Here is a 62,374-nt window from a genome sequence, read left to right on the forward strand (position 1 = left end):
AAACCTTTTTGGAGCTTGGCTGGTGCTTCTCACACCCACCCAGAGCAGGCATCAGGCTGTGGGAAGTTCTGAATAATGAATGCAGCAGAAAGGGGTGCTGGCTTTTTCCGTTCACTCACTGAGCGCCTTCCCCAGTGGGTGAGGCGCATAGTCATCACCCACCCCAAGAGCAATCTTCCCTGGGTGAGAATAGGCCCCCACCCCCGCCTTTCCTCCCTAGCCCAAGGGAGGCTGCTGAGCCCTGCCTTAGAATTCCAAGCAGGGAGATGCAAAGCCCTCAGTGACAAAGTGGCTACAGTCTTTTTCTGTCTGTTTTTTTTTTTTTTTCCAGCCAATTCTTATTGGACTTATCTTCCAGGTGGTGTGCTAAGTGTTTCGTGTGCTTTACCACTCCTTAGGAGGTAGTATCATTGTCCCTATTTTTTTTTTTTAAGAGGAGAAGCCCAAGGCTCAGAGAAGTTAAGTGACTTGCCTGAAGTCAGCAGGTGGTCTTTCGGATCCCTAAACCTGAGCTTTTATCTGAACCTCCACCTGCTTCTCTGTGGGCAGCAGGTCCGATGTGGGCCCTTCTGGAGATTCTGGAAGAAGAAGCATGGACCACAGAGAATGTCAACTGCCAGTGCTCAGAAAGCTGTCTTCTAAATAGAAATTCCCAAGCCAGTGATTCAAAGAGAAGGATGCTAAGTTGAAATTTAATTCTGCATAGAGAACTTTACATGGGATTCATTTAATATTACCTTGTGTTGAAGCCCTCACCCCTGTTCCTTCTCTGTTTGTCTTTTTCCAAAATTCACTGGTATCCCCCAACCAAGAGGAGTCAGAGCTGAGCTGGGCACTAAGAAGGGTGCTTCCTGACTCCAGTTGCAGTCCTGGGGGTAGCTGTGGGCAAGTGCAGGGCTCCCAGAGGTCCAAGGGTTGGGAGGAGCGGTCCAGAAGCACGTGGGTACAAGAGGAAGCCCTTCATCTAGAATGAGGGCTGCCTCAGCACCCCTGCAAGGACCATGCAACCCTTTCCTGGGACCCTGAGTGCTTCTCCAGCAAGACGCCATAGAACCCTCTGTCATCTTCCATGTCTCTAATGCCTGTTCTGACCCTCTTCACTTTGCCCACCACACCTGCCCCCCGTGACCCTCCTTCCCAACACCCGTCCTGCTCTGCCCTCAGTCTTGTTTCTCTCACACCCCCGGGGACAGACTCTGTTCATGGGGCTGACTGCTCTAGTTGTAGCCTTTTGTTTCATCCCAGATGTCCTTGTCACCTTCGAAGTTAATATTTTTCCCCTGGATGGAAAGATGAGGGTCCAGGGGGATAATCAGGAAGGGGCAACACAGCCAAGCTAGGACTTCAGGAGTCCTAGGGAAGAGGTGGCAGCTCGACCTCTGCTTTCCCCCTTATGGCCGGTAGGTGGTGCTAGATGCAAGCCAAGGCCCTGCTGGGGCTTTGGAGGAACAGTCACAGCCCTGCTTACAGGAAAGTGCTCTGCCTGAAGCCCTCTGTGGGTTGGGACACAAGACAGTGTGGATGGAGAGCTGATTCAGAACGCCAGAGGGGCTAGGAAAACTTAATTATTTCTCATCACTAAGCCTTGTGTCCCTTATAGACTGGGACTGTGTCCCCCTCTAGGAATTTGGGATGGGTTGAAAAAAGGACTTGCCTCACCTTTTCCTCCCTAGGAGATTAGAGCAACTAGGTTAAAGCCTTATCTCCATCTTTGCTAAAATATTGTCTCCTTCAAGTAGAGGTGAATTGTCCCTTCCATAGACACTCAACACAGTTTCACTTCACCCCATTGGAGGCACTTTACACATGACAGAAAGGAATTGTTTCCATGGGCTCCCTTTATCAGTAGATAGTCAGCTCTTGGAGGTTATTTTATAATCAATTTTATATCCTCACCCACCCAGACTTGGCACATAGTATATGCTCAATAAGTGAGTGAATGATGAAGAGAATGAGTCAATGGGTGGATAAGCTCAGTATTTTCTATGGGCTGCAAAGAGAATGTATAAACTCCCCCCTGCCCCTGAGATCTTTAAGAATGCTGATAGTCTCTGCCTAGGGATTTTTGCAGTGACCTGTGGAAGGAAGGATGAACCTTGAAGCCAACACCTAGCTCTGACCTTCACACATATATGTTGAACCTTTTCCTTCATTTGATGAACATCCACTGGTGCCCATGATGTACTGGGGGTATCTTTCTAAGCCAAGAAATCTCCTATCAATCAAGAGAGCCCCCCACATCCCTACAGAAGAGGAGTGACAGAAAGTCGGCATGCTTGAGCTCTAGGCCTTTGGGCTTAACTTCCCAGGTGTGCAGAGCTTAGGGAAAAGTTTGGACTTCCAATATTGACCAGCCGGAAAAGGCAAAGGGATCTCTCTTGGGCAGGCCCTGGGCTGGTGGGCTCAAGAGTACCCAATTGGTGTGCAGAAGGAGGCCGAGAAGTGTCTTGAGTGGGTATTTTTTTTTTTTTTTTTTTGCGAAGACTGAAACTCTGCAGAGTGTGTAATTTTATTGAAGACTTGGATGAGACCTGGTAATTAGACTATAAGCTGGCATAAAGTGGGAAAGGGGTGGATAATTTGTGGAATCCCCAAAGATCTGGACCAACAGAATGAAGGGATGAATCAGTGAGGGATGGTCTAACAGGAATACGAGGAAAGTCTTATGTAAAGGCCAACTGGAGGGGGGAGGCGTGGCTTCAGTCCTGCCCCTGTGAAGACTGCAGTGTTTATTGCTAGGATTGATCAATGAGATGAGACTGCCACAGACAAAACTAACCTTTGGAGTTCAGTGGGAAGATCTGAGCTCTGGTCTGCTCTGGTCGACTACTTCTGGAATGTTCCATTCTGTTCTAGGGACCTTTTATGGGAATTATTTAACAACAGCTCATGTTGAAACACTGACCCCTGTTCCTTCTCCCTTTGTCTCTTTACAATCTTTATTGTCATCTCCCAGGGCAGGGCTGTCTTCTGAATGACACAATATGCTGAAACAAACACCAAGGGGAGAAAACAGGACAAGGAGGAGATTCAAAACCAGCGTGCAGGAGAAACCATTGAAAGAACCAGGAGCTCATTATCCTGGAGAAGACAAGGCCTGAGTGACTCTACTTGGGTTGAAATGACCTCTTGAGCAACAGGACACGTCAGGAGTGGGTAAGTGCCCCAGAGGTTTGCAGGCCCAGGGTGGGGGGTTGAGTGTGAAGCCCCCCACGTTTCTTACTGGGCCTCAGAGACCAAGAGCAAGTGTCTCTCCAACCCTCTGCACCTCAGGGCTTCCTTAGGACCACTTAGACATAAATTCAAGCAGCTGTAAGGATCAGTGGCCTCACAGCTCAGCCTCTGCTGCTGGCCCTGTGGTACTGTGCCCACTCTCTTTGTTGAGCCTAGGCCTGCTAATTGAGCTGAATTCCCTTAGGTTTCTGGGTAAGGACAAGGGTCAGCAGCAGAGCTTTAGTGTGCTCATGGCTCATAAGGGAGGTAAGCCAGATAGAAAGGCTTCTGAAACCTCTCTCCTATCCCTTGTCAGCAAAGAGTCAGGCTTCAGATTCTAGCTGTGTGATCTCAAGCAAGTCAAACAACCTCCCTGAGCCTCAGCATGATTACCTGCAGGTTGGTGGCAGGTATCCTCACATGGGCCCTCCCTAAGAGCTTCCTCTTCACCTCTCATACTGCACTATGAGGCTCCCAAAACCAGAGGTTGTTGGGTCCTGCCCAACATCTTCTTGCTAAAATAAAGGTGTCAGCCTCCTCTGTTTACTCTGGATCATTCCTGGCAGGTGGAAAGTTCAATGCTAAAATCTGGTAAGTCCTGGGCAAACTTGGACACATGGGTTACCTTAGTTGGTATTCCCATCCATTTCTCTCTTTCCCTGCAACATGGCCAGTCTTGTAGTCAGCCCTCAGCCAAAGATTCGCTGAAGGACAGTGCAGGGCAGATGTCAAGGACTGCCACTCTGTCCTTCATCTCAGCACTGTTTGCAATCCCCCGCAACCCCGAGCTCAGCAGCTTAGGTAGTTTCTTGTCTCACTTGGAATGGGTTTGCTCTTTCTTTTCTCTTTGGCATCTGCTCATTTCCCCCTGAGATTTCTAATGAATATTGAAATTAACCTGGCATCTCCCCTAGTCCATTCCACATTGAGAACTGTCACTTCCTGCAGCTCCTGTCAACACTGGCACTCACATGGTCACTAGGTGACTGGGTCTTGTTCTTGCAAACACCCTATTCTTCTGGGATGGACAAAGTTGACATTGGGCACAGTACTTTCCCAATTTCAATGTCAACTGACATCCCCTGGGGAAAAGAAATCATTGTGGTTACTAGTTCAGTTCTCAGAAATTTTGACTTCCTTTCAAGTTGCCCAAAGGTCCCACAGAAACATGAGGCCAGTTTCCCAATGATCATGTGCAGGATCCCAAAGTGCTGCAGCCTCTTCTGGCCCACTTAAAGAATGACCTTCTGTAGAAGCGCAGAGTGCAAGTTCACACTGAGACAGACTGTGCACTCATGCTTGCCTTCAACTGAAAACTCTGTCCAAAGACCATTCTGCTCAGTCTGCAAGTTTTGTCGCTGGCCCTCAAAGAAAGATTGGGATGGAAGGTGGGGGAAGGGAAAGAATAAGAAACATTATTTTCTGATTTAATTTCCTAGTTTAATGCAATGTGCATTAGATAAACATATGTTGATGGAGCCCCTACTAGGTACTGAGTTGTGCAAATACAATAGCCTTGACTTCAAGGAACCTAGTGATTAGGAGGGAGACAGAAATATACACAATTACCTTTGAGCCCTGGAATGTTCTGAGTTGTGCTGTGATAGATGCTTGGCTGGCACTCTCTGCATGTAGTAGTGGCCCTCTGAACTTATGGGCGGGGTGCTTGTTGAGGAGATGGGATGCCCTGGACTCTGAAAGTTGGGTGGGTGGGATCATGATGCTATAGATGAGTGAAGGGGAGCACAAAGCATTCTGGAGCCCAGGTGCCTATACAGGGAGTCATCTCATGACAGAGAAACCTGGAAGGGGAGGTAAGTTGGATTCTGGTAAACAGATTTGGGGCGATGGAGCTTAGCATGGAGTTCTATAGGTTTTATAAAGCAGGAAAGAACAAGAAAACACAGATACCTTTTGAAAAAATGTCAGTTTTTGAATTCCACCCCTTGCTGTATTTTCCTCTCCCATTTTTAACAAGGAGCTGGACCAGCCCTCCCCTGCCACACCTGCTTTGTCCTTTCCTCTGTCCCTGGAGGGGAGAGGCTTGGTCCAGCCCCAGGGAGGCTCTGGCCATTGGTTCCCCTCCATTTCTAGGTTGAGAACTGCTGAGCGTGAGGGCTGGAGGCCTGTTCTCTCCTCGTGGCTCAATCCATTTCTCCAGAGCCACTGAGCAGAAAGTTCAACCTGGCATCTTCTACCTGGACCCGATGAGTCTCCCAGCCCCTCTGCACCCTCTTCTCACCTTGTTGGCACATTTCTCTCACCATCCTTCTCCTTACCTATCTTCCCTCTTTCTTCTTCCCTGGTCTCACCCGTCCTTCCATCTGCCCTTTACCTTGACAGCAGAAGCCCTCCCCTCCCCCTCATCCTTCCACTAGACCCCACTGCTCCATGGCTGCTGCAGAGGTGGGCTTTGGGGTGAGACAGATCTGAGTTTGCTCTTGGTCTCTACACTGTGTAATCACAAGCAAATCAGTTATCTCTCTAGACATCTGCTTCTTCACCTGCAAAAGATGGGCAATGAGAGAGACCTTCCCACGTGGGCCAAGGAGTTGCTCAGCACCTGGCCCTGGGGGGTGTTTAGGGCTTCACTCTCTTTTTCCTCCCCTCACTTTCAGGTGGGGCAGGGAGAGGGCCTCTTGGCCTCCATGGGTAGCCAAAGGTAGCTTTGGCTAGGGAGGCCCTGGGCAGCTCCAGGTGGTGTGCAGCTCCTTGCTGGCTTCCCACGATGCTGCTGGCCTTTTAAATTGCCTCCCTGTCTCCCTTATAGGATAACAAGGGCATAAATCAGGAGCTGTCAACGTTCATTTCCATCCTCTGGCGGACAGCTGTCCTGCCCCAGCCAGGCTCCAGGCCTGTCTGCAGAACACTGGCTCCCTAAAGCTGGGGAGAATGATGGACTGGGGCTAAGGGGGTCAGTTCAGTCCTCAGAGGGGGCCATGGAGCTGGGTGAAAAAGATCTAGCATCTGCTATGGCTCCTACATGTGTCTGTCCTTGTCCTTCCTGGCCCTGGATCAGAAACCATGAGCCATCAGGTGGGGACTAGATTCTTCTTCCTGGGGTGCCATGCTGCCAGGATGGGCTAGACCTACCAGGGGCCATCTTCACTAGGAATGGAAAGGGAGGGTCTTCCACCAGGAGTCTAGGGCAAAGACACCCAGAAAGGATGACTGGCTCTTTTTCCTTCTCCTTCCAGGGGATGGGAGGGTACCAGAAGCAGAGCTAGCTCCGAGAGACTCACCAGTGATAAGGAGTAGTACCAGCAAACTCAGGATCCGAGTAAGAGAGCCCTAGTCAGCAGCCTGGACTCAGCTGTCTTGGGCTGCCAGCAAGGAGGAACTTTGAAATCCTTAGCTTAAACCTGGTCATTTTACGGATGAGGAAAAGGAGGCCATGTGGAACCAGAGTTAGTTACTGGGATCTTCGTCCTGAGGCTGCTACATGGGATCTCACATACCCCAAACAGGTGCCCAACAAATGAATGAATGAATAAATTAAAACAAACAAATGAATAAAGAGGGCTGCAGCCCCTCAGCTCTGCACAGTGACAATGAACCTCTCCCTCCTACATCCCAGGTGATGGTCTGTTGCTGTCCTCATGCCATCTGGCACACCCTGAGCTGCTTGACATAGAGACCAAGTCTGAGTTTTTGATGCCTCCTTGCTGTGGTGAATGCTCAGGGTTCTAGTAGACTTTCTTTTTATCATCACTGGATGAGGTAAGGGATGCTGGGACTGAGAGGGTGTTCCCATCCTGCCTCAGTTCAGCCCAAGAATCAGCCGGAGAGAAACAAGAGGTTTTCTGCCCACTGGTCCCTGGTACCAAGTCAGCAAATTGGCCATCCTTAGGAAAGGTCAGCTGAATCAGCCCCCCTGCAAGAAATGTGCTTGGTATTTTTAGAAGCTTTTCAAGCCTGTGCTCCTGAGCTCAGCAGGAGGTACTCAGAGCCTTTGCCCATCCAATCCCAGCCCCAGCTCAACTCCAGTTCAGTCCAGCCCAGGTCAGCCCAGCCCAGGCACCTGAGTGAAGATAGTTGGTCGTCTGGAGCAGAAACTGAAATAATCATTCAGTGAGTCCAAGACTTAGTATAATAGGACCTGAGATCTCATCCATTTCACTGCCCAAAGTTATCATGTGACTCTGAGAATGGCCTATTCCCACATTATTCCCATTTGTTTAGTGCAGAGGTCATCCTATCTGCAAATCCACTTTGGGAAAAGAGGCAGGATAAAGAGGAATTCCATAAACACTTGAGCTGCTCTCTGCTGAATTCTGGGGAATTCTTATAAGGCCTGGATGAGGTTGTGTTGAACAATGTGTGTTCCTTGGAGAGAGATGTTTAGAGAAGTGATGTCTTATAAATTTGTCCTACAATGCTGCTGTGTTAAAAAGGTAGCTTTCCATTTGGGACAGAGGTATGTGGTCCAGGAGGGACCGGCTGTGTTTGGGGGCCTAAGGTTCTGAGACCTGTAGCCTGAATCTGTTCTTTACTTCCCCTCCTCCTCCTCCTCTCTCCTCCTCCTCCTCCTCCTCCTCCTCCTCCTCCTCCTCCTCCTCCTCCTCGCCCTCCACGTGGCCTTGGGGACATAACTTAGTCATCTTAGACCCAATTTTTCTACCTATTAAATGGCAGAGATGATGAAGGAGGGGTTTAGACCAACATGTGCTTAAATTGGTAAGTTTCCACAGAGGGATTGGTGATTCTTTCTCAGGGTTCTTCAAAGGCACAGGGGTCATAAATATGGCACACATGTCCCAGGAACACCTATTTTACTCCATGGACAGATTTTAAAACATCAACTTATACCAAAACTCATGTGATCATATTATGCAGTGGAATAAAACACTTGCATAGATTTTTTAAAATGATGCCTGCTGCAGCCCCTACCCTCCACCTCCTCATCCCTTATTCCCTGCGGGTTCTGGATGGAAAAGTGGGAGAAACATGGGCTTGTTTACCCTCTAAGGTCTTTTCAGATGTTATTATTATCTAATTATGAACTCTGCTCTAATTTTGGGAGGACAGGGTTCATAATAAACTAACCTCTTAGATTTAATTCTTTCTTTTTCCTTGTCCATGACTAGAAACTTCTGATGGATTGAAAGTTGAAAGAAATGTGGACTAGCTTCCTTGGACAGCCCGTGATGGGAAGGTGGGAGTGGGGAGAAACGTGGGAGTCAGGAAGTGAGGCTGATATTTAAAATGTTCTATTCTGCAGTCCTTGTATCATAGAGTTAACAGATTAAAAGCGTATCTTCTAATACATTCTGGCATGATGGAATGAAGAAGTCCCCCTTCTTCCCCAAACAGCCTTTATTAATCAACTTCTTCCGTCTCCAACTCCAGTAGATAGTTGCCTTCACCACACACAACAGCCCACGTGCACCCTTTGGCCTCTGCCTTCCTCCCTCATCTACACCCACACAGGCAAACCCAGCCCCCTGTTCGTACCTCCCTAGGCGAGGAGCACACTGCCATCTGCTTCCCGTGGTGCTCACCTGCATTGCTGGCACCTGCAGACTCCCCCCGACTGCAGGTTTTACAGGTGGCAGATCCACTCCCTCCCACTCCTCTTTTCCCCATCTCTCTGTCACTGTCCACAGCCTCCCCCAGGCTTCAAGCACACACTTGTTCAACCTCGAGTAAGATCAAAAATAAACTCTCTGGAACCTGTTCAAAGGCTAATGTGCATCCTCTCTTCATTATTGATTTGTTTATTACAGATGCTTGTGTAGGACATTCGATGTGGCCGCGGTGCCAGGGCTACCTCTAGAATCCTTATTGTACGCCAGGAGAAAGTTGGTCCACTGATGTCCTCTAGGAAGGGGTTGGTGGGTGGCAGGTGAAACCTGCCCACAGGCAGGCTGTGGACAAACCACCCTGTTCTCTGCGGAGGCCTGGGCCAGCCCTGGCTGAGCCCAGTGGTTGTATCTGGGCCCCTGCTCTCTCTCTCCTGCTCTTCCCTATTAAAACCAGGAACACCCTTGCTGTTTGGATGCCAAGGGGCAGGTGCCCTGCAGAAACCAGGCAGCCTCTCCTTTCTTTACTGCCTCACTAGGGGGCAGTTGAATGTAAGAAGTGTTTAGGAAGTCCTGAGTTTGAAACTGGCCTCCTACAGTATATCAGTTGGGTGACCCTGGACAAGTGACTTAACCTCTTTGATTCTATTTTCTCATCCATAAAAAGGGGTTTGCAAGGATTCAATAACATTATGTACCTAAGAAGTATAGAAAAATATGACCCACAGCAAACAGTCACTGCTTTGTAGTTGTGGCTGTGGTCACGGTCATTGTCACCATCATCCTGCCTATCTTTATCTTCGGAATCCCAGTATGATAGGGACGGCTTGGTGTGGCCCAGTGTCTGGTATGTTGGTGCAACCTCTGGGTAGTCCTGCAACATCCAAAACACAGTAGAACACTGAGTTCCTGGGCAACCCATGAATTCTGCATAAAAGAGGATAGTGCCCTCAGATTGGTGCTTGGGACATCGCCTCCCTGTTCTCTCCAGCAGGGTCTGGAGCTTGTCACTAGGAGACACTGGGAAAGCATCTGTCACAGGGCATGGGCACCCTAGGAAAGTGCCCGCCCATCCATCCATCCATCCATCCATCCATCCATCCATCCATCCATTGTATTGGGCTCCTGGACTCTCTTTTTGGAGTGCTGAGGGTGGTTCTTGAACTTGACTTTGGAAAGAGGGCATCCAAATGGAGCACCAAGTATCACCAACTTTTGAGGATCACCTGGCTTCCTCCAATTGGATGAACCTATGGGGGTTCCTTCCCAGACAGGTTTCTGGAGCAGGTGTCTGAAAATCCCCTCTTCATCTTACACATTCACTCCACAACTCTGGCTATCAGACTTGGGCTCTGGTCAGAGCTCACTAGAGCTGGTTTGTACCCTCTCTGACTGCCACCTTTATTCCCTCTCCCACCCCCAACTTGGAACTCCCTGGGCTGAGCTTTTTGTTCCCTCGTTCCCAGGCAGTGCAGCTGGTGCTGTAGGCTGGGGTGGGAGTGGAGCAGAAAGTCTGTGGGAGGTTGCTGTCTCTTAGTTCCAAAGGCAAACATGGCTTCCCATGCCCCCGCCCCCCAATGTAACACTTCCCCTAATTCCTACACTGGTATCTCATCAAGTATCCCATCAAATAAGATTAATTTTTCTCTTTTTTCTTATTTATTTATTTATTTACTCCCCCCCCCTCCCGTTTGCATATGAGACCTACTGAAATGTCTGTGCGCTCTTTCTGGTAATCATGAGAGTGAGAGGAAATTGGAGCAGATTGGGTGGTTTCTTGCTTTGAGCCCCAGGAGTGTTGGCAAGCGTCTGGTCTCCTCTTTTCTGAACTGAGCACCTTAGAGCATCACCTCTTCTATCTTCGGGTTCCTCAAGTTCTGCTCTGCTTAAAGAAATAGAAGCCAGGTTGGTTTTTAGCAAGGGGCGGGGGACTGACCGGTGGAGTTTGTGAGCACCTATAACTGGGAGGCTGAACCATCTGGTAGAGAGTGGGCCCCTGAGGAAGAATAGTAAAAAGCGAAAGAAGGGAAGGAAGGACTACTATGTGTCCAACTCTGAACTAGAGACATTGGGTACATTTTATTCCATTCCCCAAGTTGCATTGTAAGCAAATAACCGTGAACAATGGCCAAGAGCATTTTTTCCCAGGTGAGGCAGATAAAGCTCAGAAAGGTGCAGTGATAGGCCCAGGTCACTAGCTTGTAGGTGCTGGAAAAGGGTTTTTTCCTGGGGCTAAACCTCATGCTCCCATTGCTCCTGGGGGTGGGGGCGTGGATTAAGGGATGCTTGGCTGGAAGCTATTTCCTTGACTTTCCTCCACTGAGATCATCTGGTGACTGATAAATGCAGGTGGGTTAGGAGTGAGATGCTCATGGAGTATATGAAGGTCCTGGGGTCCATTGACTGGCTAGCAGGAACCAATGGCTATCATTTTTGCAGAGTTTAATGTCCGTAGGATGTTTCTGTGTATTCTGATTGATCCTTGTGATTGCTGGAAGCCCATGTTACAGAAGAGAAATTGGAGGTTCAGAGAGGTGCTGTAGCATGCCCAAGGTGACAGAGCCTAATATGTTCTTGATGCTAAAAAAGTGAATTAGTTGGGTCTGAAATCCAACATTCTGTAGTCTGAGCCAAAGGCTCAGGGCCAGGGCAGGGGGAAGGTGTGACACAGGCTGCTTTTGTGAGGAGCAGGTGGAGAGAAGGGCATCTGGGGGAGGTGACAAAGAGAGGCAGAACTGGAAACTGAGTGGGAGTGGGCAGGATTGGCTAGGGATAGGGTGTAGTGGGGACCCTCGGAGATGGGAGGCCTGAAGGGGGGGATGTGTAGCCCAAAGATGGTCTTGGCTTCTGGAGGGCAGAGGCCATCATAGTAGTGGGGCCACTGGGCCTAGGCTCAGGGGGGAAACCTGGCAAGGACCCAGGTAGTCAGGTGCTGTCCTGGAAGCTGCTGTTCCCAAACTTCTCCTCACTTTAGCTGAGAACAGAGCTACTAATCTTTCTGCTTCCAGAAGCCCCTTGATATTTGCCCTGTCCAGGAGAAGTCTGCAGCAACAAGTATAATTCTGGAGGCATAGAGGAATAAGTCAGCTTGAAGCATCCTATTTTGTTTTAGTTCCAAGCTTTTCATGTGGGGTTTCAGGGAGCAAAATTGTTCATTAACTAACCTCCCCAAAATGTATAACGTCCATTTCTGGGTTAGAACCTGGGGGAAATACAGTGAAGCTCACAGATAATCCTGCCCATATTGGGGTCTGCAATTCAGGGGTGCACAGACACAGCACCTTAGTGGCACAGAAGTGCTGGGGATGCTGGGACAGTCACTCATTTACCTATACCTATAGAGTCCCTATAATGGCCTTGTTTTAAGGACTGGAAAATCAGTAGCTAAACCAGCAAGGTTCTCATCCTCAGGAAATTTACATTTTAAAATCTGGTAACAGGAGAACATTCCCTTGGGAATTGAGAAGGCACCCAGACTGCTTTGCCCCATCTTGTTGATCTCATCTGCCAAGTGAAGGCCGCTATCCCTGGCTTCCCTCTGATCAGTAAATATGCAAACAGCAGGGTATTGTGCAAAGGTAAGTGTTACATGGGGAGGAGCTCATCTGGGAAGGTACTGAGGACTGGGTCCACAATGGGTGGATGTGGGTGCACCCTAAGGGAGGAGATATTCATATCTCACAGCCTTCCCCATCCCCCAGTCCCTGTTAGTGTCCTGACCAAGCCTCTTCTGGCAACCCAATGTTGCTGCTCACCCTTCTAGCTTTCCAGAAACATGATCCCTGATTGCTGCCAGCCCATCCTGGTGCTCACCTGCTGCCATTTTCCATGGACTCTGCTCTCTGTAGAAGGGATCTGGTGTTTGCTCAACAGCAGAGCAGGGTCTTCACCAGGATTCGCTGGTGGCAGGAATCCTCCTGTCCTGCTGCCCTCCATGGGACTTTGCCACACTGAATTCCTAGTTCAGACTAACTGTTCAAAGCCCTGCTCATAGCCTGTAGAGACTCAGCATGGGGAGCTGCCCTGTATGGTAGGGACCAAAGCCTGCCTCTTCTCCCCTCCCTGCAGCAAGCCAGGTGACAGAATCCTCAAAGGGCCCCAGAGGCTCAGGAATCCTTCCTCCAGAGGAGATGCATTCTAGTCTGCACCCAGAACCTTCTTCCCCAGGAACCTGGGACTTGCTGAATACTTCCTGGCAACAGGCAACTCAAGCATCTAAGAAAGAGATAGGAGAGCATCAGTAATTGCTCTTGATGGTTGTTTCTGCTACATCCCACAGCATGACAAGGGAGGCTTGAACTTGCCAGGGGGCGCTGTACCACCCATGTGTGGGATGAGCTTTGTGGTGGCAATGTGTTTGGCTGACCAGAAGGGGCAGGAAAGCCCTCTGGGAATCTCAAAAAGGGCATTAAGTAGTCAACCCAGAAGGCTCACCCTGTTGCATTGTTCAAAGTGCTTTACTACATTATCTCACAACTGCCTTGTAAGTTAGATACAATTGAACCTCTATTTTTCAAAAGGGGAAATTGACCCAGGAGCATTCTCAATGACCAAAGCTGGGAAAGATTAGAAAATTATACATTTACACTCAGGAAAGGAACTGAGATATTTTGCTCAGAGAAGAGATGGGAGGTAGACAGTCAGCTTCCTGATTGGCTTGTAGAAAAGAGAGTAGACTTTTCCATGGAGCTCTGGGAACAGCACTAATTCCAAGGGTGAAAACTTTACAGATATTGACTTCATTATTTCAGAATGAACGTTATTCAGGAATAAAGCTGCCTGAGAACAGAGTAGAGTCTTTGGTAGTAGTGAGTTTCCTGGCATTGAAGGTGTTCAAGCGGGGACTTCATTTGGGAGTGCTGTTCAGGGAATTTCTACATCAAGTGGGGTTGCACTAGATGGCTTTATATTGGGGAGGATCTGTTCCAACCCAGAGAGTTTGTCCAAGATCTTGGAACTTGAATCTAGGACCTGAACTGGGGCTTCCTGTAGCTGGGTTATTCTGCTTTCTGGGGCCATGTTGGTGCTTGACTCCCTCCCTCTCCCTTCATGGGTGAGTTTCCATCTTCCATGTATGGACAAAATTCTCTCCTTGGCCCCCCATCTTCTGAATGGCATTATACATCCTTGACTTCTAGCTAGGTTTCTTTCCCTTGCATCTTGAGCATGGGTCATCCAGGAATCAAGCCTCTTCCTCTAGCACAAGTCCAGGCCCACCAGCTCCATGTAGCTCTTTGGAACAGCACATTCTTCAGAGCTGTCTTCCCTGTCTCCCTTGGTGCTTCCCCTAGCACCAAGATTCCTTTTTCAGCTCAGAAGGGTAGTGGGTCCTATTTCTGTTCAGCTAGAAAGTTGTGCAAATCTTAGATTCAGAAGCTGAATGGGATGAATCCATAATGCCTAGGATGTGGTTTGACTCCCCAAAAATGTGGCCAGTAATCTGGAGCTATGAGTCTATGAGAAAAGGGACTCTGGCTGGGTTTTAGAAAGGATGACAGACGACCAGAAGGTCAGGAATTTGCAGTGGACAGAAGCCCTGGGAAGTGGAAATTCTGGGCTCAGCATCATGTGTTTGTAAGTTTCCTGAATTTCTATTCCTTTCTTCCTTTCCTAGGTGGCAGGGAATTTTGGCTGCTGGGAATCCCTCATAAACAGTCAAGTAGAAATCTCAGGTGTTCACACATCTGCAACATTCCCTTTAAGAAAAAGGCATGTACTCAACTTCTCTAGGTGTTGGGAAAGTTGGCCCACTGTGCTGTGTCAGGCAGCTGTCAGTCTGGCCTATCTAATCAGAGAACACAATGGAATCTTGGGGACATTCCCATCTTCTCCAGACTTTTGGTAGCAGAAGGCATCAACTTAACTGTAAAGAGTTTCTAGAACTTTAGTTTCTGTTAAAACATATCAAAACCACCTTTGCCCATTCTTGCTTTCTCTTGATCAGCAGGGGTACACTGGTGAGTTTCCTCATCTATAAGACTCCAGCTAGCAGTAAAGGAGATTGTGTGTGTGTGTGTGTGCGTGCGTGCGTGCGTGTGTGTGTGTGTGTGTGTGTGGTGGGGAGAGGCACCCCTGATTGGAGGGATGCTGAGATGAATCATGATATCTCTTAGACCTGGTGATGGCTATATACTGGGAATGAGGATTGCCGCAGTCCGGCTGCAGCAAAATAGCCGGGTGATGTGACAGGTAGTCTTCCTAGTTGATCAGGACATTCTTAGCAAGAAGATAAGATACCCCAAATGTTTTGGACTCCAGTTGACTCAGAGAAAAGTGTCTGCACTAGAGACTCTCCTGCTTCCTCATCCAACTTCTGAGGTTAAGAGCCAGCAAAGCATGACTGTCTTTCCATGGGCAGCGTGAGCAAGCCATTCTCCTGATGTTCTTACATTTGGAGTGAAACTTCAAAGGTCTGGTTTTGACAAGATTCTTGTAGCTGAAATAGCTAGTTTATTTTGCCCTAATCCAAACCTCAATCCCTCTTCATTCTCAGTGATCCTTTCAACCAGGTCCATGTAGAATCAGAGAATATTCAAGCTACAAGGGTCTTTGGGTCACTGTGCTTATGAACCACCTGGGAGCTTGTAAAGTGGTCTGTGGTAGGGCCTAAGGGGCTACATTTGTAGCAAACTTTTGGGTATTGTGGATACATCTGGTTAGAGGGTTTGAAGGAACTGGCCCAATTTTACAGATGTGAAGGCTGAGACCCAGAAGGTTTATGTGATTTGCCCCTGATCCGAGGTAGAACTCTGCTCTTCCCACTTGCAGTCTATTATCTGCTCTAAAAAAGGTCTTCCTCCTTTCAGGCTTCTACTTCCCAGTAGGCCCAAAGCATAACCATAGCATCCACTATAACCCCATTTCACTGTCAAAGATGAAAGACCATCTCAAAAGGGTTCCTAAAATTTTTATTTTTATTTTTAATCCTGACTTATGAATGCCTATCCTTCTTTGTCAGAGAGGTTAAAATCATATTTTCTTTCTTAAAGAAAGGGTGGTGGTGGTGGTGGTGGTGGTACTGAGCATCTTTTAGACACAAACATTTTTGCTCCAGGTTGGGGCACCAATGCTGTACTGAATCCTCTTGGCATGGGATGGTTGTTCAATCTCCCCTGTGTTGTTTGAGGAAAGTTCCATGTTTCTCTGCTGCCACCTGCCACTTCCCAAGAGAGGCCAAGCTTGAGTGTTTTTGACTACACCTCAGTTTCCCTGTCTCTAAAACAGACTTTCAAAAACCAGTCACAGAATAGTACTTGAAGTGGCAGGGAGATTCCCAGTGGACAAGGACACCAGCGACTGGCCTGGGGCCAGTAGGAGCTGTTTGAGAGTCTAAGGCTGTCTCCACTCTGTCCCCTCCTGCTGGTAGGAGGGCAAAATGCCATTCTGGGGACAAGGCCATAATGGTGACAGGGCCTAAAAGTCTCACTGAGGCCAAGGGAAGGCGGAATATGACGGGAAGTTGGGAAAACTGCCTTTTATAGGCATGTTCTTTTCTTTCTTTCTTTTTTTCCTTTTTTTTTTTGTCACAAGTTTTCTCCCAGCGACAGTGCCGCTCATAGACATCAGGTCTGTCAGTGGTTACTCCTGGGGCAGGCTGAGGCACCCGCATACCCCTTCCCCCATTTTGCCTGCAAGTTGCATGACCTGCATCTGAATCCACAGGGGGGCGGGGGAGAAGCCTTTCAGATACTGGATGCAGTTGAATTCACTGTATTTTGCTTCCTCGCCTGCCCTCATCCAAGCTCCGGGAGGAGAGCCCTGCTTTCTTCTGCCTGTGAATGCTGTAGTGTCTGCCTACTCGGACTCCCCTAACCCTTTCTTCTCCTTTCCTACAGCGGATGCTCGAGTTTTCTCAGCAAACCGCTCATACTTGGCATCTTCGCGTTTATTTTATTAAAAAAAATTCCTGTCAAGGCCAAAAGCGGGGACCCCCTCTCCCCGACAAGAGCTGAACTCGCGCCGAAGGCTGCACCTGTTTTGCGCCACTACCAGGAAGGGGTGCTTGGGTGGGAGGGAAGGTGGGAGGTTCTGCGCCCCCCGAATCCGGAGAAAGCAGCCCGCCCGCCCCCTCACCGGGCAGCCAGCTCAGCGCACCCGAGAGCTGACCCGAGAAGCCGGCCTCTGACAGTGCTGGCATGGCGCTTGCCAAAAAAATGCCCCTTGCATCTCAATTTCCCTGTCGTTTCTCCACAGGCACGTCTTGCCCGGGCCACCTCAGCTCTCCAGCGCAGCCCTTTCGGTGCTTGTTCTGTCCATCTCTGCTCCCTGCTTGCCCAAGGCCGAACGTAAAACCCTTTGCCAAGAAGGCGCAGTGGGCGTAGGGGCATCAAGCGTGCCATGCCCCGCATTCCCCTCCCAGCCAAGCCCAGCTTCCCGGACTCTTGATTACGGAAGTGAGTGTCATTCACATCTAGGTCTGCGCGTGGGCAGCCCCGGTCCCTGGGTCCGGGTGGCTCTCTGGGGTTCCTGTGCGCTCCTGGCCCCCCAGTCACCATCCGCGAGCCTATGCCCCCCACCCAGGCTCGGGTGCACTCCCCGGTCACCTCGGCCACGTACATTTCACTTCCTCCCGGCTGTCGAGATTGCAGCAAAACCGGGCAGCACGAGGGCCAAAAAGTGGAGAGGAGAGCGCCTTTCGTGTCGCGCAGCCAGCTTGCCAACTCTCCCTCCCCAGCCCCGACCCTCGCAATCCCAACTGCAACTTTTTCCCTTCCGTCTCGGTTTCCCCTTGGCTGCGGCGAGAGGGCGCGGGGCCGGGAAGCTTGGAGCCGGCGGGCGGGCAGCCGCACGGCTGCGGGTGGCGGTGTCGGCGAGAGCCGCGAGCCGGCGAGTGGGTGGGTGGGTGGGGAAGGAGGAGGGAGAGGACCGGGTGGGGGGATTGGGAGAGGGGTGGGGGGAGGGGAGGGAGGGGGGAGATTCCGCTCTTCTGCCGCTCCCAGCCCGGGGGGGGGGGGGCGGCAGGGGGAGGAGGCCACGACGAGGGAGGGGAGGAGGAAGGGAGGGAGCCGAGGAAGACGCTCCGATAACCCGTGTGTTTCGTGAGGCTCGGAGCACTTGTACATTTCTGCAGGCGCGCAGCGAGCCATTCGCGGCGGCTGCTGCAGCTCCGACTGCATCTTCCTGCTTCTTCCTCCAGCACTGGGTGTGTGTATGTGTGAGTGTGTGTGTGTTTTGCAGGTGTGTCCGTTTTAATTCTGCCCAGTAGGTGGGACTTGGTGACTTTAGCACCATTTTTCCTTTTTCTTCCCCCCCCCCTTTTTATTATTATTATTTTTGCCTTCCCACCGTCTGTTGCAACCCGGCAAAGTCTCGGAGTCGGAGAGCGCGCCTCGCTTCCAGAGCCCCTGGACTCGACAAGCCAGGGAGCGCCGAGCCGGCCACCATGCCCGGCAGACCGCGCCACTAGGCGCTCCCCGCGGCTCCCACCCGGCGGCGGCGGCGGCCGCAATGGTTTCGGACGCTGAAGGATTTTGCATCTGATCGCTCGGCGTTTCAAAGGCAGAGGCCCCCCTCCCCCTTCCCCCCTCCCTCGCCGTCTTTGTTTCCTTCCCCCCCTGCTCTCCCCACTCCCCCCACCCCACCCCCCTCTCCTCTCCTCCTCCTCTTTTTTAGAAGCAGCGATCGGAGATGAATGTCTCTCTTTGCCCAGCCAAGTGTAGTTTCTGGCGAATTTTCTTGCTGGGAAGCGCCTGGCTGGACTATGTGGGCTCCGTGCTGGCTTGCCCTGCAAATTGTGTCTGCAGCAAGACTGAGATCAATTGCCGGCGGCCGGACGATGGGAACCTCTTCCCCCTCCTGGAAGGGCAGGATTCAGGGAACAGCAGTGGGAACGCCAGCATCAACATCACGGACATCTCAAGGAATATCACTTCCATGTAAGTCAGGCGGCCGCTCCCCAGCCCGCCTCCCCCTCGCTCGGTGTCTCCCTTTCGCCCGCCCGCGGCCCGGGAGCCGGCCCTACGCCCGCCCCAGCTCGCCACTACCCGCTGCCCGCCGGGCGCGCGTCAGGCTCGCTCTGGCTCGGGAGATGCTCTCGGGCTGCATATTCCAGGTGACTCTGGCCCTGGCGAGGCGGGATCCGGTGATGCTTGTGTGTACCTCTCCCGGGAGAGGACCCTAGAGCGGGCCCAGGGCTTGAGGGCTCAGCTCCTGCCCCCGCCCCCACCCCACCCGCTGTAGGCTGATTTCGAGGGTGCGAATTGGGTTCTTTGCCCCCCACTAAATAGCCCTCTCCAGCCCCATTTTGGGCATTTCTGAGGACACCCCCTTTTCCCACCCTCATCTGCATCTGGGCGCCTACAGATCCCTTTCTCTGCTTGGGCTTTGATGACTGCTCTGGATAATTCCGAGTCAGGATGATGAAGGGAGGAGAGGACGTGTTTTGGGAAGGGGGTTTCTTCTAGCATGGTGCGGATCTGTTTATGTGGAAAATTGAACTCTGCTTGGCTTTTGCCTGGTTCTGCCCCATCTGAGACCTGTGGTGACCTGCTCTTATTTTTCTTTAATAGAGATGGGGAACAGAAGCATAGGAAGGGGAGGAAGCAAGAGCTTAGGGACCTGTGAAACTGCCCATCCTTTCTTTTATTCCTTGGCCAGGTGACCCCCCCCCCCCCACTTCCAATCCTGCCACCCTACAGAAGGGTGTGGATGCTCTGGGATGTTCAGAGGATGGTTCTCCTTTATTTCTCCTCAAGGTTCCCATCCCCTGGGAACCTCCAGGAATGGGTAGGATGCTGAGAGAGGTTTGCCCCGAAGTGCTGGCCAGGTCTGAGGAAAGCATTTGGGGTGGCTCTTTACCTCTTGAAAGGACTCAAGCAAGAGGGGCTGAATGTGCCATTGGTGCTGCTCTCCTAGCGTCAGCTCTCTCTTGCTTCAGCCCAGTGTGATGGGGCCGCAAAGCCAGGAGGAATTGCAGTCCTGCTCTCTCCAAAGCCCGCCAGCCCTCTTGGCTTAATGGAGACTGCTTTCATTCTTGCAGCTGACAGTTCGAGGGAAATGGACAGCCCAGGAGATGTTCCTGACTCCTGGCTCAAGAGGCAAGCTGGACCCATATCTCAGCTCTGTTGTTCACCCCTCACCACCTTCAACCTGGCCAGGGATGATAAGACAAGCAGCTAAGGCAGAGGGGGAGGAGGAGGAGGGCAGGAGAAGTAGGATGAACCTAGTTGTCCCTCTCCTTCCTTGTAGGCCACAGTGTCCTGCTTCCCTCAGGATGTAGGGAAAAGGGCTGTTGGTGAGATTGTCAGGAAAACTGTCTTGGAAGTGCACATCTGGGGGAGCCATGTGTGGAGAAGTAGACAGAGCTCAGTGGCTAGTCCTGGTACTTGGGAGTCCAAGCTAGGGATTTCCAAGGGACTAGGTGGGCTACCGGTTGAAGAGGAGGAGCCCCAGGGGCCCCATGTGAGTCTGTGGGAGCCAGTGAGCTGCATCTAGTTTGTTCCATGTTCCATGGATATGGATGTGTGTATCTGTTGGATGGTAGCTACCGTGGGAGGCAGAGATGGTCACAATCACGTAGGCTCTTTATAGCCACACAGAGGTGTCACTCCTTTGAAAATGAGGCTCAGGGAAGCAGTCTGACAGAAAAGAGTTGGATTGGTCTTTCCAGGCTGCTGGATACAATGGTGATGGGAGGAGCCTAGGGTAGCCTCTGACCCTCTTTGGCATTGGAGGGGACCCTAAGAGAACAGCTGGGGGGATAGCAAACAGGGAATGGGGTGGAAACCCCTCTGTGTATGCCCCCATTCTTGTTTTAGGACTGGAACCCTGGCAGACTGGCAGGACTCTTTTCCCCAAATCTGCCTCAAAACCAAAGAGCAAGGGAACTGTATTCCCTAGGAGCTGTGAGAGTGGTATATTGGGAAGGGTCAGAGGTCATGGGTCAGATGACCTTTCTTCGCCCCATTTCTCCCCAGTGCCCTGTTATATATGTGACTGGTATTGACTGACCTCGGGAAAGGGCCAAGCCTTTTACTCTGGAGGCAGACAGCCTGGAGAGAGGGAGAGGAGTCTTGTTCACCCTGGAAAGAGCATGTGGCTATCCCTATTTTACCCTGAGGAAATGGAGGCTCAGGTGGTAAAGTAACTTCGTCTGGGGTGGAACCAGCCTTAGGAATATGTTCTCTCCAGCGCATGATTGCAGGCCCTGCTCTGTGGCACTCTACAGGATGAAGGGGCTTGAGGGGCAAGTGGAAGGGCCTTGCCTTAGCTTGGCCTGGAGAAGTGCTCTTTGAATTTATGATGTTTGCAGAGACAAGGTTTTAAGGAGGCCCCCAGCCTCCTGTCAGCCTAAAGCTCTGGGGACTGGTGTTTGCTTCTAGGTGGGCTTGGATGGGCTCTAGGTATAAGGAGGGTGGGGCCTCTGCAGATTCACCCTCAGGTCCCTCCCTTGGGTGCTGGATGGATTGTCTTGAGTTTTCAGAGGCACAAGAGGTCCGTGAGCCTGTGGTTCTGCTTCTCAAGGCAGTATGTGGGATGGTTCCTGTCCCTATCTGAGCCCGGCCGAGGGCTGCCTTGGGTGGACAGCTACCACCGCTTCCGCCACTTCCTGGTATCATGAAGAAATTAGCTATAAAATGTCAGGGTAGAAGTGTGGGGTCTCACTTCTGCCTCTCTCAGTGCCAAGCTGCTCCAAAGGACTTTTCCTTTTGGACTTTTTGTTCAGGAGACCAATCCTTCTGCCATTGAAGCTCTTGATACACAGTGGCCTCATCTAGAAATGTCCATGCGCAGCCACGCCCAACCAGTCTCTGACGTCACAAAGGCAGGAGGGTGGTGGCTGGGATGGTGGGCTGTCTGGGCTGGGTTGGAGTGGTGCCTCCTTGGCTGTTAGAAAGAAGATGGAAAGAAGAAGATGGCATTTCTGGGCCAGATGTTCTTGAAACTAGTTGCCTGGGCTTGCAAAGACCATGGGCTCTTGGCTGGGATGCTGAGCTGCCAGCTGGGTGTCACCCCTAGCCACCACAGCATTTGGCAGCTGTCTGGTCCCTTTATTTTCTCTGCTTCCCCTGAAGACTCTCTCCTCACTAGCAGAGGGGCCATATGGGACTTTGCCATATTGACTCTTTGATTCTCCACCTTTCTAAGTATCAAGGGGAGACTCAGCTTTGGCAATTACCAGTGAGAACAGGGGTTCCAGCAAAATGTGAACCGGGCCCCAAAGCCATTGGTCAGGAGGCTTAGCAAGGTGCTCAAGCCCCAGGATTGGAGCTAGGCCTGAGCGGGGAGGCATAGGGGACTTTGAGGTGAGATTTGGAAGGGGCAGTAGTTACAGCCCTGGGGAAAGAGATACTTCCAGGATAAAAGCTGGGGCCCTGGACCCCACTGGTCTTGGGATTTTACACTGAGGCAGGGCTGTTGGTTGGCTTCAGGCCCTCCCTGGATCTAGAGTTTCAGCCTCAGCAAGCCCAGTAGGTCAAGCTTCCATAGGACTCCCTGGGGCCAAGGACATTGGCCCTGCGGTTTCATGGAACCTGCAAATGTGAAAGCTTTGGGCAAGATCAGCCTGGCCTGCCAATAGCTTTGACAGTACTTGTATACCAGCTCCAGGACAGTTGAGCTTGGAGCCTGGAGGCTCCTCAGGGTCCTGCAAGGCTCCGGCCACCCTCCTGCCTGGCTAAGTGTGCTGCTGAAGGGAGGGAGGGCCAGACACTGGCTTGTCTGTGATGCTGTCTGTCCTCACCCTGCCAGTCAGCCCTGGCTGGTCCTTCCTTCTGTCTGAGGAAGGAGCAGGATGCCACCCCAGGTGAATCTTGAGTGGGTAGGTGTGCATAACCTGTGGCCCTCTCTGGGGATGGCTCTTGCCAGTATGGTGGTTCCTCTACTGTGGCCTGTGGTTCCTATCCCAAGTTCTCCATTGAGTGGTTTGTGTTGAGGTCACAGGCACCTCATTGGCCTCTCTTCCCAGAAAGTAGCAGGTTAGGAATAGGGGAAGGATTGGGACCCCTCTTCTAGCCCTCTTGAGCTGTGTATCACAGGGCTACAGTCTTTCTGAGCTTATGAATTCAGCTATGAATTGAGGCCATGGGGCACAGTGTCCCTTCCAGTTTGGACCTCTGTCATCCCCGAACCAATGAATATCCCCCAGGAAGCTTAGCCAGGCCAGGGCTAAGGGTCCCTTCTTTGGGATGGTGGTCACTCTTGTGATAACACCAAGAGGAGGGTGTATTGGGCTCTTTCACTGGCTGTGGGCCACCTGTCGTTTCCTCCTTCCTCCCTCTCCCACATCTAGAAATCTCAGGTTCACACAGACTTTGAAATAATTTGCGATATATGACACAATTTGAAGTCAACTTCCTAGACCAAATGTCACACTTAAGAATGTGCCAGGGCCTGCAGCCTCTCCTTAGTGGCTGGGTACCTAGCTTCATGCCCCCCATTCTGCACCCTGGGCTCAGGGCCAGGAAGACATGTTCCCCACAAAGTTCTCCACCCATTGCTGGAGCAGGGGCCTCCACTGGATGAGAGAAGGAAACATTAGAATTCTACTTGAAAGTATTTTTGCCTAGAAAAGGGAATATTTAATATTTAATGTATAAAGATACCTAAGCACATGAAAAATATGAGTATTTGGGTTGCAAATTTTTTTATTGCCAAATCATGTAAAATAAAATTTAAAAAAGCTTGGTGCCCTTGTTCTTGTGATAGGAAGGTGCTGAGCTTGAGAGGAAGGTGAGTGAGGGACAGGAGAGGTGATACTGAAACCCTTGGATCTCCCTCTTGGTGCTGTTCCAAGGGGAATTAGACGATTTAGGCAGTGGACAGAGGGACATGAGGCAAGACCAGGTTAGGGGAGCTCTCAAAAGATGATCTCCTAGTACCTATGAGGAACCTGCCTGTTTGTCCCAATGAAGCAAATTCTCCATCTGTATGAATAACCCACACTCATTTATATTGATTCCCAGTTTACATGCTACTTAGAAACTGTTGAGTTTGTTTTTGCAAAAGCAGACATTATCAGTCCCATTTTACAGATTCACCAAAGTCAAGAACAAAACTGGAGTCCCAGGTGTTTGAGTTGCTCTGGCTCCCCAGTGAAAAGGTCCAGAGGCTTTGGGGTAGCCGGAAACTGCTGCTTCTGCGCCATGGCCCTGCCGCTGCATGTCCTCTGGTGTGTTGGGAAGGGGGATGCTGAACATTTTTATCCAGAAGGTGGTTTCACTTTCAAGGGGTGGGGGTAGGGTAATGACCTGTTTCATGGGACTTGTGGAGGGCGGTTGAGTGACCTGGTAACTGTTCTAAAAGTAGCCTAATGGAGGCTGGACTTATTGGAGGCTGGTCGCCAACAGATCTGGTGACCAACTGAGCCATCAGCTCAAGTCATTTATCATTCCCTGAGCCTCACCTGTCTCGAATACTCTGGTGGCAGGGCCCATTGCAGGCTCCTTTTTGATGGGGTTGGTCATCAAAGAGTAAGGACTCCATTAAAGCCCAAACCAAAGCTCAGCATCCGCTGGAGTCTTCAGAACACTCCAGGAGGATCCCCCCCAAGTTTTAGCTGCCCTAATCACAGGGCCCACCAGTATTCAGAACTGGAGGGCATCACTGCAAGCCCATCCTCCTCTTGTTCCCCACGAAGGTCCTGAAGTCCAAAGGGCAGGACTTAGCTGGGGGTTCCCAGGTTGCTGGGAGACTTCTCTTCCCAGGCATGCTCCCAGGTCAGGGTGTGGCCTCCTACTCTACCCTGGCTCCTGTTCTGGGCACTTTGACAAAGCCAGAGCCTCCCCCACAACTGCATCTCCCTCTGGGGTGATGTTTCCAAATTCAGGGTCCCCAGAGGCGACAAGTGTGTATAAGGCTGGCAGCCCCAGGGCTCCTGGCAGCCCGTAGCCCACGCCAATTAGAAATAAACTCAATGAGAGTTTCTGCTGAGCTATTTACATGTGGGACTGCAGAACTGGGCTCTGCACACTTGGGAGCCTGTCCTTTCTCTCTGGTCACACCTCTGTCCCTGGTCCCCTGCTGGCTTATCCCATCTAAAGGGCCCCAGGTACTGGGTGATGGAAGATTCAGAATTTCTTCCTTAGGTAGACATCATCAAACATGGAGACTCTAGAAGCTACTCTCGTCCTATGCCCAGTTTTTCCAGCTACTCCTCCAGCCCTGTGGACAAATCTCTTCCCTCCTCCAGGCCTCAATTTCCTTATCTGTAAGATAAGGATAATCATAACAGCTGTTTTACAGCAGCACTCTGTTGAAGTTCAGTGTCCTGTGTCATGTCTGGCACAGAGAAAGCTGTCGATACATGATAACTAATAATAGCTAGCATCTATTGAGTACATGATAACTAATTATGGCTAGTATTTATTAAAGGACAAGAGAACCAGTGGTTGCTAGCATTTATTGAACACTTATTCCAGACACTATTCAAAGCACTTAAGGATAATACTTCATTGTGGCATCATACCAACTCTATGAATTAAGTGTTATTAGTCCCATTATATAGATGAGGAAACTGAGTCCAGGGAAGGTACTTGACTTGCTTAATTTCATACAGCCAATAAGTTTTTAAGTAATCTAGCATCTAAATATTAAGCTCTTTTGCCTATGTTCTCTTCCTATATTTGTAAGCATACTAACATACACATGTGTATATATATATATGCATGTAGTCATGTCTACATATACACATGCACACAAATATACTGGTATTATGATAAGTTAATAGGAAAGTAAAAGCATTGAAATGAAAGTCTTTGCTGTTATTCTAATTTCCTAGGTGAGAATTGCCCTGGCTGGGGTTACAGGGTAAGGCAAATGGGGTAATTATGGGTATGATGTTGGTCAGGCAGTTTTGGCGAACACAGTCCCTGGCCTCTAATGGTGGGGGAGGCTTTTGGGCTTTCCTCTTGACCGGTTCCCGATAACCAGTCCTCCCTTGAGGCCTCTTTGACCACCCCATGGTAGCCTGGCCTCTGAAGTTGCACCAGTCCTATGGTGGCCCAGGTGATAGTGGAAGCTGGCAGGGCCTCAGGGAGCTGGTGGCTGGGTCACCAGTCAGCTCCTCTTTGGGTGGAGGCATGGTTCACAGGATGATGTCCCTGGCTGCCCATGGCCAGAGAGAACCTGGATGGGGCAACAGAGGGTGGAGTGGCTTCTCCCAGCTAGAGCTTTGAGGTTTTGGGGATGTATTTGGATGCAAGAAGGAAGGGGGTATCCAAAATGCTGGGCAGCCAGAGTTGGGAACTGGTAGAGCATCTTTCTTGAAGGGAGGATTCTGGTTCTTTCTGTCCCCTTCTCTTGCCTCCTGCACAAATAAGCAGCCTCTACTTCCAGTCTCCTATCTGTTGTCCCAGCTCTCCATCCTTGCTCACTGATATTCCATCTGTCTCTCTGCAGGGATGAGCTATGAGCATGGGTGATGGCTATAGCTGTCCCCATGGAGACAGAGTGTCCTGCAAAACAGCTAAGATCGCAGGGCATTTGCGAGCACACTGTCAATGTTGCTGCTTCCTGGCTGTATGAATTTGCCATGTCATAGAACCTCTCTGGACCTCAATTTCCACTCCTGGGAGTCGGTGTCATGTAACTTGCAGCCTGGCCCCCTTAAAGGTTTATTGGTCACTGTTGAAGCCATGTAGTGATGTACTCAACAGGCTTTGTGAACAATCCAGCACGATGTTGGCTATTTCCACTTCCAGATGACTGGGGGAAGATTTTTGACTTAGGAATATCAGCACTCTGAATGGTCATTCGGTAGATCTGGAAAGAGACTCAGAAATACTTTGGGCCAAACTCAGTTTTATAGAGGAAGAACTTGAGGCTTATGAGAAGTGAATGGATTTGGCTCAAGCATCCAGTGAATTCCTAGTACAAAGTGGAGCAGGACCCTGCCTCTCTAGCTGTGTGACTGGCCCCCTGCCCTCTGGTGTCTGCTCTGAGGCTGAGGGATTACAGAGGTAGGGGAAAGAGCCTCCAACTAAGAGAGATCTCAGATTAAAGTCCTAATCCTGGTTACCTGTCACAGTACACCGCATGGTGTGCGTGCATCTGAGGGCATCATTGTGCCCCCCCAAGGGCCTTTCTTCTGTGTTCTGTGCACAGCACCTTTGAGGTCTCTGTAAACAAACCTTAAAGCCTGTGGCTTCCTGCTTGCCAATATGGGCTTCGGCTAGACTCATGGTGGCCACCAGAGGGCAGTGCGGCGCACAAGACCGTCAAGGCTGGTGACTTCAGAGGGTGAGGGGTGGAGCTGCAATGTGGCCCTAGCAGGGTGGGAAGTGCATAGTCAGCTTGTACTATCAAAGATTCCCTGAGCCAGGCCTGAGGCGGGAGGTCAGCTCTCCCCTAGGCAGGGCCTCTCTCAGCAAGCTTCTGTGCTTGCTTCTGTGCAGTCCAGCAATGTGAAACTCCTGTCCCAGCCTTTCAGGCTTCCTGGGTTCCCCAGGAAGGGCCTGAGAGACTGCCCTGGACAGAGGGACTGTCCCCTTTCCGCCACATCTCAGTCCTAGCAGCAGCTGCAGCAAGCAGCGCATTTGCATAGGAGTAATGGAGATGAACCAAGAGTGTAGCACAGCCCAGGAAAATCCAGTCTTGATAGGGACACAGTAAAGCTGATGGACAGTTACACTGTGCAGTGAGCTTTATATACTGGCTCAGGCTGTTTTGATATGCCAGCCCAGGCGTGAAGGCGTCTCTCACCTCTCCCTGCCTTCCAATCCAAATTTGGGAATTACTGAACACCATGTAGGTACTGGGTAAACACTAGGCCCTAGAAATTTTTAGAGATGAGAGCTTGGTGCCATCTCTTAAGCTCTCTAGACCCTGGGTCTGCTTTCAAAGAAGACCCCATTCAGTGGTGGGGCATGAAAGTGCCTTTGCTAACCAGGGGCTTGGGCCTTGCCTCCACAAGCAGTTTCTGTTGCCTCCTGTGACCTGCCAGCCCTTTTCTGTTCCAGGCAGGCTTGTTTGAGCAGGGATTGTTCCCATTCATGTACCAATAAGTCTATGAAGGAGCCTTGTTATCAGCTTTAGCGACCAGGTCTCTTGCTTCTGTAGTGGGTGCTGAGCTTGCAGGGCTGGGTCCTATTCTCTGACCTGAAGGGCCTCCCACAGCTGCCTGACCAAGGGATGCAGACAGGGCTCGCTCTCTCTTGTGATCAATTTTTGCCCACCAACTTATTATTTCTGATAATTTTTCTGAGGCTAGGCTGCTGAAGAGCAGGAATGAAAGTTGGCATTTATGACCCTCCAACTGGGCTGGAGCCATCTGCATAAGTAACCATATTTATTTATGGCAACTACTAAATGAAGCTTTAGTTTGTGACTCTGCCTCCTACCAGCTGTGACCTGGGCTGGCTATGGAACTTTTTTGACCCTCAGTTTCCTCATCTGAAAAATGGTGGTAATAAAAATAATACGGGTTTGTCAGTGCGAACATGAGTAGTATGTGTAAAACTCTGAATGCTGTTTCCCCTCCCTTTTGTTTTCTCCCCTAGTCATTACCATAATCCAGAACCTCATCCCCACAAGCAGGGGTGCTTTTCATGGCCCTCAGCTGTTTCTTCCTGCTCCCAGTTTCTCCTCCTCCTCTCTCATTTTACATACCCTCACAGATGCTTTCTAATCAGGGTATTCAGTTAGAACAATTCCAGTGCCCTGAGCTTTTTAGTGACTCTTTTTTTTTTCTTTATTGAGAGGTAGCAGGAAAAATAGAGACTTTTTTAGTTAGACAATTTTCCTGGTTCTGACTCGTTTGGGTTTAGACAAGTTGCTCAGTGTCTCTGAGCCTCAGTTTCCTCCTCTGAAAAATCAGGCTTATAAAGACATCTTTGTATAGTGGTTGTGAGCATTTGATGAGATTATGCTAAGTACCTGGCATGTGATGGGTACACAAGGGCTGGCTGGCAAGTATTGCAGTGGAAGTATCTAAGAGGTAAGGGACAATGACATTTCAGGGTCCTTAATGAGTGGAATTAAAGTAAATTATGAGGGGAACCAACACGTGGATGAAGCTGAGGGAGGCAACAGGAGGACCCAGGTGGTGTACATTGGAAAAGGAGGCCGACTAGCAGAGGCATGTGTCTGCCACAGTGACGGGGAGGTTGCTTTGGTTGCACAGCTAAGCGGCCCATTTGGGGTACTAAATGTCAGAATGTCCCAGGCAAAGCCTTTCTGCTGCCTGCCTTCCACACTTGCCAGGCCCAGGAGTTGGATCCCAGCAATCCCTGTCCTGGGTAATTCGGTAGCACCCAGTCTCTGGCAGATGTTGTCCCATGTGGTTTCATGACTGTTCTTGGCCCCGCTGCTCTTCCCATTTACCAGCTGACTTCCTTTTGGCTGTTGTCATGGAATAATCCTGTCAGGCACAGATGGGGCTCAGGACCAGCCCTGGTAGAAAGAATTTAGGAATCCTGTGAGATAGGGGTGACCTCAGATCCCTCCAGTACACCCTTAAGAACCTCCAAAGCACTTTCCTTTCAGTTCCATGTTAAGTCACAAGAGGGCACTAGACCATGATTTCTGCTGGGAGGGAGGTGCCATTTAGCCTTATTGTGTTTGTGTCGTGGATGGAAGTCTGAGCCCCACTTGTTTTTTTCCTAGGTGCCAGCAACTCTGAGGTCACTGCAAACCAACTTGATTAAACCACAGCCCATAGCACCAAGACTGCAATCTCAAGGCGGGGGGGGGGGGTCTATTTGTATAGTGACATGGTCATGAAATTTGGTGTCAAAACTGGGTTCCAATCCTTGCTCAGCCCCTAGCTTTTTTTTTTTTTTTTTTTTTTTTTTTTTTTTTTTTTTAATTATGAGTAAGTTATTCGGTTTCCCTGGTCTTTATCTGCAGAGTGGGAGGTGTTGCTAAGATGTTACCACTGATTAAATGGTGTGTGGAAAGTGTCTGGAACATGGTGGATACTCAATGAGCGGCCTTCTGTCTCTTTCTGGAAGAAGGTCAAAGTTAGGCCATAATCCAGGGGATAAGTCTGGGATCCTGTGGGTCTGATGGGGTCATTTTACTTCCTTTCTGCTCCACCATGAATGCTCTGTGGTTCCAATTCACTAGGGGACAGCAGTGACACCCAGTGGCTGGAATGGAGAACAGCAAGTGTGTTCTGATTGTGGAGGGCGCTGATGATGGGAATTGTTGGGGCCAGATGATACTGAATCTGAGTTAGGGGCTGTCTGCTTCAGGGAATCCATCAACAGAATATCTCCCCCTTTATGGGTAGGTGCTACTGATGATGCACTGTGGGCACCAGTGTGGTGATAGCTATTGGTATTTTTCTTGCCTGTGTCCATAGGATGAGGTCATAAATAGAGAAAACCCTGGCAACTGATTGAGTTTATGGGGGCCAACCAATTCTGGCATCTAAAAAGTAAACCCTTTCTGGAGTTCATAGAGTTCTACTCTTTTTGAGAGGCTTTAATATAATCTATCTGGTTGGCCTCAACCAAGAGACTGGAGGTCTCTGAGCCTCAGTGTGTGTATTTGGAAAATGTCGGGGTGGGGCTGGCTGACCACAAGGGCTCTTGCAGTTGAATTTGAGTGTCAGACATCATTGTACCCGCTTTGTTCAGTAAAGGTGGGGTGAGGTCCAGGGAGAAGAGGGGGGGTTGGGCTTTAGGCTGTGCTGGTGAACAGTCTCCATCCTGGATAAGGGAGGGGCCTTTCCTCAGCAGTAGGGTAGACTGGAGGCTGGAACTGGGGTGTCCGTGGCTCCTCACCTTGCAAAGCCTCTTCATTGATGCACCTGAGATCCAGGAGGGAGCATTGGCAGACGTGCCAGGCTCAGGAAGTTATTTAATATCAGCTTTGCTCCAGATTGCATTTCTGACTCCCTGCCACCTCTTAAGTGGCAGTCATTTTAACAAATGTGGTGATAAGACTCCAAGTGGGAAATAACATGAGGAAGGGGGAGGGGGCAGGGTGTGGAGGAGGGGTGGAGTTTTATTCCCTTGGCAGAAACCTTGCCTTGGAGGCCCTCAGGAGGGAGAGTCATAGAAGAAGAGCTGTGGCCCTGCAAAGCCCCTGGCAGTGAAAGAAGTAATAAGAAGTGCCTGATTTTTAGGGCGTGTCGCCTACAAGCTCCTACTTTCTCTCCAGGGGAGGGCCCTATGTCACTGGTAAATTCTGGCTCCTATCCTTGGGGCAGGTGTAGGAAGGGAGGCCCTACATTCTGTGTTCCAAGGGCATAACAGAACACTGATGGGGGCCTGGTGTTGGTGGTGCGCTTGGCTTACTGTGAATGCTGAGCTCCAGTTGTACCTAAGTTGTGGAGTGCCCAGGTGTCTGGCTACCAGCCTTGCTGCCTGCCAAGGGCCTCCTAGCCTCTGGACTGCTGGGGAAGGGTGTGCCAGCAGGGCTAGCCTGGCTCTTCCTTCTGTAGGACGGAGAGGAGGAGCCCATACTCTTTCATCTTGTCCACTTGCATCAACTTGTGCCCAGCTAGATGCTCAGCCCTGGGGTACCTTGTTGAGAAAATAAACCATGAACCTTCCCTCCTGGAATTTAGAATCGAATGAGGGAAGGAAGTTTTAGATAAATGGTCTATAGCTCACAGGATAATCTCAAGAGAAGCAGGGGCAGAGTTTTAGAAAATGGATCTGATGTAAAATTAAAATATATATAAATGTGTGTGTGTGTGTGTGTGTGTGTGTGTATGGCTTCCATTAGGTGGAGAGGGTTCCATTTACCTAGATAGAGATTTAAAAAATTCTAGATATTCCTGCTCATAGATCCTTTTAATGTTGGAAACAGTAGAGTGAGATGTCAGGATTGTGCCCCTGGCAGTGAGATTGATTTCCTGACCTTGCCCTTGCCCACAGAGGATCTGTGGTGTTCTAGGAGAAGCCACACACTGGAAGGCAAGAGAGGTAGTTTCCATTTCTTTTCCTGTCACTCTCTGCCTGTGCGAGACAAAGATTGAGGGAGAGTGGTTTGCTTGGAAGATGTTATAGCTTGGATCTGGAATGTCCCCCCAAAGCTCATGTGTTGAAAACTTGGTCCCCTATGCAGAAATGTCCAGAGGTGAGACTGTTGGGTAGTGACTGAATCATGAGAACTCTGACCTTATCAGTGGATTAATCCATTGGATGGATTAATGGTGAGTGGATTATTGGTAGAAACTTTAGGCAGGTGGAACATAGTTGGAGCAAGTATGTCACTGGGGGTGTGCCTGGTGACTATATCTTGTCCCTGACCCCTTCCTTCCTCTTGTCCCTGCTCCACTCCTTCCTGGCCACCATGAGTTGAGCAGTTTCCCACTGCCAGGCCCCGCTTCACCTTGGTCCCCAAGCCATGGAGTACCTGGTCTAAAACCTCTAAAACCATGAGCCAAAATGAGTATTTCCTCCTTTAAGTTGTTATTGTCAGATATTTTGATCACAGAAGAAGATCTGACTAACACAAAAGGGACCCAGAAAGCCTGGGGGAGGGAGGAGAAATGAAACTGGAAGGAAAGGGCCAGGAGCCAAGAGCAGATATGCTCATGGCTAGAGGCTCTGGGGGCACCGTTCATTCATGGATCTATTTGAGTATTTATTCAACATGGGTTTATTTGAGGGCTTCCAATGAGCCAGGCACTTTTGTGTGGGCCAGGAAAGCAGTGGTGAGCTGGACAGAAAAGGTCATCATTGTTATTCTGAGGTCAAGCAGCAACCCGCTAGGTTCCTGGCTCTTGCACCTGGATCCTGCTCCTGGGGATCTCACTCCATAGGTGGGAAGTGGCCAGGTGTGCTGGGGGTCCAGGGATAATTCCCTCAGTTCCCCAGGGCCAAGTTCCTGCGAGAAAATTCCATCTGAGAGTGCTTGGTGCAGGGGAAGTCAGCCTTTCCCCCTGTGTGCTGGGTGGAGGTGATCCTGGTGGGATGAGGCACAGGTCGGGACAAAGAGACTGGCCCCACAGGGTGTTGAAGAGTGGGGCTTCAGCTTCCTCTCTCAGCACTTGGCCCTACTCAGAGTTTAACAATTCCCGCCACCCTCCTATCGATCTCAGAGCACCCAGGGCCCTAGGAGAGCAGAAACGGCTGGAAGCAGGAAGGGCAATCTTAAACCTCTCTGACCTTCATCTAGGATTCATTTTCCAGGCTTATTTCTCATCTCCATGGAAATGACTGGTCACTCTTCCCTGAGTGTCAGCCTTGGACTGTGTCTCAGGCAACTGCTGCAGCACCCACCCTCCTCCTATACATCTTGTGGTCAGGGCTGCTGTTGCCTGTGGTCAGGTCAGGCTCCACCCCATTGCCCTTTGCTGTGTCTGTCCTTATCTACCCAGGTGGGACCACTGGACAGAAGAGGGTGGCATGGCTAACATCTCTGTCCAGCTGAGACCCTCTGGAGCCTTGCACCAAATACTTATGCACCTGGATCCTGCTCCTGGAGATCTCACTCCATAGGTGGGAAGTGGCCAGGTGTGCTGGGGGTCCAGGATAATTCCCTCAGTTCCCCAGGGCCAAGTGCCCTGAATGATATCAGACTTGAGTTTACTTTTTTCCCACTGTGCTGTGAGCTCCCGGAGGCAAGCAAGGTGGCTCCTTCTGCTCTGTCCCCTGTAGCCAGCTCCTGGTAGGTGACAATCAAGACCTGTAAGCTAGAACAGGCTCATTTCCTGTGTCACAGCTCTGTGACCTCCTGGCCTGGCAACAGTGCACATGCTTCTGTCTAGATGCCATACACATTGCCCTCAAAGGTCTGCATTCTTCTGTGGGCCTTGGGCTCTGCCCTCAGCACACTGCCTGTCAGAAGAATCTTCGAATCTTGCTCTTCCTAGTGAGAACAAGTGCTGTGTGATGCCACCTTCCAGGCTGTTCTAAGGGCACTCTGATTTTAACCCCTTTTATTCTCAGCACAACCAGGTGAGATGCGTACTATTTCAGGTTGAGTAACCCTTATCTAAAATGCTTGGGACCAGATGTGTTTTAGATTTGGGATAATTTTTTTGATTTTGGAATATTTGCATGTACATAATGAGATATCTTGGGGATGGAACCCAAGACAAAACACGAAATTTACTTATATTTTATATAAGCCCAGTAAACATAGTCTGAGGGTAATTTAATACAAAACTCTAAATAATTTTGTATATGAAGTTTCTCAATGTGGAATTTTCTACTGGTGGCGTCGTGCCAGCACTCAAAATGTGTAAGATTTTTAGAGAATTTGGGGATTTGGATTTTTGGACTGGGGATGCTCAACCCGTATCATTCTCATTTTGTGAATGGGGAAATTGTAGTGTAAGCCGCTAAGTGATTTGCCCTGATCATCCAGCTACTAAGTGGCGTGTCTGACTGCAGAGTCATGTGCTCACGCCCCGTGTTGCAGATGACCCTGATCATTTCTTGCCAATCCCCATTTACCTTTAGTTCTGGACCCAGCCCTCCTCCCACAGCAAACAGGAACTCTTCACTGACAGGACACAGGGCTCTGTTCTGACTTGCAACTTGGGCAATGGTGAGGAGCATGGAGCAGAAGCCACTCTTGGGACCAAGAGGAGTTTGGGATTTCTCAGTTTCATGGTGTTTCCAACCCCATCTTCAGAAAATGTCCTCTAAAGGAGTACAGAATGGATGGGCCTCTCTGGGCCTGTCCCTACCACCAACTTACTGGGTGAGTGTGGGCAAATCCATTCTTTCTTTCTGGGCCTCTGTTTCCTTGTATTAGAAATCAGAGGGAAGGTCTAGGTGATATATTTAAAAAATTTTTTTTTAGTTGTAGATGGATCCAATAACTTTTTAAATTTATTTTTAGTGGTGCTGAGGATCAAAATCAATGACTCACACATGTTAAGCAGCGCTCTGCCATTGAGCTACAATCACACCCCTTGCACTAGGTGGTCTTTGAGGCCCCTCTGGCTCTTCCTTCCACTAGTTCTCTTGTGATGGCTGGGAATGGGGAGGTTAGGAAAACCCCTGAAGCTGGAGGGGGTTGTTTGCCAGGGGCAGAGTCTGTAGGGGCAGGGGCAGGGGCAAGGGCATGGCCTGTGCTGTGCATAGGCATGAGTGGGATCCTTGTGGCCAAGTGGGCACACTGTTCTGTGGAATGGCACTAGGGGTTTTATACTTGTGTGTATGTGCCCATGACACCAGGGTTTATTAAAGCACAGACTGTTGGGCCCCAGCCCAGAGTTTCTGATTCCATCTGCCCTCCTTACCCCTCCCCCCACCCCCGGGAATTTTCATGTTGGTGATGAAGAGGCTGCGGGTCATGACCACACTTGAAGAAGGACTGTTCCTGTGGATGGCTTTCACGCTATATGTCCTGGAGTGAGATCAGAGGCGATATGGGATTCTGCCAAAGGTTTCTGTGAGGGCTGGGGTTGTAGCTCAGTGGTAGAGCACTTGCCTAGCATGTGTGAGGCACTGGATTTGATCCTCAGCACCACATATAAGTAAGCAAAATAAAGGTCCATTGACAACTAAAAAAATGTTTTAAAAAAAGATTTTTGTGAATAAAGTTTCCCAGACTGTAAACCATCTGAATGCCCCCAATCTCAAAGATATGAATTCACTCTCCAGCACATTCGGACAGGGTTTGTCTGGGTGCCAGTTTCTCTCTCTGTCTCTGCCCCTCTTCTCTTGTACCCCAAACATGGTACCTGGCTCCATCTTGAATTTGGCTCCATCCTCACCTCTCCCCACAGTGCTGGACTTGGCATGAACTTGTTTGGACCTACAAGATTCAATATGCAGTTGGGAGGTGAAAACAGAGTTATGTTGGACAGAACGCCCTTCCAGACTCAAGTTGATTTGTAAAAATGATTTGGGAGGCAAGAGAAGTAAATCTGTAACCACAGCTCAAGAGCCTTAGTTGGATCCTAATTACTCCCACGTCAAGGTCAGAGTTCTTTCTGTGCTTTTGAAGGCTTTCATGTTCAGGTACAGCATCTCTCTGGAGCCTACTGCCTGTTATCCTCCCATGAAAATCCTCTGCCCCGGCCAAACTCATCTCATGTTCATTCCTTAAACAATCCTAAGCATTTCCCACTCTTGAGTCTTTTGATCCAGCTGCTTCCCCTGCCTGGAAATCCTCTGTCCTTCATTCTGCTCATCTGGATCCTTCCTATTACTCTAGTCTCACTTTTGAGATACTCTGTTGTCCAGACCCTGTTTTTGGATCGCTCTATCTTTGCGGTTCCGTGGCTGTTGTTTGTTGAGTGCTTTTTCTTCAGGCCTGGGGGTTTATACAGTAGCTCATTTAATCAGGACAACAACCACATGCATGGAGAATGGCTCTCATTTAGCAGATGAGGAAATAGAGACCAAAAGATGCAAGAGCTTGCCTCAGGCTGGAGCTGTAAACAACAGTTAGGATTCAGACCCAGGCTGACTGCAGAGCCTGTGGTCCCATGTTTATTACAGCAGTGGGTGCAAAAGCAAAGCAATTGGAGACAATTCAGAATGTCATCAGGAGACATTTGAATCGAAAGATGAATCATGGCACATTGAAATGATGGAATCCTATATAGCAGCTACAATAAAAACCCTTTCTCTGTGTAGTAACATGGCTATATTTTGAAAACAAAATACTAATGGGAAAAAAAGCAAATTGCAGAATGACATGCCATATATATAAGTTAAATATCACAACTGATACAATGTATTGTTTATGGACATGGTTGTGCAGTAAAAAGATAAAGTTATGGCTAGATACAAACCAGTTTCCTTATAGCTTTATCTGTAGGGGGGGGGGAAGGAGGGAGAGAGGGAGGGAGGAAAGGAAGGGATGCAGAGGATATGAACTTTATCTGTTATGTTTTTCTCCTCTTTCTTCAAGATCGTTGCATATGACCCAATGGTAATGTGTCTTCATTCCAGTAATGGGTAGATAAAGGATTCAACATATAATCCTTTGTGTTTTTTTCTCTACTAAAGTAAAATTCTAGAAGCCCTAAGCAACAAAAATATCATTATGCCCATCAGATTTGTAATTTAAAACAAGAACAGTATTAAAGTCATTGTATGTATTGGCCATGGCTGCCGTAATAAAGCCTGGGGTGTCTTAAGCAAAAGGAATTCATTTTCTCACACTCTGGAGTCTGGAAGCCCAAGATCAAGGTGTCAGCAGTTGGCTTCTCTCTCCTTAGCTTGCAGACAGCTACCTTTATGCCATGTCTTCACATGGTCTTTCCTCTGTGCGTGTCTGTGTCCTAATTTTCTGTTATAAGGACGCTCGTCATATTGGATTAGGGGCTACCCTAATGACCTTATTTTATTTTAATTGCCTCTTTAAAGACCCTCTCTCAAATATAGTCACATTCTGAGGTCTTGAGGGTTCAGCAAATGAATTTGAGGCAAAGGGTCACAATTTAGCAATCCACACACACACTCAAAAAGGATGTCTTCTGAAATTAACATAGATTTTTCCAGGGGCAGAATTCTGAATTCTGCAGAAGTTCATCAGAGCTGAATTTTCCTCTGTTTTCTGATTCCTCTTGCTGCTGGTGCCCTAGCATCTGTGTGGTTGGCATTGTGGCCAAGGTGGCCCTATAGAAGAGGTTGCACAACCCTAGGTGAAACAGAGATGGATAGAGGAAAGGACACACACAAGCAAGCACAAAAGCCCAGATGGTTCCCGGGGACTGTTCTGATTGTTTTACATTTAAACCATAGGGATAGTTAAGTAACGCAACATTTCTATCAATTGTGCTATTTTTCTATTTCTCCCTCTTGTTAATCAGTTAACTTATTAATTTGATGTCTCAAGAGTTGACGTTGAATACCTTGTTCGAGTCAGCCACCCAGTGGGCAGTGGGGGACTGCTCACCCCCGGCCCCACCAAATGGCAGCAGACTAGAACTGTAGATTTGGGGTGGCAGTAAGGAAGAATGTCCCAAAAGAATGGCCACAAAATGGAATTGCTTTCCTTGGGATGTATAAATAAATAGACTTTACCTCCATCTTATCATTTGATGATAAAAAAATCTCATTCAGAAAAATTTGCATCCATATAACCACGAGCTAGAGCCTGTAATTAACATTTTATCTGCCTTGATTTACTGCATTGTCCATCCACTCATCATTCCTCCATCCACTCATTTACCCGTCCTATTTTTCTGATGCATTTTAGAATAAATTGCAGATGTTGGTACAATGCCCTGCAATACTTCTGCCTCTATATCATTAGAATTCAATATTTGTTTCCATTTGAGGTAGCATTTCTATTCAACGAAACACATAGATCTTAAGTGTCCATCTTCTGCGTTGTGACAAATGCATACACCTGTGCCACCTATGCCCATTCAGATTCACAATGTTGTCACCTGGAGAAAGTTCCCTTATGTCTTTTCCAAGTCCATCTCCACCACCAGCTCCCCAGAGGGAACCACTGTTTTGATTTTTCACCTACAGATTGCTTTGGCCTGTCCTACAGCTTCATATAATGGAATCATATCATATGTATTTAGCAAGAATGGCTTTGCGATTCCCCCTCATTGTTGCAGATGTCAGTATTTGGTTCTCTTTTATGGCTAAGTAGTGTGACATTGAACGTACGCCAAACCTGAGTTTATCTGTTCTCCTGTTTTCGGAGCTGTGGGCTTTTTCCAGTTTTGGACTATTATGGGTAAATCTGCTATGAATATTTTTGTACAAGCCTTTTGGTGAACATATGCTTTTGTTTTTCCCTGGGTCACTCTCCATGAGTGGAATTTCTGGGATGTGTAACGAAATTTGTGTTTAACTTTATAGGACACTGTCTGGCCTGTTTCTGAAGTGGTTGTACCAATTTACACACTAGGTCTGCTTTTGATTAATCTGGGTCAGGAGAGGTTCATTTACATAACTCCTGGAAACAAGACCCATGGAGTCTTTATCTTAGGTGAGGCAACTGAGGGGCAGAGGTGGCATCCCTTGCTCAAGGTCACTTACCTGGCAGTTGGCAGAGCTGAGATCCTGACTCAGTTTCCATGTGTATGGGTGTGGGGGAGCTCCTTCAGGTGCTCCCAGTCCCCTGTCCTTTCTGAGCCCCCTATTCTCTCTGACACTGTGAAAGTCGGGGCCCGGTGGGCCCTCAGTGCTCTTCGGTGGGGCTGAGCCCCTGGGCTGGGGTGCTCTAGTCCAGAACTTGAATGCTTTCTCAGAGTTCTCTGTCTACCCCAGCTTTGCTGCACCTGCCAGGGGCCCAGGCTGGGTCCCGATTCATTGCACAACTTCCCTGGGTTGGTACCTCCCACCCCCAAACACTTCAGCTGGGAATCCCGTGGGAAGGGGTTTAGATGTCAGTTTTAGTGAAATAAAAATCCATGAGGGTTTTTTCTTTTAAGTAGGAGATGAATCCATTTCATCTTAAGAGATGGGAGATACACACACACACACACACACACACACACGCACGCACGCACACGCCAGAGAAAGAAGGGCCACGTGTATGGGATTTCTTGGGAGGGTTTTTTATCCAGCTGGGACAGGTGGTCGGATTTCCCAGGGGAAGGGACAACAGAGCTGGAACTTGAAGGATGAGCCGGCATCAGCTACTGAGAGAGGTCGGACATAATGGAGGTTATTTTAAATAGAGGGAAGAGTGTGAAGAAAGCTCTGGAAGCAAGAAAGCCTGTAAGGAGCTAAGGGAAGGTCATCCTGGATGGAGAAGCAGGTAGTGGACAGATCATGGAAGACTCAAGGACTGTGGACTTCTTATAGAGGCAGGGTGGTTGTGAGCTGAGGAGTATTTTTTTTTCCTCTTTTCACATCTTTTTTTTTTTTATTGGTGCATTATAGTTGTAGATAGTGAGGGGGATTTATTATTATATATTTGTACTTGCACTTAACAATGTAATTTGGCTAATATCACTCCCCAGAACTTTCTCTCACCTTCCTCTCCTCCTCTTCCCTGGTCCCTTTCCTCTACTGATGTCCCTTTCATTTTCATGAGATCCTCCCTTTCTTTTCCTTTTTCCTCCCTGGCTTCCACAAATGGAAGAAAACATAAGACCTTTGACCTTCTGAGTGTGGCTTATTTCACTTAACATAATGTTCTCAAGTTCCATCCACTTTCCTGCAATGACATGATTTCATTTTTCTTTATGGCTAATTAAAGCTCTATATTGTGTATATATACCCCTTTTCTTTATCCATTCATTCATTGATGGACACCTAGGCTGGTTCCATGATTTGGCTATTGTGAACTGTGCTGCTATAAACATGGGTATGCATGTATCACTGTAGTAAGATGACTTTAATTCTTTGAGGGATAAAAATTGAGGAGTGGTATAGTTGGTCATATGGTGGTTCTATTCCTAGTCTTTTGAGGAACCTTCATACTGATTTTCATGGTGGTTGTATTCATTTATAATCCCCCCAATAGTGTCAAGGAGTAAGGTTTTGTCCTATTTGTCCCACCAGTGCTTAGTATGTGCCTGGTTAAGTAAGTGCTGGGCTGACACATGAATGAATGAATGAATGAATGAATGAGGAGACCTACAGCGGGGGTGGTAGGCTGTGGGAACTTTTTCAAGGTCAGGGTTGCTCAGGTATGATCTGGGTTCTGAGAGAGGCAGATGCAGTTGGGCTGAGGTGGGGTCCATCACCTCTAGGCCAGAAGTCCAGCCAATAATTCTCTAGCTTGTTTGCTAACATATCAGCCGCAGGCAGAGATTGGCCTGGCCTCATCTGAAAGGCACCAAGGGGCATGGGAGGGAACTCCAGCTCAGGAATGCCACTTACTAAAATATATTTGTTTATTCAGAGATTTAATTAACATGTTTAAATATTAAAGAGTAAACAACGTGTGTCTAGTGGGACTCAACATTTACCAACAGGAGTTCTGGCTTATTTGATGATTTGTGTTTTCTCTGCCCTAAGAGTCCTGTTCCTGGCTCTTGTTTGGGGATGCTGTGGGAGTGTAGGTTCTCCCAGGACAGGACAGGGAGGTGGGACTAGGAGAACAAAAAATCAGGAGAGGAGGAACAGGGTATTGTCAGGACCCGAAGGAGGTACACGGAGGTGGAGAAGGGAGGGGAGGGGAGGAGGAGGAGAAGGCAGAGAGCAATTTTCTAGAAAGGCGGAGCTATCCAGGCAAAAGAAACTAAGACACTGCATTCAGTTTCTGCAGAGAGAAGAGAGAAATTTGGAATTTTAGGACAATGGGACCAAGGTGCACAATAAGATGGCTGGTGGTAATTAGGAAGTCTTTGGGGGAATCTCTACAGCTGGGGGACTGAGGGGTCTTGAGGTGTGCTCCTATGAGGATACCCCACGATCCTGCAATCAACTTTCAGTTTCTGTATGCTACTTTTTGTGGGATTAGCTTCTCATCAGGATGCCAAAAGAGACTGCAGGCTGGGTAGTGACTGGGTAGAAGCAGCTCCATGACTTGTGGTCTCAGTGAGGGAGGGAAGGGTCTAGAGTGATAGGGAGACCCCAGCCACTTGGCCAGGTAGAACTCCATGAAACCAGGGGTGTTTTGCAGATGATCTGCGTTACAGTATCTCTGCAAATGAAGTCCTGGATGCGGACAGATTACACCGGGGGTTATTTATTGGCAATGCGCTCTACGGTTTTAATTTTTTCTTTTTGCTTATTCAGGCTTTAGCTCCAGAGGAAAATAGCCTGGGGTGGCTCCGAAATAGATTCTCTCTGCCCCATTAACTTATTCAGTGAGTTTAATGGTCCTTTTTTCCTCTCAGCCTTGAAGCCATCATTAAAAGGCAGAGATTTATAAAAGCAAAGACACTGAGCTTTAGTCAAACTCTCATTCTGGGCTGGGGGAGACCAGGGTCCCGGGCAGCTAGGTACCTGCTTCTGCCCAGCTCTGGTGGTGAAGATCTTGAGTGGGTCCAGGACCTCAGGACAGAAGCTCTCCGTGGAGTAGATGGTTTCCTGGTTTCTTTGGGGCATGTGACACCACTCCTCAAAAGCTCTATAGGGATGAGTGACCCTGGCTCTCCCAGTTCAGGAGACACAGATGTCTCTGAAAAGCCTAAGGCTGAGCTCCCTCTGTCCTTAGGAGGCCTCTAGGATTTTTCTAGGGACGTCCCCTGGCTCCCCTCATGGCCACCACTCACCATCTGCTGTGGGTTGCTTTATAGAAAATCAACTCACAGAAGTCACTTCACCAAGGGACCAACTTGTTAGGAGCCAGTTCCCTTCAAGCCAAGTGACTAGAAGGCCAGTTATCCCAACGACCAACGAGCAAAAAGCCCAAACAAACCCAAAGCCTGTGTGCTAAATGCTCAGTTTTCCAAATTTACCAAAATTTTGATTAAGGAATATAATTACTAAACCAAGCCAAGTGCAGCCAGCCCAATCCAAGACTGAATTCAGTTCTTTCCACTTCCTCCATTATTTGTGCATTTGCGGGGTGCAAAGCTGGAGGTTTCAGGATACTGCAGAAGAATAAAATAGGCCTGTTCTTCAAGAGAAGGTAGATGTGACAGTGAGGTCCCCACAGAACAAGATGTGGTAGGAGTGGGGTGGTGGTTTGGGAAACAGAGAGGAGGCCATATCTCATGTCCCTTGATTCACATGGGGTCTGGATACAGAGGGAGGTTTGAAGAGAGCTTGCTTTGGGTTGAGGGGGCAGTGTACAGCATAAGTACCCTATGAGATTGAGAAGTGCAAGGTCCCGGTTGGCCTGGAGAGTAGGGAGTATGGAGGAGTGATGGACAAGCACTTGGGCACACTTGGGGAGGGTGTCAAACGCCGCACTGAGCTTCTGTGCCCTGTTGGGTTAATGGTTGGCACTGTTGAAAGCTGAGGAGGACAATCTTAAGGAAGAGTTCAAATGACTTTAAAAAATATGAGTCTGTGAATGGAAATAATTGAAATAGCAAAACAGTAGAAAATAGAAAAAGAAATCATTCCTAGTCTCACCAACCCTAGGAAAACCAAACAAAACAGAAAAAAAAAGGTACACTTTGATGGAATTCCTTGAAGTATTACAGTAAACTCGATTCTTGAGTCAGTGCAGAAGATGAAGAGTGACTTCTGAAAACTCTTTGAACTGCCTGTGAACACCATAAAAATGTGCCCACTCAGAAACACACGAGAGCTAAGACCAGGTGTGGGGGCAGCCAGGTCATAGACAGTGAATCGAGCCCTGTGTAATGGTGCACACCTGTGACCCCAGCCACGTGGGAGGCTGTGGCAGGAGGATCTCAAATTTGGAGTCAGCCTCAGCAACTTGGCAAGACCTTGTCTCAAAATAAAAAATAAAGAGCAGGGATGCAGATCAGTGGTAAAGCACCCCTTGGGTTCAATCCCCAGTACAAACAAAGAAGACAAAAGAAAATATTATTTCTCTTCTCAGTCTTTCAGGGTGCATAGCAATAAATTCATTTTGTAGATTAAGTGAGAATATTTTGTCTGTGTGCGTGTGTGTATTTTCATGTACCTGAGCAGGTTTTTTTAGTTTGCATTTTTAGAAGAACAATCTGCAGTGCACCATGGATTGTGGAAGATCCTTAGATACTAGAGGAAGATGGGATCAGACCAGTTGCAAAAACTCAACATTGGGTGTTGAGGGTGGGAGGTAGAGGGAATGGAGAGGAGAAGCAGTCCAAAGACCTCAAGTATCTCAAACAATGCTGATTATATGAGTACATTACATTATATGATTATATGTGTTTAATGTGAGAGACGGAGGTGTTAAGGAGGACTGAAATTTCCAGACCTGGGTGAGGAAGGAACGGTGTGCCTTAGCAGGAATAGGTTAGGGGGGGAGGACGGTGACTTCTGAGCTGATGACGCCTGTGAGAGATGATTGGCATGCAGGATAGAAATGCTCTGGGGTGAGACACCTTGTCTCTGATCAGTGGGCCCTTCTGGATTAGGTCCATAAGCACAAAACAAAACAAAACAAAACAAAACAGCAAGCAGCTTGTTAAAGAAGGGGTTCAAGGGTTGACCATGTTCTGGGAGCAAATTCTGCCATGGCCACCAGCCAGCCTTCTCCACGGGTGTCCAACCAACCAGCATGTGTTCCAGCGACGCGCTTGCTCTTGTGAGAAATTTGTTAACATTGGCTCCTGAAACACTTTATCTTTGTCTCTATGAGGTCCTGTGCTTTTATACCCGCTCCTTCTCAATTCTGTAGGCAGGATGTGGCTTCTCTGGCTCTGAGCTTGCTATAAGTGCACTACCAAGTAATAAGAGAACCCAAGGTGTTGGCATTGGGCTGGAACAGCAAGAAGATTGGCTATTATATGGTTACTAGTAATGATTGGGAAGATTGATAATTGTAAAGATAATTATCAATCTACAGTCAAATGGATTTTCAAAATTGCTGTTTACTACATTGTGAAGAAAGCTGGCAAGATTTTATCATTCCTTTGTATGCAGACGGCAAGATCTGCCTGCCTGTTTGGGGACCAATGGGGCTCTACCCACGATAGTCAGTTTTCTGAGATCGTGTTCTCTAAACCTAAAACGAGAGCATGTGCTCTGGAGAGGTGAGCATACTTATGGGAACATCAGGTTCGCACACATCAGCTTTGAGTCATTCTGGGAAATCCAGGCGTCTTCTGTTTACTCCTCCTGGGTGAAGCAGTACTCACAGTCCAGCACTGCTGATGACGACAGCCATAATAACAGCATTATTTAACAATGGGTCTGTGTGCCCTGGCTCTGTGCTGTGTGCTTTTCATGCAGTGGCATTAATTGTTGATTTAATAACAATGGAACGAGGTAGGCGTTGTAATTTCCACTTCTTAGACTTAGGTGCCCAAGATCATCTGGCTAGTAGTACTAAGTGGGTTGGAGCTCCACCTGTCTGTGCCCAGCGCCTGAGATCCCACCTGTACACACTGTGGATGACAGTCAGCACTCCTTGTCAAGCCCACGTCTGAGGTGGTGGGACCAATCCATGCTCCCTAGTTCTGCACATCAGGCACATTATTACTTGGTAAGATTTCCCAAGTTGGAACAAATGTTCCTGATGTCAGTTCAATGAGAAATTCTGCTCCATGCTCCCTGGGCTACATTGATCCATTCACCTCGAATAAAATAACCGTGTGGCGAACTAGATAAAATATTTGTACCATTGATTGCTTTATTTCGTGTGGACAGGAGGTGCGAGTGAACAAGTGCTGTGAGCAAGCGAAGGAGGCTGTGTCAGCCATGTGAGGAGAGCAGCTAGGGCAGTGCCTGGGGCTGTTGGTGCCCCAGGGGTATTGCCTGTTGTACTTGGATACGACTGAAAAGCTATGGCAGCCTCTACTGGGGTTCCTTCTGAAAACTGGTTGTACACTGTTGGCCACTGACAGGGGTGTCTTCCTGTGGATGGAGAGAGATCAGGGCATCTCACTTGAGAAGGAGATAGACCCCTCCCACATCTCTGAAGGGTCATACAGAAAAGGACTTGGTAGTCTTTTCACTCACTGACTCACTCAACAAACATCGGAATATAATAAGGGGAAGCAGATTGAAAACAGCCTGGGGTTAGAAGTCAGGAAGATTCTTCCCTGATTCTCCCACTTATGGACTGTGGGATGTTGGGTAGTCACAATTGTGTGCCTTTTTGAGCTTTTGTTCGTAATTAGATAGGCTTGCATTTGGCTGCAGGTAACTGAAAATAGACTTTGGTGGTTTAAACATGGAAGTCTATTTTTCTGATGGAAGGTTGACTGATGTTACTCCAGTGGCTTGGTTTGTGGGTGCAGTCTATGATTGTCTAGGCCTTTGTCTCTTGGTGGCTAGATGTCTGCAACCACTGAGTGCTGGTAACAAGCAGGCAAATAAGGGGAGAGCTAAGGAGCCAGTCCACCAGGAAAGCAAGGGGAGAGGCACCCCCACCCCCTCAATTGTTGCATGTGTTTTGGCCCCAAACACTGCCACCCCCAACCACCCGGGAGATTGGGCAGATGAGCATGTGACTTTCCATCTCTATAAAGAGGCAGAGGAAGGTGGAGTGAGGGAGACAGAAGCTGGGAGGTTTCTGGAAGTGCTGCCATTTCTTGAGGACTTGTGAGCATGCAGGAATATGGGCCTCTAATTGTGTGTGAGGCTATGTGGAGGTCATTCTAGGGCAACAACAAGCCCAACAGGTAACCATAACACAAGGTGGAAGGTGAAGAGAGCTGGGGTTTGCTATGGGTTTCCCCAGGGGACAGTCTGGTCTTATCCATGAAATCTGGAAGGCTGTGGTAGGATGTGAGTGCTGAGTCCCATCTGGACAAGAGGAAGGAGAAGCAATGCCAGAGGACCTCGAGTATACTGTGGACACGTGGGGGCCAGTCCTGGGGCCATGGGCTGAATTCAGTTCTCTCCAGTTTCTCCAGTATTTGTGCATCTGTCAGGGGGCAAAGTCAGAGATTGAAGAGATCACAAGAGAGGAATAAACTAGGTCTGGGACATGCCAGACAGGTGCATCTGTTTTTCAAGAGAAGGCAGATGTGACTGTGAGGTTCCCACAGAATGGGACGGGGGTGGTGGTTTGGGAAACTGAGAGAGGAGACCATCTCTCATGTCCCCTGATATAAAGTGAGGTCTGGATATGGAGGGTGGAAGGGGGAGACCCATCTTCCAGGAAGATTAGACTTAGAGAACCAGAGAGGGATTGGGTGGGGAGACCTATTGAGAAGTGCAGATCCTCTCTGGATGGAGGGATGAAGATCAGAAATAGGAGGAGGGTGTGGGAGTGAGAAATGGCGTGGAGAGCAGAGTGGCAGGATTTGACCCTGGGGCGTTCGAGTGCTGGGATGTCCAGTGGGGAGCCTGGGAGGAGGGGAGTGGTGTGGCCACAGACTGAGCAGGATCCAGCCTGAAGTGGACAAGGGAAAGAAAGGGATGAATCTGATTTCACACACGTTCTTGCTGTGGTCTTGCCGTCTCTTGACATGTTCATCCCTTTGTGTGCACGTGGGTTCCTGGAAGCCCTCTTTTGCCTGTCTATATTTCTTCTCTTTATAAGAACACGGGTCAGATGGAATGGAGGGTCCTTCCTGATGAACTCATTTTAATTTAGTGTTTTCTTTAGGCTCTTAGGTCACATGCTGAGGTACTGGTGGTTTGGGCTCCCATTTAGGAATGTTTCTGGGGGAACATAATTCAGCCCATAATTCTTCCCATCAGGGAAGACCAGGGTTAGGTTGATAGCAAACACAGCTTTTGCGCCCGGCACAGTAGCACATGCCTGTAATCCCAGTGACTCTGGAGGCTGAGGCAGGAGGATCACAAGTTCAAGGCCAGCCTCAGCAACTGAACAAAGTTCTAAACAACTTAGTGAGACACTGTCTAAAAAAAAAAAAAAAAGATAAATAAATAAATAGGGAAACACAGCTTTTTAAAAGAATGGGGGGGGGATCTGAAGATGGTTTTGAGTAGAAGGAGGAAGCCTGGGGGGTGGAGGGAGAGCCAGAAGGAACAGGAGAAACCAGGCAGAAATGGGAGGAATTGGAGGAGAGAGGATGAGGAGTATGGATTGAAGCTGAGATTTTCTGGAAGGCAGAGACAGTGTTGTACAGCTTTGAGGCTGCGGTGTCTCACTTGACTCTGGGGTTTGCATGAATGAAAGAAAAAGACACTCTCTATATCTGCAAAAGGTGAGTGTTTGGAGGCATTTAGTGTAGTGGGAAGATGAGGCAACTTGAGTACCACTTCCTAGATCTTCTCAGTAACCCTTAACCTCTCTGAGCTTCAGTTTTCTCATCTGTAAAATGGGAGGATAATACCTCCTACATGGGGTTACTGAGGGGATTAAGTAAGATAATTTCTGTAAAACCATGACCTCATAAAACACTGCTCAGAGTGACTAAGGGCTCTCTACAGGTTAGGTAGGATGCCCAAGAGTGGACTAGGCCATTTGAGCATCTGCTGGGGTGACTGTGGGCTCAAGAGCAGGGATGGGGGTTTGGTGGAGATTATTACCAGCCATAGGTGCTGTGCAACCCACAGGTGGCTCTGTGCTGCTGTGGCCATGCCAGTCAGGACAGGGGTGGGCCTAAGAACCAGGAGGAGGGGCTTCTGAGGGCTGGACTTCCTTGACCCCCGGGTGTAATTTCTGTCTGATACTGCAGGAGCCTGACCATTCTCCAGGAAGTGAATGTTGTGCATGGAGATGGGCCCCACCTGTGGGTCATCCTTCACGCACCCCAACCCCCAACTTCCCCTGGGCACCTTAGGGCTGCCTTATGGATGGCTGTTGGGCCTGCTCCTTCTTTTTCATTCACTCCATCTTGTTGACACTTCTTTGGGACCTTCCCTGACGGATCATCCAGTGGCTGCAGCTTCTGGGGTTTGAGTGGCTCAGAGGCCTCCACAGAGGGGAAGGGCTTGTCCTGAGTGTGTTGGAGAGCAGGGATTGGGGAGAGACCACTGGAGGGGCAGGTAATGCCCTTGATCTTGGGTATTTCATTATCAGAGTTAGGGACTGATGTCTCCAATCTATATTTGAGGAAACTGAGGCTCAGAGGCAAGAGGACTCTCCTGGAGCCACACAACACAGGCATGGCAGAGTGAGGACTCCCACCATGGCTTTGATTCCATGTCCAGAGCTCTCTCGACTGCTTTCTGGGATTGCCCCTGGCCTATTGCACTGGCCTGTTGGAAGGGTTGACTGTGATCTGCAGTCTGAAGGACACATCAGGACAGTGAATATCCATTGACTGTGGCTGGCTGGACCCCGGAATGCCTCTGCACTCTGTTGTTCTGGCCCCTCTCCAGACCCCTCCCACCCCTCGCTTGCCTTCCATGGAATGTTGTGTGTGGGGCCATCGGGGCTCCTTGGGTTTCTGAAAGGGGCTTGGGATCCAGTCTTTGAGGATCTGGGTGGGAAGCCTTAGCACTGTCAGAGGGGAAGGGGGCTGTGCCTGGCTGGTCCTAATAATTGTGATCCTGTTTTATGAATTGGAACTGAGGATGACTTAAAGTGGAGGTGTCAGGAGAGAGACCTTCCCATGCCCTGCAGCCCCGCCCCAGCCGCTACTTGTCCCCCCACCAACTCCTGGACTCTTCATCTTTTGCTTCATTCATCTGAGGTCTTTTCCGCCCTGAATGCACCCCAGGGATCCCTCCTACAGGAGCTTCCTTGGGGTTTGCAGAGCAGAGGCGAGTGTGTGTGTGTGACACCCGCTCTGCAGCTCTGTCGGGTTGGTCTCTTAGGATGAGGGTGAGGCAGAGGCTATGGTCCCTGGGGTCTCTCCAGCCCAGCAGAGAACATGGACCAGATGGAGCCCAGCATTTGGATTTTGTGTGTGTGCAGAAATGCCTTCTCTCATGCAAAACCCTGACCCACGTTGGAAAGCAAACTCATGGGTGCAGAGGTAGAGATGCCTGGGGTGTCTTGACATAGAACTTTAGATTTATCTTGGGGGCGGTCTTTCCTTTGGTTATTCTTGGCATCTCCCTCACTCTGCTCCATCACCCTGTGAGAAATACCATCTTCCCTGCATCCTCTTGGTACTGGCTGGCATTTAAAAGAACCTCACTAACTACTAAGGGAGAATAAAATGGAGATAATTATAGGAAAATAAAAAAGCAAACATGATCAAAATAGTCAGCTTTTCAAAGCAGTACTGTACTGTGACACCCTGCTCCCCAGGGGTTGGTTAATTCTCCAGCTCACCCTGCAAGGCCCAGCCGCCTCCCGGCTCCTAGAGTGGGGGGCTGTGCACACCTCGGCCGCCCTGCCCGCCTCCTCGGTGCCAGGATAATTTATGTAGCTGCCTCCCTAACGAGACAGGGACGCTTCAAGGTCAGCCGCAGGCCGAGCTTATCAGACTTGCCTTCTCAGCAGTAGGGCACTCCTGGTAGGCACCTGGGCCGTGTGTTCCTGTTGAATAAGAAATATCACGGGCCAAATAACAGAATGAGAATAACCAAGACAGGCTTGAGAGCTCCTGATTATTGAAGTCTCAGTATGTTCCGGGCCCTGCTATGCACTTTATAGAGGTGATCTCAAGAAAAATTACAATGTTTATCTGAAGTCAGAATTAATGCCATCATTAGCAGCACTGGACAGATGGGAAAAGTGAGGCTCAGAGGTTTATGGGTGATGTGCCTAAAGTCCCTTAGCTGGCTGGAGAGGTATTCAGACCCAGCTCGTTCAGGTCCCGAAGTGCAAACTGTGGGGTACTTCTCCTTGTGTGCCAGGCCTGTTAGGCTGTGCTGGGAAGCAGAGCCCTGGAGATTGCTACCTACCTGCTCTGCAGGCCTCATACTCTGCAGGCAGGCTTTCCTCCTTTCCCTGGGTCTCCCCCTCCAGTTCTCAGTGCTTGGTGCAGGGATCCCCTCTTTTCTTGCAGGGGAAATCCTGATCTGAACTGTGGACCACTCTTCTCAGGCTGGATGCTCACATGGGCCACTCAGCACTGTACCACCCAGGGCTGTTGTCTGAGTGTCTGCAGCAGCTTTGAGAGGCAGCAGCTGAGACCACACTGAACTAGAGTCTTAGGTCACTACGGGGCCCTCCTAGTCAAGTGGGTGTTGCCTGGAGGCCAGCTCTGGGTCCTGTGAACTCTGCAACTCCCAGGAGTATACAGAATGAATGCCATGTGTCCACCCCCACTTGTCCCCACTTCTGCCTCCCTTGCCTCATGTCCCATGTCCTTTTGGTGTCCTCTACCTTTGGCACACTGCCTTTGTCTCCAGTCCCCATTCTAGACCATAACTCCCCAAGTCTTCTGCCCCTACCCTGTTAATAACAATAACAGTCACCTTTTATTTTTTTGAATTAAGGGTCTTTCAAGTACAGTATCTCACTTAATCCTTCCATGGCCTGAGGCAGTATTTATTATTCCCATTTTCCATATAAATGGGCATAATACCCAGCAGGGTTACCTGCCCTGTCTGTGCCCTCGGGATCCTGCCTCTGGCTGCCTCTGTGTCAGGGGCTGTTCCCCACCCTGCTTTCTGGCACTGGGGCATGCCCATGGCCTGCTCTGGGCTGTCTGGCTCCTGGGAAATTTAGTCCCTGCTTGCCCTTGTGCCCGTGGCCTCTGCCTTCTTGTCCCTGGTGTGGTCTTCCACACACCAGCTGCTCCTTGGCCTCCTAACACATGGACAGAAAGCAGCTCTGGGGAGGAGGGGAGCAATGAAGCAGTAGGGGGCACAGCTGCGACCAGCACTCAAGCTTGGCGACTCAGGCTACTGAGCCCTCCCGGGTGGTCTTGCTGTGACATGTTGCCCTGGCAAGCTGGTCAAGGACTTTCCACTGGCTGATTCTGGGGAAGGTCACTGTCTGCCCTGGGGCTGTGTGTGCAGGGGGTGTTCTAACTGCCGCTGACATCTGCCTTCTGCTGAGCATGGAGCCCCTCCCCCACCAGCAGCTCTGATTGGAGGGAGAAAGGAGGAAAAAACCTCTCACCGAGGCCACCCACCCTCCCATCAGCCTCTGTCTCTCCTCCTCCCTGCTCTTCCAGCTGCCCACTGTCCCCCTCCCATCACTTGTTGCTTGGTTTGAACTTGGCAGGTACTTGGTGAGGCAGTCCAGCATCCCTAAAGGACCCCCCCTTACCCCACGGCAACTCTTTGGTCCCATTTAGCCAATACCTGGCTGTGGGGTGTGCACTGTCATTAAGCCTCTCTGGGTCTCAGTTTCTTTAACCCTGTTGCTGTGGTTTGAATGGGTTCCCCCAAGTTCATGTGTTGGACACTTAATCCTCAATGCAATCCTTTGAGAGGTGGGACCTTTAAGAAGTGATTAAAGAATCAGCTATTAATACTATTACTGAGTTAGCTATTCTAATTTTAGAGGGGGTATTAGGGATTGAACCCAGAGGTGGTTAACCCCTGAGCCACATTCCCAGCCCTTTTTAAAACATTTTATTAGAGACCGGGTCTCACTGAGTTCCTTAGAGCCTCTCTAAGTTGCTGAGGCTGGCTCTGAACTTGTGATTCTCCTGCCTCAGCCTCCAGAGCTGCTGGGATTACAAGCATGCACCACATCAGCTGTTTTAGAATGGGTTCCTTTGAGGATGGGTTTGTCCCCTTCTGCTTCCCCCTTCTCATCTCTCTCTCTTCTCTCTTTCTCTCTCTCTCTGGAAAGCGTAGTCTTTCCATTCTGCCTTTTGTCATGGGATGATGCATCAAGAATATCCTTGCTCAATTTCCCAAACTCTAGATCGAGAAATAATACTTCTTCACCCAGTTACTCAGTTCATGGTATTCTGTTTTAGTGCCACTACACAGTCTAAGACAGATATTAATAATGGCATGTACCTCATAAGGCAGTTGTGAGAATTCTAAGTGCCTAGTGTTAGAGTCTGTAAACAAGTCAGGATGGCGCCTGGCATTTTGCCAGGGGGAGTGGTTTGTGAGGTGACTCCAGGGAGCCATTAAGTGTGGAGATTCCTTATTGGTTGACTGCTGTATCTAGTTTATGCTAATTAAGATAAGCTGTGTGGAATGTATATATACCGCTCCTGTCCTACAATAAACGACTCCCAGTCCAGCTGTATCAATCTACACAAGTTGTTCGTCACCCCCCGGTTATTTTGCGGCAGCCGGACTGCGGCAGCCTAGTACATCGCCTGGCATTCATTGCTCTGGAGTGGCAGCTCTGGTAACAGATTACTGCTGTTACCTTCAGGAAGCAGTAGCTCATGTCAGAGTGCCTTTGGTCTGCCACAGTGGCCATCTTGTACAGTTTAGCCTAATAACTGTACCTCCTTAACATCCTGGCAGGTCTTTGAGCTTTAGTTCTCCTGCCTATCAAATGGAAGTCACAGGATATTTTACCAGGTAACTGCTGTGGGTTCTACACCAGACAGTATGAGAATATGCTCTGTAAACTGAAAGTCATCATTAAAATGGGGAGAAAAATTTAAAAAAATTATTATGATTGTATTGTTGAAAGGCACTTTCAGGATTAAGATAATAATGTGTCGATCCTGTCTGAGTCTGAATCCTCGGGCTGCTGCTTGCCAGTCGCCCCTTTCTATATCTCAGTTTCCTGACCTCTAATGTAGGGGTAATAATAGTAACAGCTTCACAGGGGATATTTGGGCGTGGATTTGAGCAAGCATTGGAGCAATGTGTAGGTTTGGGCATGTATTAGAGCTGGGCTCTTGGATCCATACTTGTTCCTGTACTAGGGAGAATCTGAGTTCAGATTTGGATTCCAGTTGGTTGCCGACAGCCTCTCTGCACCTGCTTGCCCTGCATGGGCTTTACAGATTGATTCTGAGACATGACAGGCCTCTTTGGCCCAGGGATTCCAGTTGCAAATAAGGTGTGCAGGAAACACTTATTGGTAATATTATCTCTCCAGTGCCACATAAGCCATGTCGATAAATTAATCTCACATTGTTGGGATCAAACAGCCCTCTATTCTGGTAGAGTCTGGAAGAAGAACCTGAAGGGGCCCATGCTGGATGGGAGCTGAAGCAAGACTTGTACAACCCATTCAAACACCCATAGGCCTAGGGCCCTCACAAATCCCATAGAAAAAAATGGGAAAAGATATCAAGACAGTACATCAGAAGATCACACTGCAGGAGCAAACATGAAGTGGCTCATGGAGTCACCCTGAAGTTCTCAGGCCTTACAGGATGGTTCTAGCCAGCCCTCATATTCTTACCAAGATTTAGAAAAAAAAAATCTGGGTAGAACCTTCAGTACAGACTTACTACATTCCATGGGTGTACTTATATGTGTACCAAAAATAAAATAATGACTACAGAAAAATTGAAACCAGGAACTTTCTCCCAAATGGATGATGTTTAGGAGACCATACAACTTGCCTCTAATATGTGTCACATGTTGGTCTCCTAGATTGGGGATTATAAGGCTCCTGAATGTGCTGGTCTGTGTACTTAGGAAGACCCTAAAAGCCCCATGCAAAGGTGGAAGGGACTAATGATCAGGACTGTTTTGTACTGCACATTAGTGAGTTTTTTCCCCAAAAAGCAGCTTGCAGAAAAGTCTAAGTGTTTCTGCAAGTGAACACTTGAACGTAGAAGAGCCAAATTGAGGGTCAAAGTGGGAATGATGAAAGGATCAAGTCTGCCTGGATCATCAAAATCTGGTGCAAAAATTTGTGCAGAGATTTCAGTAAACTAAAATTTTCTGCAAGGTGCTCAAAAGTTCCCAAATGCCTCTGCTTGGGTCTACTTTAAAAGGGAACAAAATAGAGAGTGCCCAGAGTGTGCTCTAAGCAGAGGAATTACTCAGCCAAGACCAGAACACCTTCAATTCAAAGCGTTTGAGCAGCTTGCACAAAGTCCGAGTTTACTGGAAACACTGCAAAAATTTTTGCACTGGATTTCATTAATACTGAACAGAACTGATCCATTCACCATCCTACTTTGTCCCCCAAATTTGGTTCTCCTAGGTTCAAACATTCACTTGTAGGAACACTCTTAATTTTAAGATTTCGTTTTGCCCTATAGGGATGAATGCAGTTGGAACTGGAAATCAAACACAGTTTAAGACAGCTGCTTGAAACTTCACACACTCAATAAGTCCTCAGTGTGCACTGTATGTTTTATTCCCTGTTGAAGTAGCCCTAAGCAGAGGCATTTCTCAGCAAAGGCAGGAACACATTATTGGGAGCATTTGAACAGTTGCCTGAAAAGTGCAAATTTACTGGAATCTCTGCATAAATTTTTGCAATGGATTTTGTTGATACTGGGCAGGACTGATCTTTTCACCAGTCCCACTTTGGCACCCAAATTTGGTTCTCCTAGGTTCCAGCGTTCGAATGCAGAAACACTTGTTATTTTCAATTTCAATTCCTTTTGCCTATAGGGATGAATACAGTTGGAAATGGAAATAAAACACGGTTTGCGCTAGCTGCTTGAAACATCACCCAGTCAATTAGTTCTCAGTGGGCACTCTCTGTTTAAGTCCCTGTTGAAGTATTACTAAGCAAAAGCATTTCTCAGCCAAGGCAAGAACACCTTCATTTGAAAGTGTTTAAGAAGCTTGCACAAAACTCAGAGTTTACTGAAAATTCTGCAAATATTTTTCACCAGATTTTGTTAATACTCAGCAGGAATAATCCATACACCAGTCCTACTTATTCCTACAAATTTGGTTCTTCAAGGTTGAAGCATTCACTTACAGGAACACTTTTAATTTTTAGGTTTCAGTTTGTTTTACTCTATAGAGATGAATGCAGTTGAAACTGGAAATCACACACGGTTTGTGCTAGCTGCTTGAAACATCACCCAGTCAATTACTTCTCAGTGGGCACTCTCTGTTTTGTTCCCTGTTGAAGTAGCCCTAAGCAGGGGCATTTCCCAGACAAGGCAAAAACACTTTCATTTGAAAGCTTTTGAGAAGGTTACAGAAAACTCCAAGTTTATAGGAAACTCTGCAAATGTTTTTAACCAGATTTTGTTGATACCTGACAGAAATGATACTTCCTGCACTCCCAATCTCCCCCCAAATTTGGTTCTCCTTGGTTAATTCATTCAGTTGCAGGAAAACTGTAAATTTTTAGGTTTTACATTGTTTTGTTCTATAGGGATGAATTTTTTTTAGTTGCTTTAGACTATACCCACTGAATTAGTTCTCAGTGGGCACTGTCTGTTTTGTTCCCTGTTGAAGTAGCCCTAAGTAGAGGCAATTCTCAGCAACAGCAGGGACAACTTCATTGGAAAGTGTTTGAGAAGCTTGCCCAAAATTGAGGTTACTGAAGTCTACCAATATTTTTTTCCATGGTTTTTGTTGATACTTGGCAAGAATGATCCTTATGCCAGTATCACTTTGCTCCCCAAATTTCATTTTTTAGGATGAAGCATTCTCATGCAGGAACACTTCAAATTTTTAGGTTTCACTTGGTGCCGCAGCCCGGCTGGCTGGGCAAAATAACCGGGGGGTGACGAATGACTTGTGTACGTTGATGCAGCAGGAATGGAAGCTGTTTATTGTAGGATCTGAGCGATATTTATACATTTTACACAGCTTATCTAATTAGCATAAAATAGATACAGCAGTCAACCAATAAGGAATCTCCACACTTAATGGCTTGCTTTTGTTACTTCACAAACCACTCCCTCTGGCATTTGGCCAGGCGCCATCCAGACTTGTTTACAGACTCTAACATTTCTCTGGCAAAATAACAGGTGCCAATCTGACTTGTTTACAGACCTTAACAACTTGGTTTTGTCCTAAAGGGATAGGTTAGTTCTAGCTGCTTGAAACTTCACCCACTGAATTAGTTACCAGTGGGCACTCTTTGTTTTGTTCTCTCTGGAAAATTCCTAAGAAGGGGCATTTTTTAGCCAAAGCCAAAACAACTACATTGGAAAATGTTTGAGAAGCTTGAAAACTACAATTTTACAGAAAACTTGGCCAATATATTTTCTCTGGATGTTGTTGATTATTCACAGGAATGATTATGATACCATTCTCACTTAACCCTACTAATTTGGTTCTTCTAGGTCCAAGTGTTTGCTTTCAGGAACTCTTTTAAATTCTAGGTTTCACTTTGTATTGGCCTATTGAGATGAATGCAGTTGGAAGTGGAAATCAAATACAGTTTGTGCTAGGTGCCTGAAACTTCACCCACTGAATTAGTTCTCAATGGGCACTCATTGTTTTATTCCCTGTTGAAGTAGCCCTAAATAGAGGCATTTTTCAGCCAGGGCAGGAACACCTTTAATTGAAAGCATTTAAAAAGCTTGCACAAAAGTCTGAGTTGACTGAAATCTGTGCATATATTTTTTCAGCGGATTTTGTTGATACTTTGTAGGAATGATCAATATATGAGTCCTATTTACCCCTAATTTTTTTTCCCCAGGTTGATGCATTGGCTTGAGGTTACACTTCACCCACTCAATTAGTTCTCAGTGGGCACTCTCTATTTTATTCTCATTGTAAAATCCCTAAGAAAGGGCATTTCTCAGCCAAGGCCAAAACACTTTCACTGGAAAGTGTTGGAGGAGCTTGCAGAAAACTGCAATTTTACAGAAAACTTGGCCAATATATTTTCTCTGCATATTGTTGATAATTGGCAGGGATGATTATGACATCAGTCCCACTTAACTCTACTAATTTGGTTCTCCTAGGTTCAAGTGTTCGCTTGCAGAAACTTTTTAAAATTCTAGGTTTCACTTTGTTTTGGTCTAATTGGATGAATGCATTTTGAACTGGAAATCAAAAAGGGTTTGTGCAAGATGCCTGAAACTTCACCCACTGAATTAGTTTTCTGGACACTCGCTGTTTTGTTCCCTGTTGAAGTGTCCCTAAGCAGAGGCTTTTCTCAGCCAAGGCAGGAATACCTTTATTTGAAAGTGTTTTAGAAGCTTACATAAAAATCCAAGTTGACTGAAAAGTCTGCATATATTTTTTTTTTCCAGAAGATTTTGTTGATTCTTGGTGGGAACAACTGATTCATGGGTCCTACTTAGTCCTAAAAATTTGGTTCTTCCAGGTTGTTGCATTTGAAGTTATAGGGATGAATGCTGTTGGAACTGGAAATCACACATGGTTTGTGCTAGCTGCTTGAAACATCACCCAGTCAAGTAGTTCTCAGTGGGCATGCTCTGTGTTGTTCCCTGTTGAAGTAGCTCTATGTAGGGGCATTCCTCAGCCAAGGCAAAAACACCTTCATGTGAAAGCTTTTTCGAAGGTTGCAGAAAACTCCAAGTTTATAGGAAAATCTGGAAATATTTTTTTAACCAGATGTTGTTAACATAGGCAGTAATAATAGTTAAAGCACTCCCAATCTGCCCCCAAACTTGGTTCTCCTAGGTTAAAGTGTTCACTTGCAGAAAAACTTTAAATTTTTAGGTTTCACATTTTTTTGTCCCATTGGGATGGGTTTGTCCTAGTTTCTTGAGACTATACCCACTAAATAGTTTCTCAGTGAGCACTGTGTGTTTTGTTCCCTGTTGAAAAATCGCTAAGCAGAGGCAATGCTCAGTCAAGGCAGGAACAACTTCGTTTGAAAGCATTTGAGAAGCTTGCCCGAAACTCTGAGGTTACTTAAAACTCTGTCAATATTTTTTTCAATGGGTTTTCATGATACTTGGCACGAATGATCCCCCAAAAGTTCCAGTCCCACTTTGACCCCCAAATTCAGTTTTCCTAGGTTGAAGCATTCATATGCAGGAACACTTTAAATTTTTAGATTTCACTTTGATTTGGCCTATTGGGATTAATGCAGTTGGAACTTGAAATCAAACACAGTTTGTGCTAGGTGCCTGAAACTTCACCCACTGAATGAGTTCTCAGTGGGCACTCACTTTTGTGTTCCCTGTTGAAGTAGCCCTAAGTAGAGGCATTCCTGAGCCAATGCAGGAACACCTTTATTTGAAAACGTTTTAGAAGCTTGCACAAAAATCCGAGTTGACTGAAAAGTCTGCAAACTTTTTTTTTAGCGGATTTTGTTGATTCTTGGCAGGGATGATAGGTACATAAGTCCTACTTAGCCCTAAAAATTTGGTTCTCCCTGGATGATGCTTTTGCTTGCAGGAACACTTTTAATTTTTGGGTTTCAGTTCATTTTACCTATAGGGATGAATGCAGTTGGAACAGGAAATCACACATGATTTGCACTTGCTACTTGAAACATCACTCGGTCAATTAGTTCTCAGTGGGCACTCTCTGTTTTGTTCCCTGTTGAAGTAGCCCTAAGTAGGAGCATTTCTCAGTCAAGGCAAAAACACCTTCATTTGAAAGCTTTTGAGAAGGTGGCAGAAAACTCCAAGTATATAAAAAACTCTGCAAATATATTTTTAACCAGATGTTGTTGGTATTGATAGGAATAATACTTACAGCACTACAAATCTGCCCCCCAAATTGGGTTGTCCTAGGTTGAAGCGTTCACCTTCAGGAAAACTTTAAATCTTAGGGTTTCACTTTGTTTTGTCCTGTAGGGATGGGTTTGTCCTAGTTTCTTTCTTTTTTATTTTTATTTTTAAAAATTTTTATTGTTGGTTGTTCAAAACATTACGTAGTTCTTGATATATCATATTTCACACTTTGATTCAAGTGGGTTATGAACTCCCATTTTTACCCCATATACAGATTGCAGAATCACATCGGTTACACATCCGTTGATTTACATATTGCCATACTACTGTCTGTTGTATTCTGCTGCCTTTCCTATCCTCTACTATCCCCCCTCATCCCCTCCCCTCCCCTCTTCTCTCTCTACCCCCTCTACTGTAATTTATTTCTCCCCCTTGTATTTTTTTCCCTTTCCCCTCACTTCCTCTTGTATGTAACTTTGTATACCCCTGAGGGTCTCCTTCCATTTCCATACAGTTTCCATTCTCTCTCCCTTTACTTCCCACCTCTCATCCCTGTTTAATGTTAATCTTCTTCTCATGCTCTTCCTCCCTACTCTGTTCTTAGTTACTCTCCTTATATCAAAGAAGACATTTGGCATTTGTTTTTAAGGGATTGGCTAGCTTCACTTAGCATAATCTGCTCTAATGCCATCCATTTCCCTGCAAATTCTATGATTTTGTCATTTTTTAATGCAGAGTAATACTCCATTGTGTATAAATGCCACATTTTTTTAATCCATTCGTCTATTGAAGGGCATCTAGGTTGGTTCCACAGTCTTGCTATTGTGAATTGTGCTGCTATGAACATCGATGTAGCAGTGTCCCTGTAGTATGCTCTTTTTAGGTCTTTAGGGAATAGACCGAGAAGGTAAATAGCTGGGTCAAATGGTGGTTCCATTCCCAGCTTTCCAAGAAATCTCCATACTGCTTTCCAAATTGACCACACCAATTTGCAGTCCCACCATCAATGTACAAGGGAACCCTTTTCCCCACATCCTCACCAGCACTTGTTGTTGTTTGACTTCCTAATGGCTGCCAATCTTACTGGAGTGAGATGGTATCTTAGGGTGGTTTTGATTTGCATTTCTCTGACTGCTAGAGTTGGTGAGCATTTTTTCATGTACTTGTTGATTGATTGTATGTCCTCCTCTGAGAAGTGTCTGTTCAGGTCCTTGGCCCATTTGTTGATTGGGTTATTTGTTATCTTATTGTTTAATTTTTTTCAGTTCTTTGTATACTCTGGATATTAGGGCTCTGTCTGAAGTGTTAGGAGTAAAGATTTGTTCCCAGGATGTAGGCTCCCTATTTACCTCTCTTATTGTTTCTTTTGCTGAGAAAAAACTTTTTAGTTTGAGTAAGTCCCATTTGTTGATTCTAGTTATTAACTCTTGTGCTATGGGTGTCCTATTGAGGAATTTGGAGCCCAACCCCACAGTATGTAGATCATAGCCAACTTTTTCTTCTATCAGATGCAGAGTCTCTGATTTGATATCAAGCTCCTTGATCCATTTTGAGTTAACTTTTGTGCATGGCGAGAGAAAGGGATTCAGTTTCATTTTGTTGCATATGGATTTCCAGTTTTCCCAGCATCATTTCTTGAAGATGCTATCCTTCCTCCATTGCATGCTTTTAGCCCCTTTATCAAATATAAGATAGTTGTAATTTTGTGGATTGGTTTCTGTGTCCTCTATTCTGTACCATTGGTCCACCCGCCTGTTTTGGTACCAGTACCATGCTTTTTTTGTTACTATTACTCTGTAGTATAGTTTGAAGTCTGGTATCGCTATACCGCCTGATTCACACTTCCTGCTTAGCATTGTTTTTGCTATTCTGGGTCTTTTATTTTTCCATATGAATTTCATGATTGCTTTCTCTATTTCTACAAGAAATGCCATTGGGATCTTGATTGGCATTGCATTAAACCTATAGAGAACTTTTGGTAATATCGCCATTTTGATGATGTTAGTTCTGCCTATCCATGAACAGGGTATATTTTTCCATCTTCTAAGATCTTCTTCTATTTCTCTCTTTAGGGTTCTGTAGTTTTCATTGTATAAGTCTTTCACCTCTTTTGTTAGGTTGATTCCCAAGTTTTTTTTTTTTTTTTAGGATATTGTGAATGGAGTGGTTGTCCTCATTTCCATTTCAGAGGATTTGTCGCTGATATACAGGAATGCCTTTGATTTATGCGTGTTGATTTTATATCCTGATATACAGGAATGCCTTTGATTTATGCATGTTGATTTTATATCCTGCCACTTTGCTGAATTCATTTATTAGCTCTAATAGTTTCTTTGTAGACCCTTTTGGGTCTGCAAGGTATAGAATCATGTCACCTGCAAATAGTGATAATTTGAGTTCTTCTTTTCCTATTTGCTGTTCATTTCTTTCATCTGTCTAATTGCTCTGGCCAGTGTTTCGAGAACTATGTTGAACAGAAGTGGTGAGAGAGGGCATCCCTGTCTTGTTCCAGATTTTAGAGGGAATGCCTTCAATTTTTCTCCGTTCAGAATGATGCTAGCCCGAGGCTTAGCATAGATTGCTTTTACAATATTGAGGTATGTTCCTGTTATCCCTAGTTTTTCTAGAGTTTTGAACATAAAGGGATGCTGTACTTTGTCGAATGCTTTTTCGGCATCTATCGAGATGATCATATGGTTCTTATTTTTAAGCCTATTGATGTGGTGAATAACATTTATTGATTTCCATATATTGAACCATCCCAGGGATGAATCCTACCTGATCATGGTGCACAACTTTTTGATATGTTTTTTTATCCGATTCGCCAGAATTTTATTGAGGATTTTTGCATCTAAGTTCATTAGAGATATTGGTCTGTAGTTTTCTTTCTTTGAAGTGTCTTTGTCTGGTTTAGGAATAAGGGTGATGTTGGCCTCGTAGAATGAATTTGGAAGTTCTCCCTCTTTTTCTATTTCCTGAAATAGCTTGAAAAGTATTGGTATTAGTTCCTCTTTAAAGGTTTTGTAAAACTCTGCTGTATACCCATCCGGTCCTGGGGTTTTCTTAGTTGGTAGTCTTTTGATGGTTTCTTCTATTCCCTCAATTGATTTTGGTCTGTTTAGGTTGTGTATATCCTCCTGACTCAATCTGGGCAGATCATATGAATTAAGAAATTTATCGATGCCTTCACTATCTTCTATTTTATTGAGTATAAGGATTCAAAATAATTTCTTATTATCTTCTGTATTTCTGAAGTGTCTGTTGTGATATTGCCTTTTTCATCCCGTATGCTAGTAATTTGAGTTCTCTCTCTTCTTCTCTTCGTTAGCATGCCTAAGGTCTGTCGATTTTATTTATTTTTTCAAAGAACCAACTTTTAGTTTTGTCAATTTTTTCAATTTTTTTTGTTTCGATTTCATTAATTTCAGCTCTGATTTTAATTATTTATTGCCTTCTACTTCTTTTGTTGTTGTTTTGCTCATCTTTTTCTAGGATTTTGAGATGAAGTATTAGATCATTTATTTGTTGGTTTTTTCTTTTTTTAAGGAATGAACTCCAAGCAATGAATTTTCCTCTTAGAACTGCTTTCAGTGTGTCCCATAGATTCCGATATGTTGTGTCTGTGTTTTCATTTATCTCTAAGAATTTTTTAATTTCCTCCTTGATTTCTTCTATAACCCATTGATCATTCAGTAACCTATTGTTCATTCTCCAAGTGATGCATGATTTTTCCTTACTTCTTTTATTGTTGATTTTCAGTTTCATTCCATTATGATCAGATAAGATGCATGGTATTATCTCTACTCCTTTATATTGTCTAAGAGTTGTCCTGTGACATAATATATGATCTATTTTTGAGAAGGATCCATGTGCTGCTGAGAAAAAAGTGTAACTGCTTGATGTTGGGTGGTATATTCTATATATGTCAATTAAGTCTAGGTTATTAATTGTGTTATTGAGTTCTATAGTTTCTTTATTCAACTTCTGTTTGGAAGATCTGTCCAGTGGTGAGAGAGGTGTGTTGAAGTCTCCCATGATTATTGTATGGTGGTCTATTAGACTCTTGAACTTGAGAAGAGTTTGTTTGATGAACATAGCTGCACCATTGTTTGGGGCATATATGATT

At 47.4% G+C, this 62,374-nt stretch overlaps 2 long non-coding RNA genes across 3 annotated transcripts; one reads left to right on the plus strand and one right to left on the minus strand.

The window, feature by feature from the left end:
* Positions 1–10,444: 10,444 nt before the first annotated feature.
* Positions 10,445–17,562, minus strand: LOC143395666 (uncharacterized). The gene is made up of 3 exons (XR_013090794.2): positions 17,292–17,562; positions 12,549–12,950; positions 10,445–10,617 (listed from the first exon to the last, which is right to left on the minus strand). It is a non-coding gene; the product is annotated as an uncharacterized LOC143395666 (long non-coding RNA).
* A 142-nt stretch (positions 17,563–17,704) lies between these two features.
* LOC143395662 (uncharacterized) lies at positions 17,705–36,350 on the plus strand. Of its 2 annotated transcripts, none has more exons than XR_013155218.1 (3): positions 17,705–18,610; positions 34,087–34,280; positions 35,314–36,350. It is a non-coding gene; the product is annotated as an uncharacterized LOC143395662 (long non-coding RNA). The 2 variants fall into 2 exon arrangements; XR_013155217.1 differs by lacking the exons at positions 34,087–34,280; positions 35,314–36,350 and adding exons at positions 19,714–19,771; positions 29,277–29,428.
* Positions 36,351–62,374: the final 26,024 nt, after the last annotated feature.

This window comes from Callospermophilus lateralis, unplaced genomic scaffold (assembly GCF_048772815.1).
Source record: "Callospermophilus lateralis isolate mCalLat2 unplaced genomic scaffold, mCalLat2.hap1 Scaffold_8211, whole genome shotgun sequence".
NCBI classification, from domain to species: Eukaryota; Metazoa; Chordata; class Mammalia; order Rodentia; family Sciuridae; genus Callospermophilus; species Callospermophilus lateralis.